Here is a 54,110-nt window from a genome sequence, read left to right as displayed (position 1 = left end):
TTAGCCTTGAGAAGAGAAGACTGAGGGGAGATAGGATAGCGCTCTTCAAGTACTTGAAAGGTTGTCCCAGAGAGGAAGGCCAGGATCTCTTCTTGATCATCCCAGAGTGCAGGACACGGAATAATGGGCTCAAGTGACAGGAAGCCAAATTCCGGCTGAACATCAGGAAAAACATCCTGACTGTTAGAGCAATACGACAATGGAACCAATGACCTAGGGAGGTGGTGGGCTCTCCCACACTGGAGGCCTTCAAGACGAGGCTGGACAGCCATCTGTCAGGGATGCTCTGACTTGGATTCCTGCATTGACCAGGGGGTTGGACCCGATGGCCTTGTAGGCCCCTTCCAACCCTACTATTCTATGACTCTATGATTCTATGCTACTCCCTATGTACATCCTTCCATGTCTTTTCTATAGAATTAGTATCCAGGGATCACAGTATTCCACTGATTTTTCCATTCGACCAGGCTTCTCATATGCTCCCTATATCTACATTCCCCTTTAGCATCACCAAACATTCCAGTTCCCCCATCTCACCTCAGAGGCATCTTGCATTAACATATGAAATAGGTGCTCCAAATCAAGGGGCTGGGGCAGGTCCCCCACATTTAAGAAGTTGACTAGGCATCTAATGCAGCTTTCCCCAATCAGATGGTCTGAACTACAGCTCCCATCATCACTGACCATTGGCCCTGTTGGCTGAAGTGGATGGGAATTGTAGTCCAAACCATCTAGTGGGGAACCACAATGGGGATGTCAGAGGTTAGAGAATATGGCAAGTGTTGTACTCTAACAGGCCTATGAGCTGGAGTGAAGTCAGAACTAGCCAGAACTCTAAAGGAAATATCTAAAGTGCTGAATACTATCCCTAATATAGGTTCAGCACCTTGGATAGCTCCTTTAGAGTTCTGACTGCTTCTGCCTGAAACCCAGAGCGGATTCACTGCCCCACTGACATCAGAGTCACTAGCCTCCACTGGCCTAAAGGCAGGGCCGGCCCTTCCATTAGGCAGAGTGAGACAGCCACTTCAGACAGCAGATGCTGGGGGCAAGGGGAGGGGCAGCTGTGAGGTGCTGAAGGACAGAACTGTGGGTGCTAGCATCTTGTCCAGCACCCCCTAAGCTATCTTGCAGTCCTCAGGCATGGTGGAGGACACTGTCCGTTCAACAGTGTTAAAGCAAGATTCTGTTATCCAAATTTCAGGCTATAAATATTTGGGTATATACTTTCATAAAACTCTCACTTGGTCTTTGCAGAGAGATAGGGCTAGAGCAACAGCTAACAATACAGCTGCTGCAATAATAAGGTTCTATTATACCAAAGGGGGTCAAGTTGTCCCTGCTGCCCTTCAACTCTTTAAGGCTAAGTCACTCATGCAACTGACGTATGGCATTGCAATCTGGATCAAAGCTGTTAAGTTTTCAATAGAATCTGTGCAGGCAGCTTTCATCTGCTCCATCCTTGGTCTTCCAAAATGTGTAGCAACCCCCACTCTCTTGTTGGAAACTGGACTACAGACAATCACCTCAAAAGCTTGGATTAGCGCATTATATTTTTGGATCCGTTTGTATGGCCCTGGATCCTCAGGTAATTTATATAAGATACACAATGACCCTTACGTCTCTGAGTGGATGAAATTGCTCTGGAATAAGATCAATTCTCTGGGCTTATGCCCAGAGTCTATACTAATGATGGAAACTAAGCTGGCCAGAGCTCTTCTGTCTCAAAAGGGTCAGGGATTATGATCTACAAGCTTTAAATTCTGCAGTGGATAGAACTTGCTCTCCTCTGTTTTGGGGTGCAAATCTGCGTTATGGGCGGGTAGAAGCAAAATATCTCTCAATCCTTAACATTCCCAAATATCGGCGTGCATTTACTTTAGCAAGATTTAATGTCTTTCCCTCTGCTTTGTTAAAAGGGAGGTTTCAGAAAACTAGCTTTTTAGATCGTATATGCCCATGTGGAAGGAAAGAAATCGAATCAGTTATTCATGTTTTACTTTGCTGCTCCTTTTATATAGAGGTTAGAGAGAAATTACTGTCTGATACTAGATCAGATATAAATGTACTTCTCTATTGTTTTAGGACAACAGGGGATAGGGATACAATCGAGGCTTTTGCTAAATTCTTCTTGAATGCTATGAGAGTAAGATCTCTTCAGAACTGATTTTACTGTATATTTCCTGAATGTGTTTGTAGACTCTTTGTATTTTTGTATGTTCAAAGGCTGGTCAGTGACCGTAATAAAGATGATGGTCATGGTGATTCTGTTATCGCTCTAGTCGGCTTCTGTATGAGGAATGGGAGGGGACACCATTTTATCCTTCAACTCAGACAGTAAAATATCTTGGGCTGGGCCTGGCTAGAGGTAACATACTAATCCACAGTTCAGGATGTCCAAAAGCACCAGGTTCCTTTCCCTGGGGGTTCCTCTGACTGGGAGGACCCAGCTTCAAATCCCCCCACAGCTGTGAAGTGTACAGAATGTGCTTGGGCCAGTCACTATCTCTCAGCTCAACCTATCTTGCAGGGTTGCTGTGAGGATCAGTAGCATAGCGGCAAATTCAGAAGTGCAGGGTCCCTTTGTGACAGTCACAGCCACATCCCCTCATGGCCACGCCCGCTTCTAAGATTATACAACCTTGTAAGATATACAGCCTTCAACTAGGATCCTGCCGCTGAGAGTAAAGCAGTGGTATTTCAATTGGATGTCTGAAAAAAAATGCAGGGGTGTTAAAATCTTTCTCGCCCACTCACTCAAACACAAACATTTTAGGTTTTCAAAACATGATACTCTATGGAAGCTTCACCCTCTCGACTCAGCCTTCATGGACAGATCCCTTCTCATTTAAACAGACCCCTTGCACACTCCTGAGCACCCCAACATTACCCATTAGCCTTCCCTAAGCACCTTCATCATATCTCCCCCTTCCCCCTCCAACAGAAACATCCACACACCCAGCTGGATTGAACCACACACACAGACACACACACACACACAGTGGTGTAGTGGTAAATTTGGAAATGCAGGAGCTCATAGGGACAGTCTCCGAGGGCAGTCCAAAAATTTCAGGCAGCTGTGTCGATCCAGATCAACAGACCAGTTCTAGGAGTTTTCATCTCCACCAGGAGCACATCTTTGGTAAAGCAAATAAGTCTTAACTGCCCATTCCGGACCAAGGCATCCCAAATACTTTGCATTCTAACATGGAACAATATATTCCATGTTATTCTGGGTGAGGGGATCAGGGCGGTGGTGAACGCCTCCCTTGAGGAGGGAGTGATGCCATCAGCCCTCAAGGAGGCAGTGATAAGACCGCTCTTAAAGAAGCCCTCCTTGGATCCTCAAGTTTTGAACAACTTTCGCCCAGTCTCAAATCTGCCATTTTGGGGCAAGGTGATTGAGCGGGTGGTGGCGGTGCAGTTGAAGGCACACTTGGAAGAAACTGATTATCTAGACCCATTTCAGTCGGGCTTCAGGCTTAGGCATGGAACAGAAACAGCCTTGGTTGCCTTGGTAGATGATATGAGGAGGGCTCTGGATAGGGGCGAATGCTCCTTCCTTGTTCTCCTCGACCTCTCAGCGGCTTTTGATACTTTTGACCACGGTATCCTCCTGGACCACCTGGAGGGGTTGGGCATTGGAGACACCGTATTGCGGTGGTTCCAGTCCTTCCTCTCCGGCAGGTACCAGAGGGTAGCTCTGGGAGAGGAGGTTTCGGACCCATGGCCACTTACTTGTGGGGTACCACAGGGTTCCATCCTCTCCCCGATGCTATTTAACATCTATGTGAAGCCGCTGGGGGCTATCATCAGGAGGTTTGGGGTGCAGTGTCATCAATGTGCGGATGACACGCAGCTCTACCTCTCATTCAAATCTTCACCAAAGTTGGCTGTAGAATCCCTGTCCAAATGTCTGGAGATGGTGAGTGGCTGGATGGGGAGGAATAAGCTGAAGCTGAACCCTGACAAGACCGAGGTACTTTTGGTGGGAGACAAGAGGAGGTTGGGGGATGTTGACCTGGTGTTGAATGGGGTATGGCTACCCTTGAAAGACCAGGTCCGCAGCCTGGGGGTCATTTTGGACTCCCAGCTGTCCATGGAGGCTCAGGTGTCAGCTGTGAGCCGGACAGCGCTGTATCAACTCCATCTGATATGGCGGCTGCGCCCCTTCCTTCCCGACCATCTGCTCCCATCGGTAGTACATGCCCTGGTCTCCTCTCGTTTAGACTACTGTAATGCGCTCTACGTGGGGTTACCCTTGAAGACGGTTCGGAAACTGCAGCTGGTACAGAACGCGGCGGCTCGCCTGATTAAAGGCAGCCGCCGGCGAGATCACATCAGTCCAGTGCTGAAGGAGTTGTACTGGTTACCAGTTGTTTTCCGGGCCAAATTCAAGGTGTTGGTTTTGACCTTTAAAACCCTATATGGTTCCGGCCCAGCCTATCTTAAGGAGCGCCTCCAGCAGCACCAGACAGGCTGCTTAACAAGATCAGCCTCAGATGGCCTTCTCTCTGTCCCATCAGCAGGACAGCTAGACTGGTGTTGACGAGGGAGAGGGCCTTTTCTGTGGTGGCCCCCACTCTGTGGAACTCCCTCCCTAGGGAACTCCGCCATGCCCCCTCTTTAATGAGCTTCCGTCGTGCATTACAAATGTGGTTGTTCAGGCAGGCATTTGGGGTGGGTTAGGGTATTTTAGAAAATGTTTTTATTGTAGAATTTTATTGTTTTAAACTGTTTTATTGTACGCTGTACATCGCCCAGAGTGGCTGGGTGACCAGCCAGATGGGCGATTAATAAATTTAATAATAATAATAATAATAATAATAATATATTGTTGCTTGGAAAATTCATTCCCCACACAGCTGCAGTGAGGATCGCAGCTAAGCTCAGAGGGAACAGGGGATTCTGAGTGGGGTGGCAGCTAACATCAGAGTCCCTGCTAATGAAAAGGTGCTGGGGCTGCATCCCTGCGAGCCCTGCCTCCACTACACCACTGGTGAGGATAAAATGGAAAGACAGGCAGAACCATACATGCTGCCTTGGACTCCTTGGAGGAAAGGCAGGATATGAATGCAATAATGTAAGCATAATAATGTGTTCAGATTAATTTGTAGCCATGCTTGGACAACTGAGGGATATACCAAGGATCCATGTCAGTGGCAACTAGAATGATAAAACTCACACAGCTGTCTTGCTCTACTTGCTTGTAAAGCATGTCGCAAGGAGAGGTTCCAACAGATTTTTGAACACATTTAGATTGGAATGAATTCAAGAATCATTCCATAAAGTTGCACTGGGGCCAGTTCCAGTTTTGGAGCAAAAGGACACAGAAAATCTCAGTGAGAAAGAGCATAGATATTGATGAAAAATATAGCTTGATTCACCCTCGCCCTGGCAACTTTGCACCTTGTTAAGTGATACCTTATCCACCCTTGTCCTCCTAGCAACCATTTTACATTTTACCCTAGTTTTCTGCTGTCAGTACAAATGTCTCCTCTATAGGCTTAACAGGAAGGTTGATGCCTTAGAATAGATAAATGATGAGATCAGTAGAGAATGTTAGTTTTTATTTTCCTGGGAGAAGAGCAAGGAACACATAAGGATGGAAGAGTTTCATTATAAATCTCATTTAGGAAGACTTAGAAAACAATTCTGGATGATCTGTTGTTAAAAATGCTGCATGGGCCCATTTTGCCACTTAGTCATGAAAAGGTATAACTTATAAGACTGTGAAAACAAAGCCAGGACAGAATGCAAAAACGCCTCGCCTCAGCTGACCTGACCAGTTTCTAGCAGCTGTGGTAAGATTCTGGTATTCCCTTGTTTGTTGTGTTTGGATTCTCATATTAGATATTATTCTACTTGTTTTTGTGTTTAAAAGGAAAGTTAAATAATTGTTAAGAAATGTGTCTCCTGAGTCTTGATAAATTTAACATCAACACAATATCTCTGTCAAAACTACAGGAGCTGCTATATTCTCACAATAGTTTCCTGAGCAACAGGGCTGGCCCTATCATTAGGCAGAATGAGGCAGTCACCTCAGGCAGAAGAAGCTGGAAGGTGGCAGCAAAGTATTGGAGGGAGCTGTGACCCAAATGGCCTGCCCTACACCCCCAAAGCTAGCCTGCTGCCTTCTAGAACAGTGGAGGATGTGGTCCCATCATTATTATTGAGGAAAGATTCAACTGCCAGTCCAGTCAGCCTTTGTATATGAAAAGGGAGGGTGCGCCATCTTGTCCTCTGCCTCAGGCAGCAACGTTGTGGGCCAGCTCTGCTGAGCAACCTAAGGTGAATATAAGCAATGAAGATGACTAGGGGACTGGAAACAAAGCCCTATGAGGAAAGACTGAAAGAACTGGGCATGTTTAGCCTTGAGAAGAGAAGACTGAGGGGAGATATGATAGCACTCTTCAAGGACTTGAATGATTGTCACAAAGAGGAAGGCCAGGATCTCTTCTCCATCATCCCAGCATGCAGGACACGGAATAAGGGGCTCAAGTTACAGGAAGCCAGATTCCAGCTGAACATCAGGAAAAACTTCCTGACTGTTAGAGCAATTTGACAATGGAACTAATTACCTAGGGAGGTGGTGGGCGCTCCCACACTGGGGGCATTCAAGAGGAAGCTAGCCAGCCACCTGACAGGGATGCTTTGACTTAGATTCCTGCATTGAGCAGGGGGTTGGACTCGATGGTCTTGTAGGCCCCTTCCAAGTACAACCCTGCTATTCTATGATTCTATGATAAGTAGAGGGGGAGCTGTAAAAACCTACCCATGGGAGGCTTCTCAGGCAGTATAATTTTGTGGGTACCTTGCTTCTCCCCTCCCTCACTCCCATTCTCTGTCTTCCTGGGTACACTTACAGCTGATTTTACCCTATCTCTGTTTTGGTTACCACAAACACACCTTCATCCGTTAACAGGGATTTGTCCCAAACCAGATGTTCCACAGCTATGGGCAGCTTTTCCCTAAAGGTCACGTTTTTAAAAAGCTGCTCTGAGACCTTTTGGCTATTAAGTGCGAGTAGTCTGGTTCCATTTCAGTCTGGTTCCATTTTGGTGCCCCTCCCTTTTGTACAGGCTTGTCTTGTCCCATAATGGTCCCCAGTGCCCAAACCCCGAGGCTGGATGGTTGAGGGAACACAGGTCCAGCCTCACTTCACTGGGGCCATCGAAGATCAATAGATCTAAGAGGTGGCCAGTCATGTCTTCAAAGACATTAAATACTGTGTCTAGGTATGTTTTGGAAGCAATGTGCTCATAGGGTGGTCTGGTTGGAGTGTTAGCAGGGGGAGATGGCTGGCTCCAAACCTGACGGGTCCCTAAGAAACTGCCCTCAGTGTGTGTGTGCATGTATGCGTCTGTAAGGGGGTCATTGGAGATGAGGTGAGAATTTTGTTTTGTTTTTTTTATGAGGATATACCAGATTTGCACATTCTTCCATAACCAGGATGGAAAGAACTTGAGACTTTAAAAACAGCAACAACGTGAAAGTAGGAAAAAGCAAAGTGGATAGATTCATCCATCCAGGCAGAGGGCTTTGAGTGCTTAGCTCTTAAAAAGCCTGGGTTTTAATCCCTGTGCATTCAGCCATGTTTGTGGCGCTCAATTAGGATTGCCACCTTTTTTTTTCTGGCAGGCTCCTCATCTTTAACAGCTACATGAAAGGCAGGTACAACATGGTTAGCATGGTTCTCCATGCTAAGAAGAGCTCTACCTTTTGAATTCAGCCAGTGAAGATGGGTGAGAATGTGGTTTGGTTCTTTGTCTGATAACAATTTACCAAAATTTGCAAACTTCTTCATAAACAGGATGGAAAGAAGTTGAGATTTAGATGGACTATTTGCCCACCCCTACCCCTTATATTATGACCGCGGTGGCTTAGTGGTTAAGACGCTGAACTGCAGACTGGAAGGTTGGCAGGTCAGCAGTTTGAGACCCGAGTGCTGCGTGACGGAGTGAGCTCCCGTCTTCAGTCCCAGCTTCTGCCAACCTAGCAGTTTGAAAGCAAGAAATTGCAAGTAGATAAATAGGTACCGCCTCAGCGGGAAAGGTAACAGCGTTCCGTGCACCTCGGTGTTCAGTCATGCTGGCCACATGACCACGGAAGCGTCTTTGGACAGCGCTGGCTCTTTGGCTTAGAAACGGGGATGAGCACCACACCCTAGAGTCAGACATGACTGGTTGGGGACACCTTTACCTTTACCTTTTACCCCTTATATGCCAATGAGTTTCCTCTCACTTATCAGTTGGCAGCAGCAGCACCAGGCAGCCAGGCCTGGAAACGGATGCTCCAATACCCCACAATGCCCCTGATGTAGCATCACTCCAAGGCACTGTGGGAAATTTAAATCACGGACTTCAGAAGCAGCAGTGTTGAGCCAGGACAGAGCTCTGGGGCTCCAGCAGCTGTCCAAGGCTATCCCATGCAGATGCTAAGCCTGCCTGGAGAGTCCTGGGTTCAAATCTACATTTGTGGTTTGGGGTTCAGTCACTATCCCAAATTGGGTGCCCTCCAAAAGTTTTAGACTTCCAGTGCGAGTGTGGTGTAGTGGCTAGAGCGTTGGACTGGGAGCTGTGAGATCCAGGTTCTAATCCCCATTCAGCCATGGAAGCTCACTGGGTGACTTTGGGCCAGTCACAGGCTCTCAGCCCAACCTTCCTCACAGGGTTGTTATTGTGAGGATAAAATGGAGAGGAGGAGGATTATGTACTCTACCTTGGGTTCTTTAAGGAAGAAAAAAAGGTGAGCTATAAATGAAATAAATAACCTCCCATCAGTCCCAGCTAGCCTGGCAAAAGATCAGAAATTCTGAGAGTTGTAGTCTAAAACATTTGAAGGGCTGCACTAGTCTCATATATCTTGTATTTATATATATATATATATATATATATATATATACACACACACACACACACACACACACACACATATATATATATAATCTTGCCTTGAGCTCCTTGCAGGAAAAGAGGGATACAGAACTGGGATAAACCAAATAAACAGGGGATCTTCTCACTCCTCTGAGATCTGCTCTCACCCATAGTGCCTGAGATCAGCTTCCTATATGGTTTCTATAAAGGGGGTGGTCCCTGCTGTCCTTAAGGAGGCAATAGTGCGGCCACTCCTGAAGAAGCCCACTCTGGACCCAACACTATTAGACAACTACCGCCCAGTCACAAATACCCCTTTTCTAGGGAAGGTACTTGAGAGGGTCGTGGCGGACCAACTGCAGGCACTCTTGGAGGATACTGATTATCTAGACCCATTGCAGTCTGGGTTTCGTCCTGCTTACCGGACTGAATCAGCCTTGGTCGCTCTGACCGATGACCTTTATTGAGAGAGGGACAGGGGGAGTGCAACCCTGCTAATTCTGCTCAATCTCTCATCAGCTTTTGATACCATCGACCATGGTATCCTCCTGGATCGACTCCATGGGATGGGTATTGGAGGCACTGTGCTACAGTGGTTCCGGTCCTACCTACATGGCCAATTTCAGAGAGTAACATTGGGTGACTATTCCTCGGCCCCTTGGCAATTGAGCTATGGGGTGCCACAGGGTACCATCTTGTCCCCAGTGTTGTTTAACATCTATATGAAGCCTCTGGGAGCGGTCATTAGGGGATTTGGAGCTAAATGCCATCAGTATGCTGATGACACGCAGCTCTGTCTCCCTGTGACATCTGAATCAGGAGATGCTGTGCAAGTCCTGAATCAGTGCCTAGACTCAGTAATGGGCTGGATGAGGGCCAATAAACTGAAGCTGAATCCTGGCAAGACAGAAGCCCTGTGGGTGAGTGGTTCCTGTGTCTGGGAGATTGGATCATTGACTGTTCTGGATGGGGTTGCACTCCCTCTGAAAGATCAGGTCTGTAGTCTGGGGGATTCCTAGATCCATCATTGTCTCTGGAGGCCCAAGTGGCCATGGTGGCTCAGAATGCCTTTTACCAGCTTCGACTGGTTCGCCAGCAACGGCCCTGGACAGGGATAGCTTGACCACGGTGGTACAGGCATTAGTAACCTCAAGACTGGATTACTGCAATGTGCTCTATGTGGGGCTGCCCTTAAGGCTGGTCCAGAAGTAGGGATGGACGAAAGTCACTTACCTGATCCCAAAGCTTGCTTCGCGGTGGGGGGGAGGCGCTCCGTCCCTCCCTCCGAAATTCTGGGTGGGGGGGAGGCGCCCCATCCCTCCCCACCGAAATTCTGGCTGGGGGGGAGCGCCCCGCCTCTTCGGCCGCGAAAATTCTTCTCCTGCCAGGACGCAAATGGCGGCGGCCATAGCCGCCACCGTTTGCTTCCCTGGCCTGCAGTCAGCCATGATAGGCTACGTAAATGTTTACGTAGCCTATCACGGCTGACTTTGGGAAAAAGAAAAAAAAAGCGCATACACAAATGGCGGCGCCCATTGGCGCCACCATTTGCGTTCCTTATTTTGGCACAGGGAGTCTACGTAAATATTTACGTAGACTACGGTGAAAATAAGGGCAACGCGCCCTGCCTTTTAGAGGTCAGGCAAGCGCCAACATTGTGTTCCTTCCGGCACCTCCTGAAGACATTGTTATTTTGAGAGGCCTTCCTTGCATGACCAGCCATGGTTTGTTAAATTCCACTTTGTTGGGGTTTGTCTTTTTTTAAAAAAACGCTTTAACTCTTTTAACCTGTTGTTTTATTCTTTTACCATGTTGTTCGCTGCTCCAAAATCTTCTGATGTGGAGCGGTATATAAATATTGTAAATACATACATACATACATACATACAGCACTTCTGTAAGAAAAACATACAAATTGAGTGTCACTTGGGATTTGCAATGATTGCACATGCGGCGCCCTCCCCTGTCCCACATGCGCACGTTATGTGTATATGCAGTGAAGCCAGAGCTTCTAAGCGCGCACACACATGCATGCAGCAGGAAAGCTTCACACGGGTTGTATATTATTCCCTTAGAGGAAGTCTGGAAACATGTGAACTTGTTCCCAGGCCCTACCATTAATTACTACCTCCTTGCCGTTGGGATGATGATGATGATCACGCATAGAGACAGTAGGGTATAGTGGTTAGAGTGTTGGACTGGGACCCAGAAGATCCAGGTTCTAGTACCCACTCCACTATGGAAGCTCACCGGGTGACTTTGGGCCAGTCACAGACTCTCAGCCCAACCCACCTCACAGGGTTGTTGTTGTGAGGATAAAACGGAGGCGAAGGAGGGTTATGTAGGCTGCCTTGGGCTCCTTAAGGAGGAAAAAAAGGTGGGATATAAATGTAAGAAATAAACACACACACACTTTCCTTCCTATCTCATTTGCCTCCCCACTGTAGATTTGTCCCTGGGCCAGCCAGGAGTCTGCATTTCTATTGGCTGGCAGTTTTGCGTGCGTGCGTGCGTGCGTGCGTGCGTGCGTGTGTGTGTGTGTGTACGCGGCACTGATGTATCTGCAGAGACAAGAGCAGAGCAGAGAGAAAGTGGGAGAGAGAAAGAAAGAGGGAGAAAGGGGGAAAGGTCTAGATTCGCGACTACATTTTTGTTGAGACAGATATAGATAGATAGATTCGACACCAACAGAATTTTTAATTAAAATTTTGATCCATTTAATTAATTGACTAACACACACACACATCACCACCAGGCAAAGCGGGATAGATTCTGAGCAGCCACGTAGGAGGCAGGTAGAGCGGGGTGCGGGGTGTCAGAGGAGGGCGGCCCGGAAGCGGCACCGTTTCGGGGGAGGCCTCTCGCCCCCTCCCCGGCGGGGTGGATGGCGGCAGGCGGCGGCTGGACCGCGGCAGGCGGCGCTGGTGCCTTGGACGCCGCATCCGAGACCGGCGCGGGGATGGACCCGCGGGGGCTGCTGCCGCTGCCGCCGCGTCTGGATTAGAGCCAGTCTGAACGGCGGCGGGGTGGGTCCGGCGTGGGGGCTCCGCTGCGCGGCTTGCGCGAGGAGAGGAGGCGGCAGCGAGCGAGCGAGCGAGCGAGCGCGCCCAGAAGAGGCAGCCGGGCTGAGCCGGAGGATGGGCTGGCGCTTGGGGCTCGGCGGGGCCGGCGCCCCGCTGCTGCTGCTGCTGCTGCTGGCCGGGCAGGGCGCCGGCCGGAGGCCCTCGAAAAGGAAGTGCCCGCAGGGCTGCAACTGCACCAAAGACTCGGCGATGTGTGAGCGGGTCAAGGAGATCCCCCGCGAGCTGCCTCAGGACTTCATTTCCCTGTAAGCAGCCCTCCATCCTCGGGGGTGCGGGGGGGGGACTTGGGGATCTCTTGCCCTCGCCACGAGGATCTTTCATCTCCCACCCCCCCTCCCTGCTGCACACACACACCAAATTATTGCCCCTTCCTGCATATGACTGCCTCCCTCTTCCTCCTCCTTGCTGCACACACACACACACCAAATTATTGCCCCTTCCTGCATATGATTGCCTCCCTCTTCCTCCACCCTGCTGCACACACACACACTCCAAATTATTGCCCCTTCCTGCATATCATTGCCTCTCCCTTCCTCCGCCCTGCTGTGCACACACACCAAATTATTGCCCCTTTCTGCATATGATTGCCTCCCTCTTCCTCCTCCCTGCTGCACACACACACACACACACTCCAAATTACTGCCCCTTCCTGCATATCATTGCCTCTCCCTTCCTCCTCCCTGCTGTGCACACACACCAAATTATTGCCCCCTCCTGCATATCATTGCCTCTCCCTTCCTCCTCCCTGTTGCACACACACACCAAATTATTGCCCCCTCCTGCATATGATTGCCCCCTCCTGCATATGATTGCCTGCCTCCTCCTCCCTGCTGCACACATACACCAAATTATTGCCCCTTCCTGCATATCATTGCCTCTCCCTTCCTCCTCCCTGCTGTGTGCACACACCAAATTATTGCCCCTTCCTGCATATGATTGCCCCCTCCTGCATATGATTGCCTGCCTCTTCCTCCTCCTCCCTGCTGCACACATACACCAAATTATTGCTCCCTTCCTGCATGGAGAGGGTGGCTGGGCAGCAAAGGGTTAAAGTATCTAGGTCAGGGATGTTTCATTTTACACATGCTTCTGGATGATTCTCGTTCATGGAGGGAGTCTTGAGTAGATCGGGGTCCTTGGGGCCAGTCAGTGCTCGGCAAGGGGAGATGAAATCTACACACACACACACCATTTTAGCCAAACTGTGTTTCTCTCCCCGGACCCGTCAGCTTTCCAAAAACAGGACCTACGGGGGCTGACACAAAAAGGTCAGGGGGCAAGGACCCTTCTGCCAGTGGCTGGTGGGGCCAATCTGAGGAGAGCCTGGAAGTAGGTAGGTTCCCACCTATGTTCCCCAGCAACTGGTGCATATAGCCATGCTGCCTCTGATCCTGGAGATAGCATATAGCCATCTGGACTAGTAGCCATTGTTAGCCTTCTCCAGGAATTTGTCTAACCCCCTTTTAAAGCCATCCAAATTGCTGGCCATCGCTACATCTTGTGGTGGCGAATTCCACAGTTTAACCATGTGCTGTGTGAAGAAGTACTACCTTTTATCCATCCTGAATTATCTGCCAATCAGCTTCATGGGATGGGCCGGAGTTCTAGTATTATGAGAGAGGGAGAAAAATGTCTCCCTCTCCACCTTCTCTACGCCGTGCATAATTTTGTGCGCCTCCATCATGTCTCCCCTCACTCACCATAGGAATTCCAAGGGTTCAACAGCAATGTGTACTCCAGGAAATGTGGAGATCACCCCCCCCCCCATGTGAATTAACCTCTAGCTGCTGCAGAGAGGTGGGCAAAAAACATAGGCAGATTTAGTCCCAGTTACTGCTCTTGGTGCAGCAATGAAGAAAAAGCGGAAAGAAACCAACAGCGTTAGGGCTCTGAAAGGCTGACCCTGGCTGATTTCTCAGCTTCTTAGCAGGCATGCTGTCAGGGTTGGTACTCAAGCTCCTTCAGGCTGGGCAGGGTTGATTCAGGTGCTGACTGGGCTGATGGGGCCATCCCTCTTGGGGCCCTGAAGCTGGCATCTTCCTTCACAACACCCAGCCCTCTCCTCTCTCTCTTTCTCTGCAGGTCACTCATTCGCTCAGGATTCAGTGAGATCTTAGAGGGTAGCTTTCAAGGGCTGCCATCTCTTCGGCTGCTGTAAGGATCCTGATACCTCAGTTGTGAGTGGTGTATGAGTGTGTCAAAGAGTGTGTATGTAGGGGTCCATCTTGTATTTCTGTGTGGTACTTGGGAATCTGTCTCTCGGTTTACAATCCAACTCCACAACCAGAGTGTCTGTTTATACATCCTGTGAGTGTCAATCCCCTTATGTGAGCTGAGCACTAGTGAATTTGCACTGTTTCACTGATTCTTACTTTGACTGAGTGAGCAAAAGAATGTGGTGTGGACGCTTATCCATGGTTTGAGGTGTGGAGAGTGTGACCTGGTTTGCACAACATGCTGCAGCTCACTGTGGGTTATTCAACCCATGATGAGCTGTGGAGATTTTACATATGTAACCCCTAGTTGGGGGTTGTCATGTCATCCAAACCTGGCCATCAGGGGTAGGGTTGTTTAGCCCTTGCATAACCCCTGATGGTCGGGTTCAGACGACATGACAACCCCCTGATTGGGGCTTGCATATTCAAAATGGCGGTTGGGATGTGCTGGGGCTTCTTGAGGTTAATTAATCCACAAGAGGCTGTTGTGTCATGTGAACCAGCTCTACATGAATCCATCTGTCTATATCTAACTACCAGTCACTGCAATGTTTCATTAATTTGCAGTTAGACAGGTCATTTAAGGCCGCAATCCTACATGTGTTTAGACAGAAAAAAGTCCTGCAACTCCCAGCATGCTGGCTGGGGCATGCTGGGATTTGTAGGACTTTTTCCTGTCTAAACATGCATAGGATTGCGCCCTTAATGGATTAAAAAGGAGCTCCCAGTCAGCAACTGAGATATGAATCGTTAAGTTTATACAAGTACTTACACAAACCGCAGATGACAAGCTTCTCCTTAAAGGGAGCATTCCGTCCTGTGTGTGAGAGAAACAGGAGTGTGGTTAAATCATTTTAGACTCTAGACGTAGCAGTGTTATGCTCTCCACACACGTGCACACACACTTTAGATAGTAATAGGTATGAAGTTGCTTACTTCAAAATGTGATGAGCCAGCCCTGGTGTGTTTAGGGGCCCTCCTGGTCATTCTCCGCAGTGGCATTCTGGAGTTCTGCGCCAAAGTCCAGTCTGATGGCACCATTGGAGAGAATGGGGGCTACCTGCTGTGGCAGACACGTTCATCATCTGACAAAGACGTATGCTTTCTTCCCACTCCCAATTCATCATATGAGTTTTAATCTCTTAATTGTATCTGCATATGTGTTGGACTGCAGATCTCATCATCCCCAGCTAGCACAGGCACTGGCCTGGCTGGCTGGGAATGATGGGGGGGGGTTGTAGTCCAACACATCCAGAGGATGACATCTTGGGGAAGGCTAGAATAAAGCAAGAGTACTTATGAAGAAAAGATTTGTCCTTTGCTTTTAAATGATGTGTGCATTTATCAGAAACAATGCATGCACCATGTCAGAGAGGCATACCCTCCTGTGTGAGAGATTAGTAAGAAAGCCTCTTCTAAAAATGTGCCTTGCAGATAACAAAACTTACCTTACAAAATCTGTCCGGTTTAACGAAGGACACCTTTCTCATCAATCGAAAGACATTTCACTGATTAAGGATGCAATCCTATGCATGGTTAAACGGAAAAAAAGTCCTAGAATTTCCAGCATGACCCATGGCTGGCTGGGTCATGCTGGGAATTGTAGGACTTTTTGCCATCTAAACGTGCACAGGATTGCGCCCTTAATCAATTGATCATTCTGTTAATTGACTAAAACTCATTCCGTGAACTGATGAAGATTTGTACTAGTGTCCTCCAGATACTTTGGACTATAGTTCTCAGCATGCATGACCATTGGCCATGCTAGAGGTGATGGGAGTTGAAGTCTGAAACATCTTGAGGGCACCAGGTTGGGGAAAGACTCTGCCTCTGTGAGTCTGGTTTTGAATCAAACTTGCAGCATTTCACTGGCTCTTGTTTGTGAGTTAGTGTCCCAGTGAGTGTATGCATATTGGTGCCCATCATTTGATGTGCATGGGGAAACTGCACATCAGTGTGTGCATGTGTGTCTGCCCCTATAAGCATGATTTTTCACATACCTGCAATTGGAATTTGTACTTTTCAGTGGTATTTTCTTGTTCCCCACTCCGTAACTGGTGAAAGGGTATGCTTTACACACCACAGGCTTAGCCTAGGGGAAAGGATTATGGTAAGTGAGGACTTCCTTCCCATTTGCATCCTGGGGGACTCTCTTTCACATGATGGCAGTAGTTAATAATTTCCAAAAACAGGGGTGCCTGCCTGAATGGGAACTTTTGTTCTAAGAGCCCCATGATCCTAGATCTGTGGATGGGAACATATCTCACACAGAGAGAAAAAATATTCACTCTGTACGTGCTCAGAGGCATCTCTTCCTTTGTTATTATATCATACATCCCAAGGCTGTATTGAAAAGCAGATTTCAGGGCTAAGTCTGGTTGAGCTCTGGCTAATAACTAGCCCAGGCTTACCCAACCTGACACCCTCTCAACATTTTGGACTTAACACCCATCAGCCCCCAGCCAGCATGGCCAATGGTCAGGAATTCTGGGAGTTGTAGTCCAAAACACCTGAAGGGTGCCAAATTGGGGAAGGCTGAACTAGACTGGGGGGGGGGCAGGTTGCAGAAGGGGCCTGGGATAACCCTTCAGACATCCCCCTGGGTCTCTTCACTGCAGCCAAGGGGTGATTCCCGGGTTTCTTCCCTTCCTGCTATTCCTCCTGCCAGATTCAGGTGCCCCAAGATCTTGATGCCAGTGGGAGAGTGCCTCACCAGTCCCTGCTCATCTTTAGCCCACAGCATGGAGACCAAACCTTGAAGTGCTTTGACTCCCTTGGTTGGTAGCAGTCGTAAGCCTTCTTATCATGTCCATCTGTGTCCCAATCATTTAGGGCACCCAGGGCCGGCCTTGCCATTAGGCAGCGTGAAGCAATCCCCTCAGGCGGCAGATGCTGGGAGGTGGCAGAAAGGTGTGCTAGAAGAGAGACCTGTGTGTCATGTGGCCTGCTCTGCACCTCCTGAGTTAGTCAGCTTCATGTCTCCAGGCACAGTGGAGGACGCTGTCCCAACATGAGTGTTGAAGACAGATCCATCTGCCCATCTGGTCGGCTTTTGTACATACAGTGGGGGGGGGGGGGGCGCCATCTTGTTCTTAGCCCAAGGCAGCAAAATATCTTGGGCCAGCCCTGAGGGCACCTGTCATGTTCTATGCAGGATCTAACTCTTTGGGATGTTAGTCTTGTGGTCTGTCTTCCATCTAAAACCTGGTTGCCCTTCCTTCATATTTCCCAGCATTTGACCTGCCTGCTTCTCCCTCCCCCCAACCCCCCAACCCCACCCGTAGCTTGATCACTTACAACTCCCTGGATCAGATCGGGGACGACGCCTTTGTGGGACTCGTACAGCTGGAGTATCTGTGAGTGTGCAAGGGTGGCGGGTCATGGGAGGGCTGCGGGCAAGCATGCAATTTTAGGGTGTGGTGCAGTGTGGCATAAAAAGCTTGTGAAGGCCAATACATAGTGAAAGGAGAGTGCATCTTATTAAGGTATTGGGTTCAGAAAAGTAAGAGGTTGTGATGAATATATGGGGCAGTGTGGAAATGGTATAGGATCGAGTGATTTTAGGAGGCAAATCCATATTAAAATGGGACAGTCAGTTAGCCAATTATTTTTTTAAAAAAATTTAGCTGATCTGGACTTGAATTTTTTTAATTAAGCTTAATTTCACTGTAAATACATTGCCATACATATGATTATTACCAAAACCAAAATATAGGTGCCCTAGAGGGCGGCGGGGGTTGAAAGCAGGGTTTGTGCAGAAAGTCAGATGTGATGCAAAACCATGGTTTGGCTGTACATGAACGAACCCTGTGCTTGCACACTTCCTCCACCTTCTGCACCTCCCCTCGTACTCTCTGATTTCCTTCTAATCTAGCAGCAACCCGAATCTGCTGCTACATCTGAACTGGACGAGCTGTGGTTTCTGTGCAAACCATCAGTTGACTTTGGGGAAGGGCTGTGGCTCAGGGGTAGAGCGCATATATTGCATGCAGAAAGCCCCAGGTTCAATTTCTGGGTAGGGCTGGAAAAATTCCTGCCTGAAACCCCAAAGAGCCACTGCCAGTCAGTATCGACAATGCTGGGCTAGATGGACCAGGCAGCTTCCTATGTTCAAACCAGGATTGCAAGCCCAATTCAGACTGTGGTTTGCAAGAAAACTGTGGCTTAGGGAAACCAGAGATTGCTCAGTTTGTACAACTAAACTAGGGTTTGCCCCTAAGTCAGAAGTGAGACAGAAAATCAGAGAGAAGGAACGAAGAGCCACAGGGCATCTTCATAAAGTGCCAAACCATGGTTTGATGGTATCCCTGAACCCAATCCTGAACCTGTGTCTGAAGGCTGAGTTAAGAGTTGCATCTAAGGAAGAATTTCACCAGGCTTCTCCCCTCCCCGTTTTAGGAGTGGTCAGCATTTGATAGAATTTCCCCTTCTATGTGGTCATTGTGGAGATGTAAGCATTTACCTTCCAGCACCGGAAACCATGGCAAGCATGGACACATTACCAGGGCTGTTGATAACAGATTCTGTTCTCAAATGGAATTGTGGAAATGAATAAGATTTATCTAGATTTCAAACCTGCCCTATCACCAGAGATCCTGGGGAAAGCAGGACACAGAACAAGAAAGCCACAATATGGTGGAGCAGCCAAAAAACTGCTCGGTATGGATGCTTTGAACAATATTCCTTCCAGGATCTTACAAATCCATTCGGTTTATTGATTGCTCTTCACATCCTGTGGTTCATATGAGCCTTCTGGACAGTGTGTCCCATGCTGCACCCTGCTTACCTTTAATAGGATAAGGCAACTTCCCCCAAACTGGAGGGCACCAGGTTGGGGAAGGCGGATGTAAGGCTGCAATCCTATACACACACTTACCTGGAAGTGAGCCCCATTGAGCTCAATGGGACTTATTTCTAAGTAAACCTGTAGAGCAGCCTTCCCCAATCTGGGGCCTTCTGGATGTGTGGGACTACCACTCCCAGCATTCCTGAGCATTGGTCATGCTGGCTAGGGCTGATGGGATTTGTAGTCTGAAACACCTGGAGGGCACCAGGTTGGAGAAGGCTGAGGTAGAGGACTGGGTTGGAAAAGCAGCATGTAGCTTCAGGCTCTTCTCGGGGACTTACACAAGAGAAGTTGTCAAGTTACATTTCTCCATGGAAAGGGCAGTTTCCTGAAAAGCAGCAAAGAGACAAAACAGGGCAGCCCTTCCCCATCTCTCCAGATGTGTTGGACAGCAAGTCCCGTCATTCTCAGCCACGAAACAGACTGAATAATCATTCCCTTTCTCCACAGACTCTGGGGAAATGCAGTTCTGTGAAGGGTGCTGGGAAATCAAATCTCTAACAGAGAATTCTCAGCACCCTCAAGCTACAATTCTCTGAACCCTCTGAGCAAAGCCATGAGAGTTAAACCAATATACAACTGATACCAGGGTCAAACAAGACATGATAGCAATCACGCAATTATGTGAATGTTTTTTATTAATGCAGAAACAGCAGAGGTTGGATCCAGACTTCATTATACTTTGAGTAGACCCACTGAAATCAATGGGACCTAGGTTTTTCATGACTAATTTAATTACAGTGGGCTTACTCTAAGCCTGACTAATTCTGGATCCAACCCCTGCAGCGGGCTCTACCATCTGGATCAGGACCCTGGTGGGGGAGAGAGGGGGCTTTAACCCTTTGCAGTTCAGACCCAAGTCGGCACTCCCCACCTACTATTTGCATTGGAAGGAAAGTTCCCTTTCATGAGAATGGAAACTTTCCTTCCAACTCAAATAACCAGTGCAGGGAGCATGATCTGGCATGGGATCACAGCAGCAGGCAAAGAATTACTGTCCCCTAACAGGGTCCCAATCTTCATCAGGGCCCTGCACCTACTATTTGATTTTTAAAAACCATTTATGAGATTGTAAACGCATCAATGCCTAGCTTGGCACTCAGTTTGCAATGTAAATTCATTCATTTTCATTTCTTTTATTACATTTGTAGACCACCCAATAGTCGAAGCTTTTGGCCAAAGTAGGACAAACATCTGTAGGGCAACGATTTTGCCTGCCCCTGGTCTAGGAGAACTTTGATATTCAGAGCACCCCAAGCAGCATTCTTGATCCACATGTGTGGACTACACTGCCCATCAGGAACACATCAGCTCTGCTATTAAAGCATGAGGCAGCAGTATGTCAAAAACCTGAGATGGCCTGAGTAATTGAGAGTTGTGTGTGAATGCTACCAAGGGCTTTTCTACTTGAGGCACTTATTATGCACTCGTCATTCCCTACTCACCATTTTACAGGTTCTTTAGACAATGACATGACCCTCCAGTTTCACTTCTGTGTCTAACCAACACTTTTGGAGAGTTTTTTTTCTAGAGCAGGGAAAATGCGGTATTTATTTGTGAAAGAAAGCACAATTTCCTTATATTTGCACTGTTACATTATACCACAGTGCCACCTAGAGGTTATATAGCAGAAAAGCAGGAAAGGAAACTTGTGCAATGCTCTGATCTCAGTTCTGCAATGAAACTGAAAGTAGACACAGTGGATTAACAGCAGATTAAGAGCCTCATGTAGAAAAGCTCCAAGATACTCCAGTGCCAGTCCGTGTGTCTGCCTGTTCTTTCAGGGCCAAACTGCTGGTGATGTTAAATGAGTTAAAAAAAAAATAATGTCTGGTTTTTATTCTTTAAATAGCAATCATGGGAGGGGGTGATCAAAGATCAGGACTGTGCTGTTTGGGGAGGGGGGTTTAATCTTTCCCTCCATACTGTAGTTCCAATGAAAATTGCCTCCCCTTGCCCCTGGCAAAAGCTGCTTTTAACTCCAGGAAGCTGATGTGAATCTCCTGGGACTAATAACAGCTTCAGCAAGGGGTGATTTTTCATTGCAGTGCCAGAGGGAGGGGTTAACTTCCTTCCCTGTAGTGCAACATGGTCCTGATCTTGACTGGCCACTACACATTTGCTATTTCAATAACCAAAATCAGATATGTTGAATGTGTGATAGCATATCCAAGTCTTGTTCCCTCCCACTCACCCCACCTGGCTGGCTTCAGGTTTGAGGAGGGCCTAGGTAAAGTGCACACTGATGGATAGGGATCTACAGATTTTGAAAAATCCATTCCGTCTGCATTTTGTGGATTGTCAGGTGCCTTTCATTCTATCGTCCACTCATTGGCAGAATCAGATTTTTTCCAGTTTCCCGAATTTGTGCAAATAAACACTTGCAAAAATGCACAAATCCTCCCCCCCCCAGCATTTTCATGCTTTAGCTTATAGGGGAAATGCATACTTTTTGGCCAGTGTTTTTCTATTGTACGTATTTTTCTACAACTAAATGTGCATAAAAATCTGGAAAGGTAAAAAGAATGGTCCTCAAGTCTGCAGGATACATGTGACTTGGAAAAAAACAGTCCACTGTGGAATCCACAGGTCAGATTCATAGAAATCTGAACAAATTTGATTTCGTTGTGGATTTCTCCAACAACCTTACTGATGAACCCCCTCCTTTGTTTGTGGGCCCTGGTGGACGTATCTGGAAGTTGTGGGTGGCCAGTGTCGGCAATGAAAGGCTGCCATTTTATTTTCCCACAATTCCCCAGAATGAGGCTACATCAGAAGCATTGTGGGAAATTAAAATAAATAGCTAGACTCAGCTGCTTGGTGCTACTCATGTTTGCCTCCTACCTCATATCTCTCGCCACTCCTTTTTTTCACACACACACGAATTCTTCAACATTGCTACCATGAAATAGTCCAGATACTGTGATATTATTAATGCTGATAGAGAGTTGGAATATCTTGGGAGCTCATTGTCTTTGCTTCCTGGGCAATGTCTCCTTACTACTCTCATATAAACTGTATCTTGTTTTACTGATTGCATGTAAGCCATTCTGGGAACCTTTTTGGCTGAGGAGCGGGAGAAAAAGATTTTAAATAAATAAAATAAAATAAATAATATATCAGTTTTGTGCTGTCATGGCTTTCCCTCAAAGCATCCTTGGAATTGTAGTTTGGTGAGGGTGCTCAGGATTCTCTGCAAGAATCCCAAGCCCTACCCTGTGGCTGAGGTAACTGTTCCCAAGGTCCTCTGAAGAAAGTAGTGACCATTACAGTACTTTGCATTGTTAGCAGTGATGTTTTCAGGCCCAGCTTTACAGCTCCCAGAAGCAGTTCCCATTTTCAAAAAGGAACCTTAGATCCCCATAACTTTCTAGATGTCCCTACCTCCCTCACTTAAATCCATGAATCTCATCCTTACACTTCTGGAGTTGACTACCTTATTTTGTTTTCCTATTCTGATCTGTCTGCTGCTCTCTTCCCCTATTTGTGACTTAAGGAGTCTTCTCTGCACTTGCAGGTTCATTGAACAAAACAGACTCGAAGCTATCTCCAAGAACGCCCTGAGAGGCCTAAAGACTCTTCTCCATCTGTGAGTGATTCTTGGACACATTCCCAGTTCCACTTAGACTCTAGCCCTAACACAGTCCTAAACAATCCCACTTCTAAAGATGGCATCCAACCACCCCATGTCTTCATATTTGACATCTCCTGCACTCTGCCTTATCCCTTTTTGTTTTTTACTCAACACTACCTCCCCTTCATTGTCTGATAGGGTTGCCACCTGTTTTATTGGTCCTGCTCCTATACAAAAACCTCAAACACCAGTTTTCACTGCGATGGTAAACATGTGTCTGGGCTATACCACTACATACTGCAGGTGGGAGCTCACATAATCTATTTCTCACAAAAACCCTTTCTTCTACATGCCATGGGGAAAGCGTTTTACACACAGAGTGAATAAAGGAGCACTCGGTCATGTGACTTGCCACCCGCAGTCTGGTGGTATAGCGCAAGCACAGGATTATCACCATGGGGAGAACTACTTCTTACCCAACAGGGCCAGCTCTACCATTAGGTAGAGAGAGGTGGTCACCTCAGGTAGCTGATTCTGGTTGTCATGAAAGGGCAGCAAATTTTTAGTTATTTAGTTTGTTCTTGTTGTTGTATTTTTAGTCCCAAGGACAGGCACTTGTGGGATTTTCTGCCTCAGGTGCCAATAGAATTGAGCACTATGCACAGTGTTGTGTATGTGTGTGCCATTTTCTATTCTGTTCTGCCTCAGGCAGCAAAATATATTTGGCCACCCCTGCTTGTTCCTTATAGATACCCCTGCCTGTATCATGCCTCCTTAAAATCCATGGCAATGTCCTTCCCCAGACCCACAAATCCATCATGTACATTCCCTTCCCTCTAAGGATTTTTCCTCTCCCATTTTCCACAGGAATTTGGCCCATAATAATCTGCAGACCTTACCAAGGCACCTGTTCCGGGGCTTGGATGCCTTGACTTCAGTGTGAGTTGTTGGGCAAGGGGAAGCAGTGGGGAGGGGGGCTATAGGTATGAGTACGGGGCATTTGGGGGATGTAGCAATTCAGCCTGTTCTCCGCTGCTGGTAAGCCTTTGACTTATAAGGCTTCTTATAAATCAAAGCCAAAATGGGAGGCCAAATATCACAGATTTGGCCTGAACTGAGCCTTGCCCAACCTGGCACCCTCCAGAGGGGTTAGTCTACAATTCCTATCATCCCTAGAAAGCATGGCCATCGGCCATGCTGGCTGGTAATGATGGAAGTTGTAGCCTGACACATCTGGAGAGTGCCAGGTTCGGGGAGGTTGTTATATGTTATTTGCTTTGCTAATTGTGGATACAGCTGCTGAAGTATTAGCAATTCATCGGAGATGCTGCTGTCCCAAGCTACATTCAGAATGCTAACCTAACTGCAAAAGGATGCAAGAAAGAGTTGAGCAGAAGAAGCGGGTGGGTCACTCGATCAAGGTGTTGATCAAGGTGAGGGAACAGGGAATGAAGTTTGAGGGAACAGGGAATGAAGGTGAGGGAACAGGGAATGAAGTTTGCATGGAGGAACAGTGATGTTTGCCAAAACCCTTTCCTGGCACTAACGGCCTCACCCAAGAGTCCTCTCCAACCTGGTCTTCTTAGAATTTTTAGCACAGCCTTGTATTTAAGCACTAACCTGGGTCACCACAGGCGAACCAGAATTGCATGCAGGCGAATAAATGGAGTGGCAGACAGTGGACAGATTGCTCCATTCCTTTTCAATGCAAACAGAATACAAATGGATGAGGTTCATCTGTCTTAGTATATTGACTACAAGATAAGCCCCTGAAGAAGGAAATCAATATTTCTGAAACATGTCAGGCCAACATAAAAGAACCATAATAAATGTTTTCCTACAGGCACCTGGGATTTCTCCATTTTCCTTTCTCCTTGTTTTCTCCATTCCTTTTCCACCTGCCCACTTGGTTTCATGCTAGTCACAGAGGAAGGAAAGTTTCTTCTGTGACCCAAACAGAAACCCAGTGGGCTGGCGGAGTAGGGAACAGACTGATCCGTCCCTCTTTCACCAGCCTGCTTAGTAGAAGACACACTTTTAACTAGCCTAAGAGGCTAGTAGCCTGTGTTCCCTGCTGACTGTGGAGGAGGTGGTTTCCCTCCTTTGTGGCCAGCATGGAAATGCAGGCTACTAGCCACTTAGCAGGCCAGTCATTTTTATTTTGTTATTTTTTTACAGGTCAGTGACGTTTGCGAGCTCAGCACTGCTTTAGCAAAACTGGCCACAGGGTTTTAAAGATTTTCTGTCTTTCCATCAGGGCTAGAAACATCTTTCTTCCTTTAAAGTGGTGGCTGGAATTCTCAAGGGCATGAGAGATGCATCTGATTCTGTGCTGAAAGCCAGATAGCAGCTGCTGTTGATTTCCACAGGTGTCCCTGCCTGCAGTGTCACTACTAGGTATATTGACACCCCACCGTAACATTCCCCTTCCACTCTCCAGCTTGCAGACCAAAAGTTGAAGCCTGGGGTTAGCAGTTAGTTTTAATTATGAGCAACTCAGAGGAGCTGGGAGCGGTGGGTCAGCCTCCTCTGCCTCCCACCAGCAAACACCTCCTCCTTCCCCGATTGCTGCTGTCTCCTCTTCCTCCATCACCGCAAGGTTTCCTATTCTTAAGTACCTTTCTACCTTTTGAACCTATGAATCTGCTTTATATGTTATACCAAGTTGAGAGCGTAGGTCCATTTTGGCCATTATTATCTACTCAGAGGGGCAGCAGAAATCCATGGCAGCTACTGAAGGAGATAGGAATGGTGACCAGGGGCTTCTTCACACAGAGCTTTTATCTTGCTATTGAGATTGGTTACTCATGGAAGTTTGCTGGCCCTTCAGATGATGTCATCGACCTCCAGGGCATCTCCCACACTACATGATCTTTAATCCATTTTTAAATAGATTGGAGATAATGAGCTATCAAATTACCGCATTTGAGTTCTGCTTGAGTTTGCTCCGTGAAAAGAGGAAAACCCACAATAAGAGGAGCTGGACCATCTAGCAGCAGTATAATGAAACATATAGAAGATTCAGATAAGGGGGAAAAGGAGGGAAGGAAGTGCATATAAAGGGAGTCCGTGGTGATCCTGCATTTAAAATGGAAGTAGAAAGCCCAGTTTTAAATGTGGGAGTTTAGGCTGGTGTTATGGGCTGTGGTGGCTTAGTGGTTAAGATGCTGAACTGCAGACCGAGACCCGAGTGCCACGTGACGGAGTGAGCTCCCATCTTCAGTCCCAGCTCCTGCTAACCTAGCAGTTCGAAAGCAAGAAATTGCAAGTAGATAAATAGGTACCGCTTTGGCGGGAAAGGTAACAGCGTTCCGTGCACCTCGGTGTTCAGTCATGCCGGCCACATGACCACGGAAGCGTCTTCGGACAGCACTGGCTCTTCAGCGTAGAAATGGAGATGAGCACCGCACCCTAGAGTCGGACACGACTGGTTGGGGACACCTTTTTTACCTTAGGCTGGTGTAGAGATGCTCCAGGTTAGTGCTTAAATACAAGGCTGTGCTAAAGATTCTAAGAAGACTGGGTTGGAGGGGACTCTTGGGTGAGCCTTTCAGAGCCAGGAAAGGGCTTCAGCAAACATCACTGTTCCTCCTTACAAGCTCCTTTCCCTGTTCCTTCACCTCGATCAACTGATATCCAGTGACCCACCTGCTTCTTCTGTTCAACTCCTGCCTCCTTTTACAATTGGGTTAGCATTCTGAATGTAGCTCAGGGTGGCACCATCTCTGATGAACTGCCACCCCTTGAGCAGCAGTGCCAACAATTAGCCAAGCAAATAACATATAACAACCTCCCCGAACCTGGCACTCTCCAGATATGTCGGACGCCTTATACTGAGTTAGACCACTGGTCCATCTATCCCAGTATTGTCGACACTGATGGCAGCAGCTCTCCAGGGTTTCAGGCAGGGTGTTTTTGCCAGCCTTACCTGGAGATGCCGGGAATCGAACCTTGGACCTTCTGTATGCAAAGCAGTTGCTCTGCCACTGAGCTATGGCTCCTTCCTGGTGTCGGCCCTGCTGCCTAGAGGTCCTTTCACTGGAGGTGCTGGGGATCCAAGCTGAGATCTGCAGAGGATCTCCCCACCCACAGCTGAGCTATGTCCTGTCTCCTTCTGCTCCTTGCCACTGTTCCTATCAATGGGGTTGTGGGGGACATGGTTGACTCCGAGTTCTGTATTTTGCCCTTCCATCAGTGGTCATATGCCAGGAAAGGAAGGGGGAGAGAAGAGAATATCATGGGTAGGCATGCAAGAGGAGATGAGGTGGAAAGCGAGGCAAGGTGAAGTGGGGCCTCCTTCTCTCTCCTGCTCCTGAAAACCTCTTTCAAACAAGTGGAGGGGGACTAGGAAGTCAGCCGGTCCTTGCCATAGGGACAGAATTGGCATGTCAGCCTGGGTCAGTGTCACTGGGCGTCTGCCAAGGCTCACATCCCTTGCAGGGGGCTCACTCCCAACTCCCAAAGCCTCCCAGTCCGGCTGCCCCTTCTCACTGCTATTGCCTCTTGCCCTACCTTCCCCAAGTCTTCAATTGGTGACCAGAGGGAGGAGATGAAGCAGCATCCATCTCCCCTCTGGCAGGTTCTGCAGATGGGGCCCAGAGGGAGGAGAGGGCAAGTGAATGGGGAGCAATGACAAGGATGGTCCACACAGAGTTGCCCCAAAGACACCTTCCCTCACAATACCTGGAGCCGGTGGTGGGTCCACCTTCAGCTGAGCCCAGTCTACTGCTGTCACAAACCAGCTTCTCCCGGCAGGGACTTGAGGGGAAATGCCTTCCACTGTGACTGCAAGCTGAAATGGTTGGTGGAGTGGATGAGTCACACCAATGCCTTGGTGGAGCCCATAGAGTGCCGGTCACCAGCCGAGCTGAACCGCACCAGTCTCAGCGAACTCCGCCCCGGAGGCTTCAACTGCATCACAACAAGTAGGTCATAATTTCGTCCTGTTCCAGGGGTGTTGAACCTTAGGCCTGGGGGCCAAAACTGGCCCTCTGGGATTCCCCAGGGGGCTGTGCCCCCTTCCCCACATCACCACATGGTTCCCCACCCCCACCCCAATTGATTGGTGGTTTCCCAGAATTTGCACATTCTTTCCTATTCTAAAATTTATTTATTTAAAACATTTGTATCCAGCGTACAGATAAAATCAATTTAAATAGTGTGGAACAATAAATAATTTAAATAGCTAAAAACATATTAAATCATTAAGCTAGCTAATACCAATTTAAAATCTAAAACAATAAAACAGTTAAAACAGTGTGCAAACTCAGGGAATCCCTCAAAGGCTTTGGTAAAACGCCATGTTTTAACTTGGTGCTGAAATGAAACCGGTGTCTGTGCTAATTGGGCCTCCAAGGGGAGGGCATTCCACAATGGGGGAGCCATAGACCAGAAGGCCCTCCCTGTGTCCCACCGTAGTGTATGTCTCGCACTGGTGGGATGCAGTGGAGGGCTCCTCCAACAGATCTCAGTCCTCAGGCAGGCATATATAGGGGGAGGCACTCAGTCAAATATCAAGGTCCCAAGCCGCTTAGGGCTTTAAATGTCATGTCAAATGTTGAAATACCTCTCCTGATTACTAACAGTAAGGGATTTAAGGTAAAATAGACTGGAATTTTAGGCCCCGCCCCTTTTGCCCTTGGCCCTGCCCACCTCTGGAATGCAGCCCCTGAGAGCTTCTCTGAGACTGAATTCAGCCCTCAGGCGGAAAGAGATACCCCTGTCCTATATGCTTCTCCCACTGAGGGGATCCTCCTTGCCGACAGCTAACTTAAGCCTGGAAGCCCTGTATTGCCCCCTCTCCCTTCCACACTCTATTGACTATGGATTTAGTAAGCAACTTTTAAATAATGTAGTCAATATAAGGCAGTGGATACAAAATATAAAAGAAAAAGATTACCTGACCTAATAGCAACAGTGATAACAATAATTATAAGCAAGGTGGAATATAACAGCAATTTGCTCCTGATTAGATAGGTAGATAGATAGATAGAATTTAGTGCTGTGCTGAAAATTTCTCCCACATTTTTTCCAACCATTCTCATTCAATCTGATAGAAAAGAAATTGCTTTTGAAAAGAAATTCAAAGCAGGAGAAATGTTGGAGAAATTCTCATGGGCTGGGTTCAGGGTTCTTGTGCTTACCTTAAGTATGAGGTGGCTGAGGAGTGTGTGCAAGTGTCCTGTCTTTCACTGTATGGTAATCTCTGTGGCAGCCTGCAGCCTCCTCAGCTTCCCACACTTCAGCTAAAGCCATCATGAGGGAGACATTGTGAGGCAATTCCTCCCATGGGGCTTTTTCAGTTCAGGAAGTGCAGGTGGCCTGGGAGGCTGCAGAGCAATGGAAAGATGTGTAACAGAGAGAGAAAACACACACAGCACCCTCGGCCACCTCGCAGGGATTAAGGAAGCTCAAAAATGCCACAAAATAAATTCATAATTCTGCCTCAAAAAAAGTGGAAGCCTCAACACAGTTGAGTCCACCTGCAGAAGCAGTGCAGTAAACCAAAAACCCTGAGGAAAAAGGCAGAACCTGTGCTACAACCCATTCCAATCTGTGAGAAACTGTTGGAGAATTTCTCCTCCCCTGGGAGAAATTTGGTGAAATTATCTCCTCAATTTCTCTGCCCATAAATAGGCTGGAGAATGTTGAGAGGCCATTTGTGTGCAGCTCTAGTTCGAACCTGAGTCTTTCTTAGGACCCTAAATTTGGAATCTCAGATTCTGTGCTAAAGGCCTAGAGCCATCTAGCAGCATTTAGCTTTCAGCATGCATGTTCTGGTAGTTGCTATTTTGTCACAGATTTGAGCACCGGGGAGACTTTTTGTGCTCCGCACAGGTTTCATCAGGGTTATAAAATGATGCATGGTATGGAGAAATTATTATTATTATATTATTATATTTATTTATATCCTGCCTTTTCCCCAATACTGGGACTCAAGGCGGCCATACTGGGAGAAAGTGGATAGAGACAACTTTTTTCTCCATCTTTCATAACACTAGAACTTGTAGTCATCCAATGAAACATAGTAAAGTGATGGAATTTTCTGCCACAAGATTGGAGATGGATACTGCCTTTGATGGCTTTAAAAAGGGGATTAGACAAATCTATGGGGAAAAAGTCTATCTGGGGATATTGGAGAAATCCACAATGGAACCAAATGAGTTTGGATTTTTATGAATCTGACCTACAGATTCTGCAGTGGACCAGCTTTTCCCCTGTTGGATGGATTCTGCAGACTTGCAGACCATTTGTCTGACTTTCGGGAGTTTCGCACAAATTTTGTCATGGGAAAATATGGGAAAATTAAAAAGACCAGCTGAAAATGCACATTTCCCCCTTAGGCTAAAGTGTGAAAATGCACCGGGGGGGGGGGTGCACATTTTCTGGGAATTTGTGCATTCTTGCACATGCAAATTTGTGCAAATGCGCAAACTTAAAAAATCCAATCCTGTCAACGGGTGGACGAGGGAATGAAGGGCACCTGACAATCTGAGAAATACAGATGGAACGGATTGTACATAATCCATACATCCCTAGGTCTATCTGTGGCTGTGCCTATTAGTCATGATGGCCTATATGTGACTAGAGATGTGAAGGCTTGTGGAGGGAAATGGAAAATGAGGGGAACAGAAAAATACCGCTCCCCCCCCCCCGGTTTTCTAAAAATCCATGGTGGGGGTGGTGGAAAAACTGGCTTCCCCCTGAATTTTCCTAGGTTTTTCCCCTTTTTTCCCTAGGCCTTCACATCTCTATATGCAAACTCCATGTTCAGGGGCCTTATGCCACTGAAGACCAGGACTTAATTGCCTTCATGCCCTGCAAGTGGGCTTCCCACAGTAATCTGGACAACCACTGTGAGAAAAAGGATGCTGGACTGGATGGACTTGGCCTGATCCAGCATGGCTCGTACATTCTTGTGGCAGGAGAGGCATAAGGCACAGCAGTATCAAATATAATACATATGTACAACCTGCAAGATGCATTTAGAAACAGCAGCAGCAAACCTTGCAAGCATGCCCTTATTGATGAAAGGTGCTCCAGCCATCCAAATCAGTTTTCCACTGTGAACACTTGAGGCCAAAGGGGAGGAGAAGCAAGGATCCCCTCTTGTTCTAGCACTAACCTCCGCCCGCCCTCCTGCAGATCTTGTTCTCTTCGATACGCTGCCAGAACAGTCGCTCTCCGTAGAAGCCTTCACCTACCACGGGGAACAGAACTTGCTGATTGCCCAGCCTTTCACTGGACGCTGCAGCTTCATGGAATGGGACCATGTGGCAGGGAAATTCCGCAACTATGCCTACATCAATGGTGAGACACACACACACACACACACCTTTCCTTACACCTTCAGGGACAGAATTAGTGGACGTGATCCAACAGGACTGAGCTGCACCACGGAGTGATTATCTGAGTGTGATGTTACATGTATGCATATTATGAACCTGTGGTTATATATGGGTATTAATGTTATAACTCTATGTGTTTATGGTAAGTAGATCTAGAGTGAACCGCCCAGAGAGCTATACAGCTATTGGGCGGTATAGAAATGAAATAAATAAAATAAAAATAAAAATAGAGTGAGTGTAGGATGAGTGACAGGGGGAATGATGTATTTGCATATGTGAGATGATTAGCTGAGTGAGTGGGGGGAGTGTGAAATGATGTGTGCTATATAAACAGGGTGCGGTGCTTGCATAATTCAAATAGGGAAAAGTTTAGATCAGATAGGGCTTGAGAAGAGAAAGAGTTAGGGAACTGATAGGGTTTGGATAGGGTCTGTGAGGAGGTAGATAGTGAAGAGATAAATTGCCACTAGGATTTGTATGCATAGGACTAAAGTGGAAATTAAGTGTGTGTGTGTGTGTGTATATATATATATATATGCTTTTAAAGTTACTTATTTACTGTAATTGATAAAGATTTATTTATTCTATAACATCCTATGCCTAATGCTCATGGCTACAAAAAGGGTAACATAACAGAGAAAATAATACAGGTCAGAATAAAACCAGTGTGTCCTCATATCTCAGAAAGTAATGGTGTTGGACCTGAGATAAAGGTCCTGGTGGCAGCGTTACTGTGTGTGCTGGAAGATGCTGCCTGCTGTGCGAAAGGCCTTATTGAAAAGGTATCCTCACTGGTAAATAGGCAGGAACGTCACACTGAGCCCCTCCCTGAGCCCCCCATACCATCCACCACTATGTTCCATGGGCCTCCTCCAAGAGTGCTGATTGTTTTAACTGCAGCATTTCTAACATTAGACTTAACTAAAAGAACAGAAGACAGTTTAGTCTGTCCTGGCCCTTTTCACTTCCTAGGTTCATCCACGGTGGTCTGCAAACCTCTGATGATTGAGGGCGAGCTCTTTGTGGTGGTGGCTCAGCTGTTCCGAGGCTCGCACATCTACAAGCGGCAGGAAGCAACGGGGCAGTTCCTGCACATGCAGGTCATCGAGAGCTCGCAGATCCGCAAGCCTAATGACATTGAAGTTTTCCGCGTGGAGGGAGACTGGTACTTCATCATGGCTGACAGCTCCAAGGCGGGCTCCACCACCCTGTACCGCTGGAATGGCCACGGCTTCTACTCCCACCAGTCGCTGCATGCCTGGTACCGTGACACAGATGCCGAATTTCTGGAGATTGCAGGCAAACCCCACCTTATTTTGGCCAGCAGCTCCCAGCGCCCCGTCATTTACCAGTGGAACAAGCAGCAGTTTGTGCGCCGCACTGATATTCCCGACATGGATGATGTCTACGCTGTCAAGCACTTCAAGGTCAAGGAGGACGTGTACATTTGCCTGACCCGCTTCCTTGGCGATTCCAAGGTGAGGCTAGTGGGGGAGCACCACCAAGTCCTACTTTGCTTCTCCATAGGAGAAGGTGTTCATGCTCAGCAAAAAGTGTTGCAGATGGTGCTGGTGCTGCCCTCGGTCCACTCTCCATGTACATCACAGCATGTTTCTTAACCAGAGGTATGGGTGTTAAAAGCTGGTGGCCTGGAGGCCAAGCAAGTGGGCATGGAGAGCTGGTTAGTCTTCACTCAAGAAGACATTAGGTTGCATTTATTCCCCACTGTTTTGCACTCATGATCTTAAAGTCACTGTGTAGGTGCGTGTGTGCAATGACATGTCTTTGTGCAACAGGAGTTGTTGCTGGAAGAGGAGAATGTGAGTCCAAAGGAGTGCTTTTGTGTGGCTGTGTAGATCTCTCCCCTTTGATCCTCATGTTCATGTGCCTCAGTTTCCCCTTTCTGTGGAATATGGTGGTGGAGATCCAAAAGATGGCTCCACCTCTAGTGGCCCCCTTGACTCCTCCTCTGGTGGGCCCTTTGGCTCTGCTTCTGGTGTTCCTTTCCTCCACCCTACCAGCTCCATTGGACACGAGCCACCACTGAACAGAACCATCTTTTTCAATTCAGAAAAGGTAATAGTTCTGTTTTATTCTGTACTAGTCAGACCTCACCTGGAGTACTATGTCCAGTTCTGGGCACCACACTTTAGCAATCATAGAGTTGCAAGGGATCTTGGAAGTCATCTAGTCCAACCCCCTGCTCAATGAAGGTTCTGCAATGCAGGATGCAACTACAGCATCCTTGACAGATGACTGCCCAGCCTCTGCTTAAATACTTCCAGTGAAGGAGAGCTCGCCACCTCATGAGGCAGCCTGTTCTATTGTTGAACAGTTCTTACTGTTAAGAAGTTTCTCCAAAGTTGAGACAAAATCTGCTTATGAACAAACGAACATACAAAAAGCTATGCTGGATCAGACCAAGGGTCCATCTAGTCCAGCATTCTGTTCACATGGTGGCCCATCAGCTGTTGACCAGGAACCCACAAGCAGGGCATGAGTGCAACAGCACCCTCCCGCCTATGTTCCCCAGCAACTGGTGTACATAGGCTCACTGCCTCTGGTACTGGAGGTGGCACATAGCCATCAGGACTAGTAGTCACATGTGTTTTCCACCCATTGGTTCTAGTCCAGCCCTCTGGAGGATGTAGACAAACTGAAGCAGGTTCAGAAGAGGACAATGAAGTTGGTTAATACTATGGAAAACAAGTCCTAAGAGGAAATATTGAAGGAACTGGGTAAGTTTAGCCTGGAGAAGAGAAGACTGAGGGGAGACATGACAGCACTCTTCAAATTCCTGAAGGCTGTCACACAGAAGAAGGCAAAGACCTGTTCTCTCTTGCCCCAGAGGGCAGGACTAGATTTAAAGGGCTTATAGTACAGGATAATAGATTTCAGTTGAAAATTAGGATGGTAAAAGCAGGTATGCAATAGAACCAATTTTCTGGATGGGGCGCTCTCCCTCATCGGAGATCTTCAAGAAGAGGCTGTACAGCCATCTGTTTCTCTAGCTCTGGATTTCCTGCACTGAGTGGGAGTTGGACTAAATAGCCTTCAAGGCCCCTCTCCAACTCTATTTTTCCATTATTTCTTCGACTAAGGAGCAAGGACAGGGTCTGAGACTTTGTAAAGCCAGGTGAAAAACTGCGGTGTCACCTGACAAGAGCTGAGAAGGTAGCTGCAGTACCATTTTTGACCAGTAGTGCATTGGTGGCACATAAGGACAACACAGTGCAAGTCACCATGATGACAAAGAGAGTAAGATGCCTGGGGCTGGTCAAGGCTACCATTGCCTTTATCTAAGCAAGAAAGTGGGTGCAATGTATGTATTATATTTGTACCTGATCCTTCCTCTTAAAGTTCATGGTAGTTTCCCAGCAATCCCCCAACCAGGTACTGCATAGAGAGAAAGTTGCATGAAATACCTCCTGCCCATTGTCTAGGCAGCATAAACATAAAGCCAAGCAGAGGAGGGAAAATAATACTATTAACTTCCCCTAATCCTGTTCTCACTACTACTTACCAAGGGCTTTCATAAACATATGAGAACTGAATCATAGCGATGTAAGGGATGTTGGAAGTAATTTAGTCCAACCATGGATGGGATGCTAGATCAAGAAGATAAGCCAACACAGATGATTGAGGCCACCGTTCTACCAAAATCCAGACTAGTACAGTATGTCACAGGCACAAAACAAGAACTAGAACTATGTACAGAGCCAAAAAGGGGCCGCGGTGGCTTAGTGGTTAAGATGCTGAACTGCAGACTGGAAGGTCGGCAGGTCAGCAGTTCGAGACCCGAGTGAGCTCCCGTCTTCAGTCCCAGCTTCTGCCAACCTAGCAGTTCGAAAGCAAGAAATTGCAAGTAGATAAATAGGTACCGCCTCGGCGGGAAAGGTAACAGCGTTCTGTGCACCTCAGTGTTCAGTCATGCTGGCCACATGACCACGGAAGCATCTTTGGACAGCGCTGGCTCTTTGGCTTAGAAACGGGGATGAGCACCGCACCCTAGAGTTGGACACAACTGGTTGGGGACACCTTTACCTTTACTTTACAGAGCCAATAACTCAAGCATATGGTCTCATCTACAGACTACACATCAAGTGACAAAGAATGTGGATGGATGGATGGATGGATCCATATTATAAAGAAATTAAGATTTGTAAAATGGATTATTTTTTTCTGCCCTGATTTAGAAGTTTGGATGGAAAAGAATCTACCCATTTTACAGATGGAGTACACCAGTGAAATTTCATTTTCTAAGCATTTCTATTGTTTTCTTTTAACATAATACAAGTAAAAAGGTTAAATACTGAGAGTCTAACACAAATAAAATATTAAATAGTGACACCCCAAGATAATAATAACTAGGTAGGTCTAGCCTTCAAAGTAATGAACTAGGCAGGGCCTGCCCAAGCCCAGCCTGTATTTCACTCCTTAGCCCAACCACTTACCCAGTGCAGAATCTACAATGCCAGGTGCAGCTACAGCAGAAGCAAGCTGCTTTGTACTGAGTCAGACTATTGGTTAATCCAGCCCAGTATTACCTACACTGACAGGCAGCAGCTTTTAAAGGTGACAGGCAGCAGTGGCGTTTCACAGCCTTCTTTGTGTGTGATACCAAAGATTGAACCTGGGAGCTTATGCACGCATTTTATTACTGAGCTGGCCCTACCATTAGGTAGAATGGGGCAGTTCCTTCAGGTGGCAGATGCTGGGAGTGGGTGAGAGGGGCAGCAGTGAGGTGTTGAATGACAGAACCATGAGTGCTATGCAGTCTGTTCAGCACGCCCTTAGCTAGTTTGCTCTTCTCAGCTGTGGTGGAGGACACTGCCCCATCAGCAGCGTTAAAGCGAGATTCAGCTATCATGCTAGTCTCTTCTGTATGGGAGTCAAATGAGAAAATGGGAGAGGGCACCATTTCATCCTTCAACTCAAGTAAAATATTGGGAGCAAAATATTGTTACACTCCTAGACAGGATGAAGGCCTACAACAACAGAACTCCAAGCAAACCTTGCTTGCTCTCAGCTGCCCAGTGGTTGTTCATCTGCAAGACAAACACCGCTCTCCCTTTGTCTAAGGTTCAGGCTTCTCCCAGATTCATTTCCTCCTACCCGCTCAGACCTTGCAGGACAAAGGTTACCAGTTCAAGAAAGTCAGAGTTGTTGTTGTGGTGTGTGTGGGGGGAGTACTCAGTGCTGCGGAGTACTCAGTCTCTTTGTACTCAGCAGCACTGAATTGTAAGGGACCCCTGGAGGTAATTTAGACTGACCCCAAACACATACTGTCTTTGGCCAGCCTTGTTACTGAGCTAGGGATCAAATACAATGACCAATCTATCTCAAAATCCAGGAACCAACTGAGGATTTTTTTCCCCACACACAGTTCATGGTGATGATAACAACAACCATGCTTTGTTGTTCATCTCCAGGACCTGCTAGACAGAAGTTCATCATCTCTAAAAAATATAGATCATCCTTTTGGCTACTTGTAGAATTATCCTATGTGTAGTCACCTGAGCGTTAAATGCTTTAGGGAGCAATCCTGTCAGGATAGGTGGCTGGCTCTGAACTTGGTGGCGACCACCTCTCCAATGCAAGGCAGTGGGTGGGATCTTCTCCTCTGTGCTCTGTCCGCCTGCATTCGCAGCTAGGTGGCTGATTTCAGCTGTCTAGCCATGGGACTTCGGGGGGGGGGGGAGCCAGACAGTGCATAGGAAGCATCGTACCGGCACTTCTGCCCCGCCCCCAGAGACAACCCCTTTTGCCCCGCTCCCTGCTGCTCTTGCAGTGTGGAGCCCAGGGATGATCCATGCTGCTACAAGGTGGCAGGGGAAGGGGCGGGGAGGCAGTCTTCTGGGAACCAACCTTGGAGTGCAGGCTCTGAGGTCAGTTCCCCCAAAATGAACTATCCTATCGCCTTCTAGCCACCTTCTAGTGGCCATAGGATTGTGCCCTTAAAAGCCATTTCTACTCATGGTGGTAGAGCTCCACAAGCTAACCGTCCACTGTTCTTTTTCCCATTTGACTTCAAATTTTTTGCATTTTCAATTTTAGCAGATGACAAAGAGTCCTTGTACTACACTGGAAGGACTGCACATTTCCTCATCCTCATTTCACCTTTGGAATGTTTCCTCATCCTCATTTTGCCTTTGTTCTATTTGCTGGGTTTAGACCGTAAGGCCTCCAGGCAGGAACCATATTGCTTAATTTCTCTGAATAGCATTGAGTCCAGGTAAAAGAGGGAGCGCCAAGGTACATGGCTAATTCATGGCCTGATAAACTGTCACGTATTGGGCCATGAGCCGTGTGTACCAGACCTTATTTTCCCAATGTGTGATTGATGGCATTTCTGCTGTTTTCCAGCATTGCTTCTACACCTTTATTGTATGAGCCAAAGGCTATGACAAAAAGAATATCCCTTCCAAAAATATATATAGCCAAGGAATAAAAAGTAAAAAAAGAGTATGTATACAGTGCAGTATGTACCCTGGCCCCCTGGTTCCTCCAAAACACCAGCAAAATTTGCTCTGATTTTCTTTACTGTTGGTACAAACACTGATACTATATGGGTTGTTGATGCATCCTGATCAGACGGTTCTATGTCTGAAGCAAACTCATGAACTCCTAGGATACAATTTATACATTTAACTCTGATGTCCCTAAACAGGGGACATTTCAGAAAGTTCTCTATGTGGGCATTTCAGACAGACTTGCTGCTCCCAGGGCAGCTTGCTATAGTGCCCTACTACCACAGCTGGAGACATCACATACCAAAATTCCTAGTGGACATTGAAAAATAAATTAAATCAATATTCTGTCTTGGCCCCAGTTCTTTTAAATGCCCAATCAGATACCCACAGGATCTGCTCACAAGTGCGTGTGCTTGTCAGTCACACACACTACCTCAGACATGGGCAGAAGATAGATCAGGATTTACTCGTGGATCTCAGGGTGATTTGCAGTAGATCAGCAAGGGTCTGCAGCTCCCAGTTGTTTAAGAATAGCATTTTTAGGTCTAAGTTAGAGTGTTAGAATCCATGATCTGTAATTACTTTAGGGTGGCCATTTATGAATCGCCAAAAAAGAGGAAGCACAACCCGAAAAATGAGGACAAAGGAGGACACAAATTTGTATGACATTTGCATATGCTAATTTATAGGTATCGATGCAAATGTAGAAATAATTATTACAATCTAAATAGAAATACAGTCCATCTCACCATAATGTGGAAGATTGTGACCAGGTGACCTGTGTGCCTGCCTGTTCAGTATGATGTTCAGGTGCTCACAACTGAACAGTTCTTAAGGTTTTTTATCTTTAAACCAGAATTGGACAGGACAGGCCTTCAAATAGAGAGCACCTTCAAAGAGTGGATGGACCTCTAACAGTCTTTCAGATAGAGGACTGTCCTCTGAAAAAAGGACACATGTCCACCCTTGCAGTGGGTAAATAGCTCTGCCCCCTGAGTCACCATTTTGCACCTGGCTTCAGCTGGTGGAACTTGAGGGTCCTAGAAAAGCCTCCAAGTAGATCCCACAAGCCTGAAGTCTGTCCCCCACTGGACTACCTTAAGATGCATGTATGGGCAACTTGTGGTCTTCCAGATGTTTTGGCCTAAAAGTCCTATCAGCCCAAGCCACCATAGCTAATGGTGAGGGTTCATGGGAGTTGTGGTCCTCCAGATGTTTTGGTCTTACAAGTTGCCCACCCCTGTTATGAGAACTGCTCCTGGCTCTTGATTCACAGCTTGCATAGAGGCAGGAGATCCAGCCATGCCCCATGTTTTGCTGAGGTCACCCCCTGTTTCCGCGGGCCTGAGCTCACAATGTTCACTGCTACCCTCAGGTGATGCACTGGGACGGTTCGATGTTCCGAGATGTCCAGCAGATGCCTTCCCGCGGCTCCATGGTCTTTCAGCCACTGAGCATCTCCGGTTACCGCTACGCATTTCTCGGCAACGACTACTCCTTCAGCAAAGTCTACCGTTATGACCCCATCACTGGGCTCTTCCAGCACTTCCAAGAGCTGAACACCCAGGCCCCGCGCTCCTTTGCCCACCTCAGCGTTGACAAGCAAGACTTCCTTATCGCCTCCAGCTTCAAGGGCAAAACACATATTTACCGGCATGTCATCATTGATCAGAGTGCCTGAGCCTGGTGACAGCAGGGTTGGGGGTGTCCAGCGTAGGAGGCAGCCACCATGGGGAGAGGAAGGGCAGGAGAGGACAGTGGAGCCAGCCCCCAGGGGAAGTGCATTACAAGAGGAAACCACTAAGGGGACAGCCCTGGAAGCAGATGCTGGTGAGAGCACAATTCTCCAGTGGCTCAAGGACAGAGAGTACTGGGTAACAGCCAGCCTGTGGGTGGAAGTCAGGCAACTGAAGAGCCATATCAATCACTAGCGAGTGCAAACAATGGCAGCAGGGAGAGTGAACAGAATATTTTATTTTTTTACCCATCAAATGATCACAAAGGGAGACAGCAGGACCAGAGGCCTGCATGCTTCACAGTGGGGCTAAACGGAACATCCTCACTGGTGGGGTGTGTAGATTTGGAGTGGTAACGAGCCCTGCCTGGAATCACTCCAAATCTTGCCACCAGCCAGTCATCCCACCCCCTCCCTCCATTTAAGAGTAGATACTCTCCATTTAAATATCTTTTCTCATCGTAACTTGGATGGAAATTATTGATTTGTGTTTCTCCTCCCCTCTTCAACTTTTATGCCCCTCTAAAGGGTTTCAGTGGAAACAATTACCCGTTGCTTATTTTCTCTGCTTGCTTGTTTTTACTACAAATTACTCTTTTTAAATTGCATGATTTTTTTAAAGAAAAAAATATTTGTGCAATCCAGCACAAGGTAGCTGCAACTAACAGTGCAATCCTATGCACACCTACTTAGAAGGTAAGTGTGTATAGAACTGGGGCCCAACAGTGCAATTTTATACATATCTACTCAGAAGTAAATCCCTGTTAGTTCAGTGGAGCTTACTCCCAGGTAAATGGGTATAGGATTGCAGCCTAAGTGTTGTTTAAGGTAGTCACAACAAAGTGCTGTTCCAGGCTTTCATTGAGATGAGTGCCATGACCCCTATGCATGTTCAAATGGACGTCTCACTGTGTTCAGTGGGACCTACTCCCAGGCAGCTTGGATTATTATCTGTTGGGTTGCATCAAAAGTGTTTTAACAGCCCTTCTACAGTTTAATTTTTTAAAAAATATCATTTTAAGCACTATGCCATGTCAAGTTGTTAAAACATAACGAAAGCACAAGCTTAACTTTAAGCACATAAGGAATCCCCTCCAATCTTGATGGGTGGGATGACGAAAGAAATACAAGAGGGCACAGGGTAGGATGGGCTCATTGATATGATGGGTGGGCAGAAGAGAATACAGTATTGGAATAGGCTGGGAGCAGGACATGGCAGTAAGCACAGCATTTATCCTTCACCTGTAAATAACCAGCATGTTATTCATATCCATCAAATCTTTCTCCAGTAGTGGGCAGCACAGAGCTACAAGAAATACATGTGAATGTATTTATCCCCCTTACTGGAATTGTGAGGATCTGGAGCTGGAATCACCTGGGCTGAGAATACAGCACAAGAGCTCTCTTCTGAAGGACAGACTGATATCCTCTTCTGACTCCCATTCATGACGTGGGATCCCACATACGAGCATTGTAAATAAAAATAGTATATTGTTTGTGGGCTCAAGAGTGGTCTTAACTTGCTCAACAGCATCCTCTACCCAAAGCTGCATGGATGGAGGACCCCAGAGGGTGAATTAAGTAGCTGCAAAGGGGCTACTGGACCAACCGCTCTGCCATTTTCATTGCATACTGGGCTCCTTGGAAAGTCAGAAGGAACGAAAAGCATGGACCAGAAGAGTAGAGTATCGTGTATGCCAGGCTGTTTCCTTGCAGCTCAAGCTGGTTGCATGTTTTGCTTCAGTGTTGGCTGGTAGGTTCCGAGAAACGCTTCCTCGCAGGTCTGGCCCTACCATTAGGCAGAGTGAAGCAGTCACCTCAGGCAGCAGATTGTGGGAGGCGGCAGGAAGATGTTGAAGGAGAGACCCGTGTGCCATGCAGCCTACTCTGCCCCCTCCTAAGTTAGCTTGCTGTCTTCAGGTGTGGTGGAGAGTGCTGCCTCATCATCAGTGTTGAAGGCAGACTCATCTGCTGTCCTGCTCTAGAGCAAGCCTTGGCTGTTCACAAGCACGTACAGGAAGTGAGACAATAGAGTAGTCAAGTTGTCAAGCATGCAGGTTTCAGTCCAAGGAGTTTTATGCTAAGGCAGGAGCGGTCAAAATCCAGCTCAGAACACCGGCAGGCAGGCAGGCAACAAGGATCAGGCAGCAGCAGCAGTAGTCAAGCTCACAAGCAAGAGGTCAAACACAGTAAATCAGACAGGTACTTTAGTCCAGAAGCAGGGTCACTGAGCAGTCCAGACGGTCAGGAAACAGACCATCAGAGACAGGGCACAATTCAGGAGTCAAGATACACAGCAGAGGCTGGAAGGACCAAGTTGTTCCAATGCTAGCTGGGTTTCCAGTGACGGCTTTTACGCCCAAAGCCAACCAGACCCCACCCAGAGCTCAGCTGTAGCAATCAGAGCTCCCTTTCCAGAGCCTACTCCTGAAGAGTCCCTTTCTCCTGAGGAGACCTCTTCTGGAGGTGAGCACTCCTGAGAAACGCACAGGAGCCCTGCTAGCCTGTCACTTGAGACGACGACACTCCTGGGGGTCAGGGGGTGGCTCAGCCTCTGCTTCAGAGGCAGAGTCCCTCTCTCCTGACAAGGATGGCCCTCCAGCCACTTCCTCTGAGGGTTCAGGCTCCTGTGGGTCTGATGGCAGCCCCTGGTCTGGGGTATCCTGGGCTTCTGGGTCCTCTAGCTCCTCCTCTGAGGTGGACTCCTCCAGCTGGGTCATGACATCTGCCAGTCCAGTCGGCTTTCGTGCATGGAATGGGAGGGGCGCCATCTCGTTCTTTGCCTCAGGCAGCAAAATTCCTTGGGCCGGCTCTGCCACCTCACCACATCTCATTGCGCAGAGCTGCCCAGTGCAAAATAAGGACATGCTACACCTCTGCAGTTTGGGGAAATAAGGGTTGGGGTGTTACTTTGCACTGAATTTCAGGGATTAGCATTGAAGGGACCTAAGCGGCTTCAACGTTCCCAAGAGCTCAGCATAAAGGGCTCTTTCACACCGGGCTTTTATCCTGCGATTGAGATTGCTCCTTCATGGAAGTTTGCGGGCTCTTTCCATGACGCAGTGATCATCCAGCCATCTCCTGCACTAAATGCCCTTTGTTCCATTTTTAAATAGATTGCAGACAATGAGCTGTCAAAATTACCCCGTTGTGTTCCGCTTCGGTTCCCTCGGTCAAAAGAGTTAAAGCGGCAAGAAGAGGAGCGAGATCAATGAAAGATAATGGAAGATGCAGATATGGGGAGAAGGAGGGGGGAAAGGAAGCGCGTGTAAAGGGAGTCAGTTGTGATCCTGCATTTAAAACGGAAGTAGAAAGCCCTGTTTTAAATGCAGGCTTTTAGGATGGTGTAGAGATGCCCAAAGTGAGAACAGCCCATCTTTTCCTGCTCACCAACAAAAGGGGCTTTCTTGCCAGAAGTTTCCCAAAATCTTGTAACTGGCTATATAAGGGGATGGCTCCTGCAGAACAATCCCAACCATGTTTATGCAGACACATGTACCTGGAAGTAACTCTAAGATTGCAGCCAAAGTATGATTACTAAATGTAAGATTGGAAGGAGGAGAGCAAACGGAAAAAGGGATAGTATTATAGGTGAGAGCAGCCTTCCCCAACCTGGTACCCTCCAGATGTTTTAGACTATCTCCCAGCATTCCTGACCATTGGCCATGCTGTCTGGGGCTGCTGGGAATTGGACTCCAAAACATCTGGAGGGCACCAGGTTGGGGAAAGATGGGTTAGAGGTTATACAAAGTTAAAACTAAATCTGAAACAAAGGTCCAGGCTGCAGACAATTTGCATTTATTATTCCTGTTCAAGAAGTACTTTTGGTTTATCTGTCCCTAATCACTTGGAAAGACTAAAATTATTTCTATGTTACACAATTCCCAACTTCCACAGATTTGTAGTTCATCAGCCAAGGGGAACACGCCCCTTGGCCCAAGCAGACAGAGAAAGAGAATCCATCAACAAAACATGCCAAAGAGTTGACAGTAACACTTCAATTACTTGCGCAAGATCTCTGTGGCTAGCTTTGCAGTGCCTTTGGATTTAATGCTTTGCAGAAATACATCTGCTCTCCAAGCTTACAAGGTCAAGGGTTTAGGATCTTCAGAGAGACATCCATGAACTGTCAAATGAAAGGAAAACAGAACAAACCTTACAGACTGCACACACACACACACAACTGCTTTTTGTGAAGTCAGTGCAGCTTTTCCTTTGACTGGGATCTCAGTTCCAGTCACACAGCCTTGAATACAAACAGCAATTGACAGGAGGACAGTTTACTCTGTACAAAATGTTCATTTTATTTTGGATATTTATATCCTGCCAGGAAGGCTCACAAGAATAAGCATTAAAGCCATAATGCATCACAATAAGCCAGTTCAGCAAGTATAAAACCAACCAAGAAAAGCCTTACAAAAACGTTTCAGAGCCTGTTTGAAGACAGCAAGTGAGAGGCCTGGCAGTGATCCCTAGAAAGGAATTCCAAAGGTGGTGGGCCACCACGGAAAAGGCTCTGTTACAGGGTCCCATGCAAGTTTCCTTTTTTTGGCCACTATGCAACCTTCCCCAACCTAGTACTCACCAGATAGTTCAGACTATTATTTATTTCAGAGGATTTCTATACTGCTTTTCATTTAAAATAATAATAATAATAATAATAATAATAATAACAACAACAACATCCCAAAGCAGTTTACAAGATAAAATCATGATGAAATAAAATAAAAGTAATAATTAAAACAATAACATCTTATTAAAATAAGGGGGGCTGACAATGCTAGCAGTCAAGGAAACACCCGGGCAAACAAGTGTGTCTTCTTGTGGAGTGCTTCTGCCAACACTAGGAGACCACCTAATCTCAGTGAGATCATTCCACATGGCGATAGGCACAATTGAGAAGGCCCTCGTCTGCAACATGGCCAAATGAACCTTTCAGTAGACTGCAGTATGGTCAGCAAGCCCTCCCACTCAGAATGTAGAGACCAGGACAGCCTATATGGGAGAAGGAGGCCTCTCATATAACCTGGTCCTGAGCTGTGATAAGCCAGCAATAACACCTTGAACATAGCCTGGTAGCTCATGACTACAATGCCCATCAGCTCCTTCCAGCATGGCCAGTAGTTGGGGATACTAGGAACTGTAGTCCAACAACTTCTGAGTGACACAAGGTTGGAGAAGGCTGCAAGGGATCTTGCCCAAGTAACGGAAGTGTTACCATTCATTCCTTTGGCAAGATTTGTAGATGGACGCTCTGCTCTTTGAGCCAAGGGGCATATTTCCTTTTGCTGATGAACCACAAATCTGTCAAGTCAGGAAAGATATAATCCTGATACGATTTCAGTCTCCAGGCTAACTGTGCTGTTTGGGGTGGGGGGATCACAAAAATATATCCTGTTTGTTATTGCTATTAATGATGATGATGAATTACATTTCCATACTGCCCCATAGCCAAAGCTCCCTGAGAAGTTTACAAAAGTTAAAACATTAAAATACAATATACGAAGTTGAAAAGCCATTTACATAAAGCATACAGACAATGGATGATGTCATGACCTGAAGATCCCTTGGTGGTTTGATAGATGGCAAATTTTAAGTACAGCTGGTAAAATAAGAGGTTTACTGTTTGGAAGTGGTTGGATATTTAGACCCTGGCCACCTCCTCAGAGTGCAACATCCCAAATTGACTAAGGACATATCTACATGCCCATGTCAGGGTTGAATTGCCGTGGCTTCTCCCAGTTGGGAACTGTGATTTGCTGAGCGTGCAGAGAATTCTCCGTTAAAGAGATCCGTACCCTCACTCCTGCACAGAATGATGGTTCTGTGTGGAGAGGACACAACTGTTAAACCAGCTCAAGCCTGTTATGTAGCTAAGCCCTTAATGCAATACTTATATGTAGGTATTCCTCTACATGCACCATAGACATTCTCTCAGTAATTATAGCAAACCAGCAAGGTAAGCAAGCTGTATCATCATGCTAAAATAGAAAGAGGGGTGCGGTGTGGGGCTCGAATAGAGGGGGAATGGCTTGCCAAAGGCCACTCAGTGAAATTTGAATTAGGGATCTTTCAAGTGGGACCTGAGACAAAAGGCCCATCTATTTCAGCATCCTGTTCCCCACAGTGGTCAACCAGCTGCTTCTAGGAAGCCCACAAACATAACAGCATTCTCTGTTGTTCCACAGCAACTGGAAGCATGCTGTTTCTGCTCATCTAGACCCCATGACTAGCGTGTGCGTTCATAGCTCTAGAAGGAGCCAGAAAAAAAGGGCAGTCTTCTGGTATTAACTTCCTGAAGCAGACTCCAGCACGAGCACAATTTTCATACTCCTGTCTGGGATGGGCAGAAGGCAGAGCTGGTTCTGCTGGTAGATCTCTGGGTAGTTTGCAGTAGATCACTAAGAATTTTAACATTTTAACAACAATACAACAAAAAGACTCCCCTCACACCCTGAATTATACTGCTGAAATGAAGGTAGCTTGGGGTAACCAGGAGTGGATTTTGTACAGAAGGACTGTGAGCTCCATTCAGTTCTGGTATTCAAAACAAATTCATGGGCTCAGAATTCTTTAATTCTACATGTACATCTTTTGCATCAAGCTTCTGATCACTGGATCTCAGGGTTCTACTAAAAAAACAAACATTAGATCGTGCAAGCCTGATGTTGGTCTGTCTGTTCCTGTTCTGGTCTATATTTCTGTTTGTATTTTTATTTTTGAAAGCAAGTTCAGGAACAGGATTTTTGAGTCGAGGTGCAAAGAATAAAGAATATCCAAGGCAGGTTTTTGAGAGCCCTTGGACAAGATACCTGAATAAGCCCCCTCCCTCAGTGAGTCTACCCTCTCACCAGCATTGTCACCAGCTGCTATTGCTCCTCATCCACTTTCTCATCATAAGAACATAAGAAGAGCCCTGCTGGATCAGACCAAAGGTCCATCTAGTCCAGCATTCTGTTCACACAATGGCCAACCAGCTGTCAACCAGGAACTCACAAGCAGGGCATGTCAGCAACAGCACCCTCCCACCCATGTTCCCCAGGAACTGGTGTACACATCCTCACTGCCTCGTTGCTACCATTTGCTTTCTTGATAGGCAGAAAGCAAGTGCATGAGTAGGCAGTGGCATCTACTGCACCTCCTCCTCACTGCTAAAGTTGTCTGGATCAGAACAGGCAGGTGAACAAGCAGGTTGCAATGGTGAAGAGAAGCAACTCCCAGGGGACCTGGCTGGTGTGTGGGCCCTCAGCAGATGCCCAGCCATGCCTACCCTTGACACAAGCCTTGGATGGTACAAGCTATAAGTGCTCTTTAAAGCATGGGGTAGGACTCTCCTGGAATACCTGTGAAGCATACGTATTCCTCCCCAGCCCAATTTTAGATCCTACTTATAATGTCTCTTTTGACATCCTCACGTGTTAATTGGTAGTTCTGGGAACCAGTGGAACTATCTACTGATTTTTACAGGACTTCTGTTGTTTTGAAAACAACCTTGGTGGCTGGACTCTCCCACGTTTTTACAATAGCTGAATGGTCAAGGAGGGGGTGTATCTGGTCTCTGCCGCAGAAACGCTAACTGATCAGGCCCCATGACAGAAAAGGCCTGAAACCAAAACCCTCCCAGCATAGCCAGAGACAATTCATTTCAGAAACAAGGCAACATTTTATTACATTTTTTAAAAATATCCAGGACACAACTGTGAGGGCCTAAAACAACATAGGGGAAAAAAGACCACAGTTTGTTGCCAACAGTGGAAAGGAGCCATTTCATGGACACAAGGCAGGGCTGGCTTGTTAGCAAGAGCAGGCATTATCTTGACTCAGCACTCACTGGCTTCTCCTGCAGAAAAGGGGGGAGAGAGGGAGAGAGAGAGAGAGAATCAGATAGCAAAGTGTATTTGAGATATAATGAATTGTATTGGGGCTTGGACTTGATGGCCTTGTAGGCCCCTTCCAACCCTACTATTCTATGATATCATTCTATACCTTTCCTTGTCAAATTAGAAGGCCAAAATTTGAAACAGGTGGAACACACATATGTGCACACATACAGAATTGTTGCTAGTCTTATCAATGTGCTTCCCTCAGAAGTCCTCAGGTGTTTCACCTCAGGAGGGACCTCCAAGTTTCACTTCAGGTAAAATCCCTCACAGAAACAAACCACACCCGTGTATGTAACTAGCTTTATTGCAGAGGGGCACAACTTTTTCAGCCTCGAGGGCCACATCAGGTGTCAGCTCCAAGGCCAGGAGCTGCTCATGCGCGTGTTCACACACACACATGCACACACGGAGGTTCGGGGTCACTGCTTTTTAAACAGCAATTCCAGCTGCTGTGGGAGGAAGGAGGCCACCCCAGTGACCCCAGCTCAACTGCAGCTTTAATGCCGAGATATTTGCAGCAGCAGTTTTCACAGCAACAGCTGGGCATCCTGGGGAGCTACACAAGGTTTGAGGGACTGCCTGCATGTGACGAACTCCTGCTTTATTGACTCCCTCTTGGAAATTCCACAGATGTTGCAAATTCGCCTTGAATGTTGCTTTTTGGCCAAGGACAACTCCCAGAGTCCCTCACCACTGGCTATGATGGCTAGGGCTGATGGAAGTTGCAGGATAAAACACTTGGAGGGCCACAAGTTGCCCACCCCTGCTTTGGGCAAAGATTTGGTGGCATCTCTAGGAAGCCAAAAAAAAAGTAAAGCTTCTCCTGCTCAAGCACTGCTGCAATTAGGTGCTTTGCAACCACCACAAGACCGTAAAGTAGCAGGAACACCTTTGCTCCCCCAGCCTACTTAAACCACCCTTTGCAGAGGCGATTTGGAGAACCACTGGACGTTTTCACAAAGCTCACAGTTTTGAAGCAGGGGGCTTGGCTGGTTTGCCTGGCAGTTCTGAAGTTAAGGGCCACACAATCTCTCTTGCCCAGATTATGCAACTGTTTGTGTAATCTCTTTTCAGTTGCAACATTTCCTTCTAGCTCAGAATTTGCATTTGAGGTGCTGCATTCCACTGGCCTAGCCTACGGGATGCAGCTTGCCCAGGCTTGCAGGCTACACCCACAGTGGGTTCCAATTCCAGCTTGCTTCAACTTCAGCAAACGTTAAAACCTTACAGCAGGGGTGAAGCACCTTAGGCTTCACCCCTGCAGTAATGGGGGCCAAATCCAGCCCATTCGAGACTCCGATCTGTTCCTCCTGGGTTGCCTAGTTGGCCATAGCCCCTCCCTGCCCCAACCATTTGGTGATTTCCTGGCTTTCTGCAGTTGTGTCCCCCCCCCACTCCCACCACCATTCTAATGGGTTGAAATGCCTCTCCTAAGGCATAGGGGCTGCCAGGAAGAGTGTTCAGCTAAAATAGGCTGTTGGTTTTGGTAATTTGGCCCCACCCCTTTCGCTTCCAGCCCTGTCCACCAATAGAATGCTGCCTCCAAGGGCTTCTCTGAAATAGAATTTGGCCCCCAGGCTAAAAGAGATTCCCCACCCCTGCCTTACAGCGAAGCCAGTTAGAGCCGTGCACAGATGGCCTCTCAAAATTCTCCACCTTATTTGTGGACAGAGACATTTGGGAGATAATTTCACCAAATTTCTCCAGCGGGAGGAGAAATTCTCAACAGTTTCTCACGGGTAGGGCTCCCCATTGGCAGGGCTTGTAGCTAGGGTAGGGATGTACGAAAGTCCCTTACCTGAACCCGAAAGTTGATTCGCGGTGGGGGGGAGACGCTCCGTCCCTCCCCCCGAAATTCTGGCTGGGGGGGCACCCCATCCCTCCCCCCCCCGAAATTCTGGCTGGGGGGGAGGCACCCCATCCCTCCCGCCACGAATCCTGGCTGGCCAGGATGCAAATGGCGGCGGCTGTAGCCGCCGCCGTTTGTGTCCCTGCAATCAGCCGTGATAGCCTGCGTAAATGTTTACGTAGCCTATCACAGCTGAGTGAAAAAACAAACAAACAAACTGCGCGTATGCAAATGGCGGCGCCCATGGGCGCCGCCATTTGCATTCCTTATTTTGGCACGTGTAGTCTATGTAAACATTTACGTAGACTACGGCGAAAATAAGGGGAACGCAAATAGCGTTCCCCTTATTTTCACCGTAGTCTACGTAAATGTTTACGTAGACTACACGTGCCAAAATAAGGAGCGCAAATGGCAGCGCCCATGGGTGCCGCCATTTGCGTACGCGCAGGTTTTTTTTTTGTTTTCACTCAGCTGTGATAGGCTACGTAAACATTTACGTAGCCTATCATGGTGTTCTTTAAAAATCTAGCCATGATAGGCTTTACGTAGCCTATCACGTTTTTTTTTTTTTACTTGGAAATGGTGGCGCTGGCAGCCACCGAACCGCCGCCGGAGCCGCTGCCGCCACCAGGGACATTCGCACAAGTTAAGTCCCTTCCCGGGGGGGCCGACCGTTTCGCGACCAATTTCGGGGGGCCGAATGCGCTGGCATTCGGCCTCCCCGAGATTCGTGGCGAAATTCTCTGACATCCCTACTTGTAGCACAGCTGATTTTGTTTTTGGTAAGGGTTTGGGGGAGGGGGGTTGTGCTGCAACAGCATCAGCTGTACTGGCACATATTTTGCATCCACCACTATACAGATGTGTGCGTGCGTGCATGCACGTGCGGTGGGGGGTGGGAGTGTTTTGTCAAGCTCCAGGGATGAGGTGGAGTTCACGCTCTGCCAAAATCTGTCCTCCCATTTCCTGAAAGTTTTCTTCCTTCCCCCATGAAAGGGGTTTCCATCATTCTGCCTCATTCAGGATGTTTTCTAATTTATGTTTGCGGTGTTTTTGAGCTTACCTAATCACAGCTAGCCTCTCAGGCTGCCTACACTTCCTGATCTGAAGAAGCCCTATGTGAGGATTTGGCTCATGATGCCTTCCACTAGGCTTCCACTGAAGTGTGGGAAGCTGAGGAGGCTACAGGCTGTCAAAGAGATGATTGTACAATGAAAGACAGGACCCCTGTGCTCCATTCCTCAGTCACCTCCGAAGTAAGGTAAGCCCAAGAAACCCAAACCCAAACCTTGAGAATTTCTCTGAAATGTATCCAGTATTGCATTTCTTTTCGAACATAATTTCTCTTCTAGCAAACCTGGTCACACTCTTCCACATGATGGTGAGAGATACTGTGTTTCTATTTAAATGATAATAAACCATGTCTAAATTTGCATGTATACCTCTAAATTAATCTATGCAATTTGATTTATTTTTTTGCAGATCACTGTCCCCTCTTTGGTGATGCGTTTCCTCTTCTTTTTTTAGTGATTCATAAGTAGCCACCCTATGACAAGGACAGAAGTGAATGGAGTCCTACCAGACAGGTAGGTTTTCCAGCACAAAAGGAGCACTCACCTGTAAGGGGACGCTTTGGTGCCACGCCAACCTGGCCACTAAACAAAGAAAGAGGATATGTTATGGATGGCAACGCTGCAACTTATATCAACATTCCTCTTTCCAGTTTTAGATAAGTGGATTCGGGCTTTGCTTTCTCCAAAACCATGCCAACCGTAGCTCCAGCATAACACCATGAGCTTTGCCGCCCCCCCCCCCCCGCTCCAGTTCCTGCCAGCTGCCCTTACAAGAGATCTCTTCATACCTGCTTCTCTTCTTAGGTTTGCATTTGCACTTTCCACCTGGGGAAAACAAAGAAGCAGCAAAGGTATCAGACAAATTCACAGATGACGCCGCCAAAACTTTGCATGTGAAAGATACCACCCTCAACTCTTGGCAGGCCAGACAGCAGGGTTGGGGTCGGGGTGGCAGGACCACCCTGGCCTCACAGTGGTGGACACCTTGGAACCAAAGTTCAGGGCCCCCAAATGACTGTCCAGAGAGTGGCAGGCGATGAGGGCCTTAGGGCAGAAGAAGTGAACTCCATTTTATTCCTGTAAGCCATGATATTGCTATGATTTAAGCGAGCTTAAAATGCAAAACTGCACATGCTCAGAGTACTTAAAAAATTTTTGGCAGGGCTGGCAAACATTTTAATGTATAAGGAATGTTATAAAGCATCTTACTTTACTTTACAGTTGTAAAGCATGGAAAGGTGGCTGGGGAGGAGGTCGGGGTAGGGAAATGTTAGTTGCGTGGTGGAAGTAATACACACAGCCATCTAAGAGGGTTCCCCATAAGACCATTAAATCCAGGGTCTAAAATGATCTAGCTGCACTGCTGCTGTCTCATATCTTGGAACGCTGCAGCCAGAAATACTAGGCTAGAGGGGCCAACAGCCTAACTATTTTTTATGACAGCTGCATGTATCCTTATCTTAAAGGAAGGGGGGAAGTTGGCCAATAAGGTCCCTTCTATGGCCTCCCTCTCACAGAGGCAGTAAACCTCTTTATTGCAATGATTTGACTATTATTTGGTTGTTCTAAATCACCCCAGGAACCATTTTGGCTGAAGGAATGTATTGGGCGGGGGGGGGGGACTATTAAAATACGTACATACATATCCTGTGCTTGGGCTGTACCACTTTCATCAGAGAACTAATGTGTTCTATAGACGAGTTCTAGCCTAGCCTTCTACTGGTCATGCCCCTTTTCTGTGTGTGGGGATTTTTAAATTTTGCACCAAGAGATATTCAGTCCTGTGAGGCCTCTCCCATTCTTCTGCTGCAATATGAAGTGGTACAGCCCCCAACCCAGACACAGATTTAACACCTTAATGAGAGCTAAGCTAAAGTGTATCAACAACTATCAATAACCTCCCACCTCTCCTGAACAGCCTCCTCCTCAACCACACATTTCTGTTTCCACTTACTCAGCAGGATAACAATCCCCAGAAAACAGAGGACACCAGCAAAGACCAAACCGCCGACACGAAGCGAATGCCAGTCTGAAGCAGAGAAGGGAAGATGTTTGGTCTCTGGTTACCTATGTCTTCACTCCAGGGCTTCCCATCAATCCAGTGAGCGCTTTCTCTCCCACTCAACCCCCATCTGCTTGACAGGAGAAAGAACAATGCAGTGCATGCATGTGGGTGGGGGGAAGCACTCTCTGTGCCTAGAGATTTGGGGGCAGGTAGGGAGATACAGAAGACTTGTCTTAAGGGTCTATTCAGTGGAAAGGATGAGACAAGCCCACAGCTGCAATCAGAATTTGCAGGGGGGAAATACGCAGTAGTAGGACTAAGGAATACCAGTAAATGGGATGGCGTCCGTTCTATTGTACAACAGCACCTGTCTGTACAGAGAAATGAACCTCTCCTCTCTCCTTTCATAAACAAACACATCTGTTTATGCAACAATTGCTCTTGCCCTAAGAATGATTTGCACTTACCGTAATAGAAGGGGCTGTTTTTATCTGGATAGAGCAGAAGAAGAAAGAAGTTAACATTCTATCTTTGGAATTCCCTACTCCCAAAAAGAAAAGAAAAAACCCACTCCCAAAGGGCTAGGAACTGGTATATCTAGATTTGCTGCCAGTGGCACGGTGGTAAATTTTGAAGTGCTAGAGCTTATCATGAAAGTCTCCATAGCCATGCCCCCAAGGAGAGGCCAAAAATGCAGACAGCTGTGTTGACCCATATCAACAAACCAATTCTAGCAGTTTTCATCTCTACCAAGAGCATAGCTTTTATAAACTGTAGGTTAACTCTGGGTTGTTTAATGCACGGACAACCCAAAGTGTCCGGGTCCATGCCTCATGCAGCAACCTGCTGATCAGAGGTTGAATATGCAAAATGGAAGCGGCTTGCACACAGCATGGCAAATCATGGGTTAATTAACCCACGATTTGCCGCCATTACCTGCAAACTGGGTCTTAATTACCCATTCAGGACCAGTATCTTGCATTACCACAGAGAACAATATATTGTTGCTGGGGAAATTCATCCCCACCCACCCCAGCTACTGCTAGGATTGTAGCTAAGCTCAGAAGGAACTGGGACTTTTGAGGGGATGCCCTTGACAATTGTGCTTGTCAACTTGTGCTTTGTCAAAAGTGCTTGACAATTTGCCCTTTGCCAAGCACTCAAGTGCAGATTGAGGGGTGGCAGATGATATCAGCATCCATGCAAATCAAAACATGCCATCGCAGAGTCCCTGAGAGCCCTGGTTCCACTACACCACTGTTCACTGCTGACTGCTTTTTTCCTAGTAACATGAAGGGCCCTTCCAAAGGTGCACCATTGGTTGGATGCATTCGTGCAGCGGTGGGAAACTTCAGGCGGCCAGGGAACATTTTCACGCACATCTGACCCTCCTGTGGGCTGCACCCCTGCCACCGTGGGGCATTGGCAAATATTTTTTTTGGTGGCAAACTGCTACAGAACATGACAATAGGCACATTTGGCTTGAAGACAAGTGAAATTTGGCCACTGTTACAGTCTTTAGTCAGCAAATTGGCAGGGTTTTTTGCTGCTACCAATTTTGGTGGCATGGAGGCACAGGCCGCGCCAGGGGGCCGCAGGGGCTAAATGCGGCCCGTGGACTGAGTGTTGGCCACCCCTTCTTAAGCACCAGAATGGAAAGCACTGGTGTGGTACCCACAAAAGTATCAAGTTGGCATGAATAATCCCTGTGTTGAACCGTGCCATCTCTTCCATCCCTGCTGAACTTCCTGCCTTGCTGTTTTATATCCCACCTTCCCACACATGTCATTCAATTCAACATGGACCATTGGAGATCAGCACATCTTAAATCATGGCTTGTTGGTCTCAGGGGGTGTTTGGTCAATTCACCTGCCCAGAAAGGAATTCTCCCTGGAAGCACCCTGTCACCCTCAGCACACATCCATCTAGAAGGTGGCCAAGCAGGACTGTACATGCTGTCATCCATGGAGCTACTTCAAGCATTGCTGCAGGGCCTCGTTGATTAACCTGGGCTTAAATGGAATTGACACATCCACTCTCCGAATGTAAGGAGATCCTCTGCCACTTAGGGTCAGGGTGTAAGAAGCTACTCACCAGTAGGATCGTTGGCCTCCAGGAGAGGGAATGCTACAGAACAAGATGCAAAGAG

The 54,110-nt window shown here is 47.3% G+C and overlaps 2 protein-coding genes across 5 annotated transcripts in view; one reads left to right on the top strand and one right to left on the bottom strand.

Moving 5' to 3' along the window:
* Window positions 1–11,390: 11,390 nt before the first annotated feature.
* Window positions 11,391–40,655, top strand: LOC146337899 (leucine-rich glioma-inactivated protein 1-like). Its single transcript, XM_084814374.1, has 9 exons — window positions 11,391–12,204; window positions 14,042–14,113; window positions 17,460–17,531; window positions 22,539–22,610; window positions 23,463–23,534; window positions 27,351–27,520; window positions 30,741–30,905; window positions 31,916–32,421; window positions 38,792–40,655. The coding sequence occupies exons 1-9, from the start codon at window positions 12,014–12,016 to the stop codon at window positions 39,095–39,097; spliced, it is 1,626 nt and encodes a 541-aa protein (XP_084670500.1). The 5' UTR covers window positions 11,391–12,013; the 3' UTR covers window positions 39,098–40,655.
* Window positions 40,656–43,433: 2,778 nt separating this feature from the next.
* Window positions 43,434–54,110, bottom strand: part of FXYD3 (FXYD domain containing ion transport regulator 3) — a 26,218-nt gene continuing 15,541 nt past the window's right edge. For 2 of the 4 annotated variants that reach the window (XM_084815432.1, XM_084815433.1), the window contains exons 3-7: window positions 54,056–54,088; window positions 51,911–52,015; window positions 50,745–50,781; window positions 50,501–50,538; window positions 43,434–46,991 (exon numbers count right to left, since the gene is read on the bottom strand). In XM_084815432.1, the coding sequence (XP_084671558.1) occupies window positions 46,972–46,991; window positions 50,501–50,538; window positions 50,745–50,781; window positions 51,911–52,015; window positions 54,056–54,088 (233 nt within the window). In that variant the 3' untranslated portion in view covers window positions 43,434–46,971. The remainder of the gene's footprint in view (window positions 46,992–50,500; window positions 50,539–50,744; window positions 50,782–51,910; window positions 52,016–54,055; window positions 54,089–54,110) is intronic. The other 2 variants (XM_084815435.1, XM_084815434.1) reach the window with 1 other exon arrangement.

The sequence above is a fragment of the Heloderma suspectum genome, chromosome 10 (genome assembly GCF_057233095.1).
Source record: "Heloderma suspectum isolate Gila_16-S chromosome 10, 16-S_ref, whole genome shotgun sequence".
In the NCBI taxonomy this organism is placed as follows: domain Eukaryota; kingdom Metazoa; phylum Chordata; class Lepidosauria; order Squamata; family Helodermatidae; genus Heloderma; species Heloderma suspectum.
Note: the sequence above shows the minus strand (reverse complement) of the source record. Positions and strands in the feature narration are given on the sequence as shown.

What these genes read in the sequence shown, in the direction of transcription:
- LOC146337899 (XM_084814374.1), top strand. Translation starts at nt 12,014, where the DNA reads ATGGGCTGGCGCTTGGGGCTCGGCGGGGCCGGCGCCCCGCTGCTGCTG. An exon ending in CTGCCATCTCTTCGGCTGCT is followed by an intron (nt 14,114 to 17,459) that starts GTAAGGATCCTG and finishes CCCCACCCGTAG; the next exon opens with CTTGATCACTTACAACTCCC. An exon ending in CTCGTACAGCTGGAGTATCT is followed by an intron (nt 17,532 to 22,538) that starts GTGAGTGTGCAA and finishes CTGCACTTGCAG; the next exon opens with GTTCATTGAACAAAACAGAC.